Here is a 72,089-nt window from a genome sequence, read left to right as displayed (position 1 = left end):
TCGCTCGCAACAATTTAGCCAAAAGTGTCTTCGCAGAGTACAGTGTTTCTGTTGTCGTAACCATTTATTATTTTACTCCTGTTTGCTTATTGAGCGTAGATGCTTTCATTGACGTCATCATTTTATAGTTATTTGCACCCTTCATCCACTTCATGTTTCCTTCTAACAACGCCATCTACAGGGAGTCTCACGAGGAATTTCCGTAAACACACTTTTCATGTGTTTCACAGTAGCGAAGATAAACAAGCTCTCATATATCTTAAGGAACTCACTTTGGAGCCCATGTTTACTCGACATTTTGGCTTCGAATGATCTTTCCTTTCATATCACCCACATCTGACCATTCCTTCTGGACGTCCTGTATGCAGTCCTGGACGTCATGTGCGGAGCCTGCGGCTTATTTTAGAAAGTAACATCAGAAACGTACTGCCTCCGCTTATCTAAATAACAGGAGCTCTCTTTTTCCAGACCGTTCGTCCTCTGACTGGCTTCTCTGTCGTATACATTCTGACTCTGATTGTCCACATTTTCTTGCCCTATAAGCATGCCATTAGAACTAGGGAAGTATTTTTCGCTCATTTTGTCCCTTCCTTTGGTCTGTGTGTCCTACACACAACTTCCTTTATCGCTTCTGTGGGGAGTCGCCGCATTTGTTCTGCTATAAGCCCATCTGATTTTCAACATCTATTTCCAGCACCATATTTCAGATGCTTCGATTCTCTTATTCTCTGGTTTCTCCATGATCCACTATTCACTTCCTTGTAACTCTGTGCTCCAGAAGTTTGTTCTCAGAAACTTCTCTCTCAAATGAAAATCTTTTTCTGAAATTAGTAGACGTCTTTAGGATAGGAATGCCCTCTTTGCTCTGATAGTGTTCTTGCAACCTTCAGGTTACTTCTTTGGTAACCGGGGCCGCCTACTTCATTTTCTATGAGGTCCTAAATTAAACTGCTAATGTCATATTTTTAGATCATGAAAACGTACGTCTCTCTTAGATTTATCTCACTTTTTCATTTTACTTTTACTTTGCAATGAAAATACACTTTTAGTATTCCTGCGCTCTTAAAAACATTAAAACCTTCCTCTCCGTGATTTTATTGTACTTATGAATTGCTGTTGCTTTGCATGTACTGCTGCGAAGTGTGCTTACTCTTTCAGAAGGCCACGAGGAAGCGTTAGTGGTACGCCACTATTAGTCCTGAGGACCAGCTTCTGTCGCCCACTGGCCTAAAGATGTGTGTTTTTCTTCAGGTACTCGCATCAGTGTTCCGAGAAACGTTCATCTCCTTTGTGAGTTTGGTACTCGTACGGTATACATTATAAGTCAGCGAAATGTTCGTAAACACCGACTCCCAATGCCTTAAATCCATACGGTTGTCTTTTTGTGTTAAGTTTTAGACACCCTAACGTCGACAGGCATCTAAAGTACGTAACATCTGATTTGCTTGGGTATTTCATTCGTGTGTCGCAGATATTCTTGGAGTATTTCTTTGATGGTTCTAACAGTCATTCCTTCATGCGATATGTTATGTAGACATACAGTGCAATGTGTGTATGGTTTTTGAGTACCTACTTGATCACCGCTACTGAAAAGCAGTGATTTTAATTGTAATCACATATTTGAGTTGAACTGTGTGCCATTTTTCCATCTGCATCTTTCAGTCTCTTTGAACCTGAAGACCAGCCCAGACCAGACACAACTGATTCTCCCTTTTTTTTGTATTCCCTGGCGTGGATGTCGTCTATATCTCAGTTATTCGTTTCCAGATGTATTCGTAGGTCGACTAATGGCTTCTTGCTTCGTAGGCAAACTGTTTCATTTCTTCTGTTCTATTACATTCCCAGTTATAATGTCGATGAAGTCACTGCTAAACAGCATCATCTCCGTCTTACCTTCGTATTCCCATTACTCAGGTATGTTTTCCGTTATGGTCAACAGTGCTTCTGAGTGTTACTTGATTTCTACTTGTTGGGGTATATTGCCTGAGATCCATAGCATTGTAATGTGTTTCACTTATCTGTTATAATATATTTTTCTTTATAGTTTGCTCCACATGTAAGTTAAAAAATTTTGCTTACAAATAGCAAATCTATATACAAAACTCAGTACTAACATATTCTTCTGGTACTTCCGGTTTCACTATTCTCACTTATATTTATATGAATATCTTCTTCATTACTCCTCTGGTACAGTAATTTGGCCTCAACCATGACAAGATTAATAACATCTTATTCCGCCTCACATCATGTCCATATCTACAAACGATACGAAGTCTTCTTGATTCGCCTTTATCCTTCGTTATATAACTAATAGAAAATATAAAGATACTTCCCTGGTAGCTTCCCACATTAAATGTTTTTCGTTCTTCTGTTTATTATTCTGATCTGCGCCTTTCATTGGATTTCACATACCGGTACGTCTGGTCTTGATTCTTGGAAATGTAAAATTACACTTTTCTGCAAATCGCTGGAAAGCTGTTTATTCATAAGATCCAGAATATCTGGGACCATCAACGACCTCCTGTGCTTCTCCTTAAGGCGTACCTATGATGCCCTGTCACATCTCTATTTCTTTCCGTGTCATACTCCACTAGCCTTCTACGACTGAACATCTTTAGTTAGGCCTTCTGTCGTAAAGCAATCGTATCACTGTATCATGAATCATCGCTGAGAACGCTACGCACCAGTTGTCGACAATATGTATAAATATGATGTGGTGTATGTGTCACAGATTTTCGACGACTGAAACGTAACATTCTTAGTATTGACTTACTTATGCTATTATACATTGACACTGAAAATTTGTACTTCCTCAGCATCACTGTACACATTAATTTCTTTGTTGCACTAGATTTTCCCCTGTTTCCCTATACTAGTCATTAAGTCTTCATTTTAAAAACAAACCAATAATTAAAATTGTGAACGGTGGGGCTAGTGGCCCCGCGTTCTTCTCCCCGTCAATAGATGGCAGCACTTTTCCCACTCTTTCGCAATCCGCTACTCCCCGTTCTTCGCTGACAGATACCGCACCGCGCCTAGTACACGTCCACCGCGGCGCTCGGGGACAGCAGCACCGAATATAAGTGTCTTGGCGTTATCTGTGTATTTCCCTACCCAAGGAGTCGTCCACAGTACTGTCTGGTGTCACTTTCGAGTTGATATAGGCTTCATAGCTTCATAGTACCTAGTCCGACCAGCGGCTATTTGTTTTTCATGGGTATTGCTGCGTAAAAAATTATCTGCCGTTTCTTGCTATTTCCAGTACAACACCTGAAGATGGGCTTATAAGAGCCAGAAACCGGTCGTGTGATAAAGAACCTCACAACTCAAGAGGTGTTTTCAACCTCTGGTAGTCATTAAGACTTTATCTCTACACAACGGTGTGTTTTACATCCACTATCTAATTCCTAAAGTCTTTTCCTAACAATAATGCTGTGGAGATCTTCCTATGTCCGTCATACCAAATATATCTTCCTCTGTTATCATTTTGGATGCGTGTAACGGCTACAATTTGAACAAACCTGCCTCTGTAATTTAGATACTGCTTTTTCGTCGTATTCCTAGTCCTGATCGTATTCTACTGTAATTTAGCCATTTGTTCTCTTCCCACTGTAGCATTATAACCTAGTAGGACTAGAAAAAGTTTGTCATTGTTCACGTAGTTCTTCTATTTATTTCCTAACAAACTTCTCTATTTTCTCATCACTAATTCAGCAGGTAATTGTTTATATTTCATACGCTTCAAAATAACTAGCAAATCATGACTAGTAAGCTGTTTCAGTCGGCCTTATCTTGTTAGTATCTGCTGCCAGTAGCTTTTAGCAAGACATTATCACTTTTCTACTAAGTTGTATGCGTTATCAAAGAGCAATCCCATTGGACAAATTTGACCGTCTCAGGGAACGTCATCCACAATGCGATGATTGTGAACCACTGTTGTTATCCCCAAGTACTTAATTTGGAAGTTATCCTTCTCTTCACAACCTGTACTGTCTGTACGTGCATAGCTTTTGTATTAGATTTTATAACGTATTACGTACGTAGTTTTTAATTTAGAACCGTCACGTGTGTCATGTGTTTGTACCCTATTATGTATAAAGTAGGCACTTGGCGATTCTTGCTGCTATGTATTAACAGGCCGTACTAGATTCATTCTGCCAAGGACCAGGAGCTTAAACATGGGGTCCTGCAGCTGCTATGTATAAATCTGTCCAAGCAAATAAGCTTCCCAGAGGGACCGTAATTTAAGTCTAAAACTTAAACCACACAGAGTAACGACAGTATGCCGGTGCTTACTTGGCATGCAATGGAATCCACGTCGATGATTTCTCCGTGATAATGGTCGAGTATATGACAGCTAGAAACCTTTGACTGGCGGCTGAGTCTACAGGAAGTGTAGCATTTCGCCTCAAAATACCCACTTCCTACTTCGCTAATTTTAGTAATAAATATCCGGCAACATATTGGATTTTGGTTTCTTTATTTATCTATACTCCAGAGAAAAAGCTCATGCTCTAGGATTTACAAGTTTCAATTTATTGTTTTTATTTTTCCATGCGAAGCAGTCGTACCAGAATTTTGGGAAAATATGCTTCATTGTTGGTCCACCTGGAAATCGATTTATGTCGTTTGAATTTTAATATACGCACATCACCACAAGAAACTGATGTGCGACAATATTGACAACGTTAAAGGCCATAAAATGACGAAAATCACAATAAGTGCTCTTAAACCCCGAAGTCAGAGTTTTATTTCTAGGATATCAAAAGGAAAATAAATACTTATCTATATATATATATATATATAGATAAGTATTTATTTTCCTTTTGATATCCTAGAAATAAAACTCTGACTTCGGGGTTTAAGAGCACTTATTGTGATTTTCGTCATTTTATGGCCTTTAACGTTGTCAATATTGTCGCACATCAGTTTCTTGTGGTGATGTGCGTATATTAAAATTCAAACGACATAAATCGATTTCCAGGTGGACCAACAATGAAGCATATTTTCCCAAAATTCTGGTACGACTGCTTCGCATGGAAAAATAAAAACAATAAATTGAAACTTGTAAATCCTAGAGCATGAGCTTTTTCTCTGGAGTATAGATAAATAAAGAAACCAAAATCCAATATGTTGCCGGATATTTATTACTAATATATATATATATATATATATATATATATATATATATATATACATATATTAGTAATGAAATATATCTGGTGTCCCATTTACCTTGACCACCCTAAATGACTGTCTGTCCAGATGCAAATTATAAAATGTTTCAAGCAAATGTTCTTTAGCCGTCAGGAGGACATCAATCAGCATGATTTCCTTCGTTGTAACTTTGTTTTTTTAGAAAGATATGAACACCGGTATGACTTTTTCAAATGGCACCCTCTGTTTTTTATTCGGTAACTCATTTCCTCTCCTAAAGACCTATTCAAAAATGTATCACAGTGCACCATTCGCTGAAACACAACGTTATAAGTTACATAACAACACATTGACGTTGACGCTCCCAGCGCTTAGTGGAGGTATTTGGGGTAATGGAACACATCCACGTGCTGATGTTGACAGAGGACAAATTTAAACATAAGTAGAATGCACACGCGTCATTCCGTCAACCATCGTCAGTTGAAGAGTTGCGTGAGTAGCATGTACACCAACGAAGAGAAGCTAGAAATGCTATTCATCTGCGGGGAATGTGAGTTAGCAGAACAGTAATTGCAATGCTTTTTTCTTAAGTACGGGTACATTTAGTACAGTAGTTTAGTCTTGTTAAATACTGTTGTATAGAGCAGGCATATAGTAAAGGCTGTTATTGCTACGAACTCCTTCGACATAACGTTTCTTTTATTGTTGCTGTTGAAGGTAGGCGAAATGCTACTCAGGCAGCGGAACTATGCAGAGAGTGATATCCTGACAAGAAGACACATTCCCGAAGGATGTCTTCTCGTCTTGTTGTGACGCCTTAGGAAACGGGAAGTTTAAACCTACGACAACGCAATCGTCGTAGCACTCGCACAGACAAAGCGGCAGAAGTTACTGTTCTCGCTTCCGTTGCTATGAATCCACATGTGAGCACACGACAGCTTGAACACGAGATTGGCATTCCTAAAACCTGTGTACATCGTATTCTTACACGTCACCGGTTCCATCCTTACCATGTACACCTACATCAAGAATTGCTTGGGAATGATTTCCAGAATCGTGTACAGTCCTGTCAGTGGGCGCAGCAGCAAATCCTCGCCAAGCTGAACTTCGTCTCCAATGTTCTATTTACAAATGAATCTTCCTTCTCAAACAAAGGACAGGTATATACAAGGAACATGCAATATTGGTCCAGCGACAACCCACGATGGCTTAGACAGGTGAATTATCAGCATCAATGGAGAGTTAACGTCTGGTGTTGGGTGCTTCGTACTACAATTATTGGCCCTTATTTCATTAATGATAGTCTAAACGGCACAACGTATGCCAACTTCCTAAGACTAATTCTTCCTCCTCTTCTGGATGAAGTGCCGCTAAGAACCAGAATGCTTATGTTGTATCAACACGATGGATGTCCAGCACATAATTGCTTGCGTGCACGTCGTGTTCTGAACTGAAGGTATCCTGCCAGATGTATTGGTCGAGGAGGAACAGTTACTTGGCCTGCTAGATCTCCTGATTTAAATGCTCTGGACTTTTTTCTTTGGGGATGCATTAAAGACATTGTGTATCGCGATATTCCAACAACTCCAGAGTGGATGCAGGACCGTATCGTGCTTGTTTGTAATTCTCTTGAGCAGGAAACACAGGAAGCAGTAAATAATTCTTCCATTCAAAGGGTGCACCGTGTATTGGTGCTCCGGGTCACCACTTTCAGCACTTTTCAATGTTCTACTCCTGGGCAATGGTACAGGAGAGTCAGAGTCAATTTTCTTGTTTTTCATTTGTTTTCAGACAACTCCAGCAAGTGGACCAGTTTATGATTCCGGGCTCAAAAGCAGTGTTGTGTTATGTAATTAATAACGTTGTTTTTCAATGAATGGTACACTGTGGTACATTTTTGAATAGGTGTTTAGGAGAGGAAATGAATTAGCGAATAAAAAAATATAGGGTGTGATTTGAAAAAGTCATAACGCTGTTCATATCTCCATAGGAAACAAAGCTACAACGAGGGCAGTCATGCTGATTGATGTTCTCCTGACAGCTAAAGAACATTTGCTTGAAACTTTTTGTAATTTGCATCTGGACAGCTATTTAGGGTTGCCAAGATAAATGGGACACCCTGTATAGGGGAGAGTGTTGTGCCTAGCCGATACTGCCCTTAGGAGCACGTCATGGTTCTTGGTCGGTACTTCAGTCTGATGTTAAAATCACATGAAGGCTTCATAATCACTGTCTGCCATTTAATCGTTGTATAATACGAGAGCGTTGTGAAGTCTACATATTTCGTTCCCAACATAGTCACCTTGCGACGAACACATTTATTCTAATGAGAGACCCTTTTGTTGATATCGTCTTTGTAGAATGTTTGACTTTGCTGACGGGGCCACAACATCGCCTCTGCTTGCTCCACTTCATTTTTACCAAAGTGAAGGCCTCGAAGTTTTGGAAGTAGATTCCACGGAGATGATTAATGTAGCGAATCCAAGGGTTTGGATTGTTACAAATGTCGCAACGCTCGTGTGTGATCTGCAGTGTCATGCTGAACGAGAGGGTGCTCCATCTGTGGGCGAACCCATCCATTTGGAAACTACGAGGGCTATTCCGAAAGTAAGGTCCGATCGGTCACGAAATGGAAACGACTATGAAAATCCGATAAAGCTTTGCACAGATGTGTTGGGTAGTGTCTCTAGTATAACCCCAGTTAGCATCACGTCGCTCTTCTCATTTCTGAGCTCGCAGTGAGTGCGTAAAGATGTCTAGAAAATAGTGTCTGCCGCCAAGTATGGGGGCCTGGTGAGAAATTTCCCCTGAAGCTATGCAGCTAACATTACATAACTGTCGTGCTGTTTCGTCTTCAAGACAATTCTCAGCCGCATTCTGCAGGGGCAATGAAGATGCTCCTGCATCGTTTTCAAATGGAAATGTGAGACTACCCACAATACAGCCCGTAATTGTCTCCCTCTGAGTTTCAGCTCAGGTCACATGAACCGCTGGTTATGAAGACAACATTTCGGCACAAGACAACGAGCCGTAGGCCAGCGTAGAGAATTGGCGGAGAGCACTGGCGGCTGCCTTCTATAGCGAGGGTATGGGAAAGTTGGTACAACGCTACGATACACGTCTAAGTCGGGTCGGCGACTATGGAGATAAGTAGCTGCAAGGTGTATCTAACTGTTGCAAATAAAACATTTTTGATTTTTACCGTGGTTTCCATTTCGCGACCTATCGGACCTTACTTTCGGAATAGCCCTCGTACATTACAGCACGCTGTTTCTCACCCACCGATACAGTGACATTTCGCACCGCCATGTTACACGCTACAATTCGGAGCCCTCAAGCGGCAGAGGGCTGCAAGTACGTAGACAGGAAGAATAAAGATGTAGAATGTCGATAACGTTTGTTTTATTTAAAAAGCCTTAACAGTTTTTGGTTTGGCGTAACCACATTTGCCGGAACTAAGATGAAGATCGCAAGAGAAGAGAAGGCGGTGAAACGACGTCAGTCAATGGTGCGCTCATTAGGACCGCACCACGAGAGGAGCGGCATCTAGTCGAAGTGAATGTAAGCGCCCCTCCTGTCAGCCTCGGCCAGACATAAGTGGACAGTATTCGCAGAGCATTAGCACGCCTAGCAGAGAGTACTACGAGAACAGCTATTAGTGTCCATATCCATTACTTGTTTGGACGTTGTCTGTAGCGAAGAATATTACTGTTAGCATGTCGCCCATCACTTGCGACACTGTTGTAAGCTCCAAGTTAAGTACTGTCAATCTTTATTGAAAAGAAACTATTAATGTTATGTGCTTGAATTGTTGTGTAGCATTCCGAGAAAGCAGCATGCCTTAGGCACCTAGGACCAGACGAGTGGTTAGGGCCCCGCAGTTTTTGTATAAAAACTAGAAGTCATTACTGTTTAGCATGCCCTCGTATATAAAAGTTGTTTGGAAAATGTTGTTATTTCTGTTATTAGAAACTTGTATGGCAAGTAAAATTATATATATTTTTAAAACTACATGGATAACTTGTGGGCAATACAGCATACTTCTTTGGTCGTGCACCATCGTATAGCTTTAAACAGAAGAAGATCTAGTACCATGGAACGTGGTATATTTGCATTTTTACATAGTTTCTTGAACGTCTTAACAGTTTTACCTGCCTTGAAAATGGAAATTTGTGTTACTTTCCAATAGCTTAAATTTCAAAATATATTTAAATTTTAACTGGTTATTAATGAAACTTCTGCTAAATTTGATGTGATTTATTGATTAAAATGGTCCAAATGGCTGTGTGGGGCTTAACATCAGGGGTCATCAGTCCCCTAGACTTAGAAATCCTTAACCTAAGGACATCTCACACATCCATGTCCGAGGCAGGATTCGAACCTGCGTCTGTAGCAGCAGCACGGTTCCGGACTGAAGCGCCTAGAACCACTCGGCCACAACGTCCAGCATTTATTGGTGTGTAGTAAAATAGTACCGCACAAATAGACTTACAGACACAGCACTGACACGCTTTTCTCGAATGCAACACTTTTAAATTTCAGTAAAATATTTATTTTTAGTTACATGTCCATGATGTTCTTAAAACGGGTTTTTACATTTGGAAAAACCTTAATTTTCCGGAATAATTCCTGTATTTTCAGAAAATCACTGCACTACACAAATAGTGTACGACATCGTTTAAAAATTGAATAAGAAAGTATATTAAACTTCTGTTACAGAAATTGCTAAAGGCGAAAGTGTCATAAGTGTTCCAAGGAACAACACTCTACCCTACATTCCACGCTCTCTTTGTGACAAGTAAAATCTTTATGGATTCGTTAAAAATTAACGATCTAACGCCATGTCAAGACAACGTAATTACAGAAGGTTCAAATGGTTCAAATGGCTCTGAGCACTATGGGACTTAACATCATGGTTTTGCAAATGGTTCAAATGGCTCTGAGCACTATTGGACTTAACGTTGGAGGTCATCAGTCCCCTAGAACTTAGAACTACTTAAACCTAACTAACCTAAGGACATCACACACATCCATGTCCGAGGTAGGATTCGAACCTGCGACCGTAGTAGTCGCGCGACTCTGGACTGAGCGCCTAGAACCGCTAGACCACCGCGGCCGGCCATTACAGAAGGAGCGCAAGCTGGGAGTTGGATGAAAACCTAAATTAGTAAGGCTGAGCAAAGGTTAATAAAATGCTCCTCCTGTTTCTTAGTAACTACGCTACACCAGCCGGTTAAAATAAAGATTCCACTGTTCCTATCTGGCATTGCGTAAGAGACGCTGAAAGCTGTTTGCTTATATTCTGTCTGCTGTTTGGGAGTGTCAGAAAGAAAACAAACTGCGTTCCTACGTGTGCTCTGTGATGAAGAAACAGGGAACTGGTGCCAATGTGTGCCAGTGGTGTCGACCTCTCGAAAACACAAGATTCATCCGTAAAGTAAAGAACGTATCATCAGGTAAAGATACGGTTCTGGTCATTAAATTAGCAACACCGTGAAAGCACCATGCAACGACGTATAGTGGTATGATGTGTGCAACACGCTTGGATATACATGAGAGGCTGTCAAATGAAAACGAGACACATGGAAAAAGTAGGTAAAATGTTCATTAGTTCAAATACATTTACCAACAGTGAGACAAGAAGGTCAGTGTGACTTCTACACCAAATATTGTCCTTGTTACTATTAATGTAATTGTAACGTGAACTTTTCGAGTACATCCCCATGTAATTGGGCTCAAATTTCACCGAACTCCTACTTTGATATGCAATATAACATCAGAACACTGCATAATACAATTATTTACCTTCACTATTTGATCCATCTTCAGAAACTGTATTTCTATTTCCTGAAATATTCAGCAACTAGTTCGACAAACAAAATGTTATCTCTTTGCTAGTTTCAGGTACGTAATGTTCTTCTTCAGAAGATCAGAATTATCTCTCGCTAATAAAGCGATTGACACCGGAAGGGAATAATGTTCGTTATGTGCAATTGGCTGATGATTATTTCAACAAAAAAATTTAAAAATTTAACTTTCTGTCTGCCTCACATTTGGAGGTAGTTCTGCTCTCGTCTCCGCAGTAAGTAACTTATTCTTACACACACCCTGCACGGTTACGGGAATCTTGACAAGACTATATAATTCATTGCTCCACTTCTTCAGCCTTATCAACGATAGCGCTTTTAAAATGACTTCAGACTGACAAATCCAGAGGATTGGAATAGGTGACCTTGGAAGCCAAGCACATGTTTTTATCGATCTATTCTTGAATCATATTGGTGGGAAATATGTCTTAGACAAACAGCTGAATATGCAGGTATCCCATCACGCATACAACGTTCCCTAACGACCCGCAAGTCAAGGTAGGCCTTGGGTGAAATTTGAGACCAAGTTGTGCGAAACTTAATCTAAAAGGTTACGGTTTACTAAATAGGATAACATTTCATATTGAAATCTGTCGATTCGTTACCACATATTCACATTTTTCTGGTAATTAAGTGTCTGTTTACTGGAAACATTTTGCTTCTGTAATGGTATATTTTCACATGTATCATCTGACGCTTTTTCAAGAATGAGTGGTGTAACTACCAATCAAACCCATTTCAATGGAGTGGAAGGCATGAACGTTACCATTCAGATCAAAGATGCTTTATTACATATTTAGCATGAGCAAAATGAGCAAGAACCCAAGAAAAGGCATGTAATGTTTCCAGGAGAGAAAGCGCCAAATGATACGTCGCTTGTGTTTGGAAAAATGTTTTATAACAAGAGCTGTATGTACAAAAAGTAGTCTACTGAAATAAAGGACAGCTTATATTCCACATACTTCACGTACCTTCTGATAGGACTTGGGAACCACCAAGATAATTCCATGTAACCCCTGTTTCGGTAATTGTGCCCTGTATCATATTCGTGATAACCAGATAGTTACATCAGCATTTAAAAGAGTTCGTCATACTTGAAGCATTCATCAGAATGACCTCCGTTTCCGGATGAAATCGATCTTGCTTCTGGATGGTGTTCGACCATATACAATAATTTTCAAGAAGAGTCGTCGAACAGACCGACAGAACTATAGGCCTGTATCTCTGACGTCAGTTTGTTGTAAAATTTTGGAACATCATTTATGCTTGCGTAATATGACCTTTCTGGAGACCGAAAGTCTCCTCTGTAGCAATAAACTTCGGTTCCGTTCGTATAGGAGAACCAGTAAGCAGTAGATACCATCGTCCAGCATGATACCGTGCTTTTCGGTTTTCGGAAGGCTTTCGGTACAGTTTTGTACTGCTGCCTAATGAAAAAAGTACGAACACACTATAATTCTGACTGTATGATTGCATTGAAGAATTTCTAGCACACAAAACGCAGCATGTCATTCTCAAGGAAGAGAAACCTTCAGCGGTACAATTAACGTCTGGTGTACCCTAGTGGAATGTTATTGGACCGTTACTTTTCACAATATGTACAACATACCTGAAGGATAACATCGGAAGTTCCATGAGGTTCTTTGCAGATGATGCTGTTGAATACAGAGAAGTCATTACATTTGAAAATTGTAACGAAACCCAAGAAGACCTGCAGAGGATCGAGGCTTGGTGCAAGGAGTGGCAACTGGCACTCAACGTAAATAACATAGCGTACTGAGCTTATACAGGTAGGAATACACACTACTGTGTGATTACATTATTGCAGAACACTCAGTGGAAGCAGGCACATCGATAAAATATTCGTGAGTTTCCATACGAAGCTCTTCGAAGTAGAAGAGCCACATAAAACTAATCGTGAGTAAGGCAGAATTCACCTGAGAGCCATTGGAAGAATTCTCAGGAGATGTAGTCCATCATCAAAGGAAGTAGGTAACAAAATACTCGTTCGACCAATGCTTGAATACTGCTCATCAGTATGGGACCCGTGTCAGGTAGGACTGACAGAACAAATAGAACGGCAGCACGTTTCGTTGCAGGTCTATTGACTAAGCGTGGGAGTGTGACGGAGATTCTCAACCAACACTAATGGCGGACGTTACAGGAGAGCAGTTTTGCATCATTGTGTGGTCTCCTGTTAAAATCGTCTTGCGGAGTTTAGATGTTGTTACAGATGTACATCGGATTTCACACGTCTGTGCCTATATCACGAATAGTCAACTTGTCCACTTTTACTATTTTACTGTCTGCAATGCGCCTACTAAATGTCCCAACAGCAGAAAATCACTTGGAAAACTACTAAATTATAGGTGAAGATGTCGGGCACCTAATGTTGAGGAACTGAAAGCGAAATTCTTGGTATCTATATGTATTACGTTGAGGCATAATGTCGCAGCGTTTTTTGTTTTACATGCTGGTGTTCCGTTTGCTAAGGGTTTATTTAGCAACTGTCATTTTTATTTGTCGTTCACTGTTGTTAATTTTGCATTCGGAGGTAAATACTCGAGCTGCAGACGCTAGAAAATGGATTTGAAGTCCGACGTATTCTTGTGGTTGTCTTTAATAGAGAGGTTACAGCAGCGGAGGCAGCCAGAAACATTGGCGCCGTATATGGGGATAATTTACTGGATAGAGCAGGGTAAGAAAATGCTTTTAAGGAGAATCGTTTTGAAATTAGTGACGTTCAAGAAGATCTTTGGGGTTTGATGAAGATAATTTGAACGCTTTGATCCACAATGTTCCACGTCAGAGAACTCGAGAATTTGCAAATATTATGAACTGTGGTCATTTCACCACCGTGCGACATTTTCATGCACTGGGGAAGGTTCAAGAATCGGCCGTATGCGTCGCGCACTCTCGAAGCCAAAATCGCAAAAATCAGGGCATCTCTACTTGCTCGTCATCAACTGGCTCGTGAACAACACCGACCATTATTATTCTATTATTGCTGGTGACGAGAAATGGTGTCTTCATGATAATATAAGGAAAAGAAGGGAATGGCTGAGCCCAAACGAAACAACTACTCCCAGTAGAAAGAGAAGCGCGCATCCACAATAGGTAATGTTTTGCATTCGGTGGAACAGCGACGGTGCGGTGTGATACGAATTTCTTCCCCGGTGTATATCCATCACTGCTGAAATTTACGTCTTGCAGATGCAGTCCAACGACCAGGAAGACGACTTGGAGTGATGCACTCCACGATGACGCGACCCGCATTTTGCTAGACTGACAAAAAGTACTATATAGAGTAAACTTGGGAAGTCATTGTGCACCCACGTTATTCACTAATATCTGTCGAACAGCTTTCAAGGAACTTCTTTTCTAAATGAAAATAAGCTCCGGACATGGCTCGATGAGATCGTCCCCTCAAAACCACGTGATTCTGATTTCTAGTCACGAAATCGGTAAGTTACCCAGGATTGGCACACTGCTGTAAGTAGTGAAGCGGATACATTACTGATGACTGATGTCCCTGTAGTATATTTGATATTATTACCTTACACTGACATGGTAGGTAGGTCTAATACGAAACGCCTTCCTTTCAAGGAAATCAAGTATCAGACACACTGCCTTATCAAAATTATACGGACACATATGGTGTTTGTGTCTGATAAGATGTGTGTCCATCCTTGCCACCCGTTGTGGCCGAGCGATTCTAGGTACTTCAGTCTGGAACCGCGCTGCTTCTACGGTCACAGGATCGAATCCTGCCTCGGGCATGGATGTGTGTGACGTCCTTAGGTTAGATAGGTTTAAGTACTTCTAAGTCGAGGGGACTGATGACCTCAGATGTTAAGTCGCATAGTGCTTAGAGCCATTTGAACCATTATTGTCCATCCTTCGCCGTTACAGCGCATGAGCACCGCTGGCGACACTTTCTATGAAGTGTCTGAATGCCTATGGTGGAAAGAGCCGAAACCAAAGAAGATAGTGGCGTGTGACGTTCGGCTCCGGAGTGAATTCGACTTCATTTTTTTTTATTTTTTATTTTTTTGTCATCAATCTTCTGACTGGTTTGATGCGTTCCGCCACGAATTTCTCTCCTGTGCTAAACTCTTCATCACAGAGTAACACTTGCAACCTACGTCCTCAATTATTTGCTGGATGTAATCCAATCTCTGTCTTCCTCTACAGTGTTTGCCCTCTACAGCTCCCTCAAGTACCATGGAAGTCATTCCATCATATCTTAATAGATTTCCTACCATCCTGTCCCTTCCCCTTATAATGTTTTCCATATATTCCTTTCCTCTCCGATTCTGCGCAGAACCTCCTCATTCCTTACCTTATCAGTGCACTTAATTTTCAACATTCGTCTGTAGCACCACATCTCAAATCCTTCGATCATCTTCTGTTCCGTTTTTCCCACAGTCCATGTTTCACTACCACACAATGCTGTACTCACTTAATTTTCAACATTCGTCTGTAGCACCACATCTCAAATCCTTCGATCATCTTCTGTTCCGTTTTTCCCACAGTCCATGTTTCACTACCACACAATGCTGTACTCCAGACGTTCATTCTCAGAAATTTCTTCCTCAAATTAAGGCCGATATTTGATATTTGTAGACTTCTCTTGGCCAGATATGCCCTTTTTGCCATTGATAGTCTACTTTTGATGTCTTCCTTGCTCCTGCCGTCATTGGTTATTTTACTGCCTAGATAGCAGAATTTCTTAACCCATCTACTTCGTTACCATCAATCCTGATGGTAAGTTTCTCGCTGTTCTCATTTCTACTACTTCTCATTACCTTCGGCTTTCTTCGATTTACTCTCAATCCATACTCTGTACTCTTTAGATTGTTCATTCCGTTCAGCAGATCATGTAATTATTCTTCACTTTCAGTCAAGATAGCAATGCCATCAGCGAATCGTATCATTGATATCCTTTCACCTTGAGTTCTAATTCCACTCCTGAACCTTTCTTTTATTTCCATCATTGCTTCCTCGATGTACAGATTTAACAGTAGGGGCGAAAGGCTACATCCTTGCCTTACACCGTTTTTAATACGAGCACTTCGTTCTTGGTAGTCGACTCTTATTATTCCCTCTGGGCTGAGGTCCATATTCTATGTGATTCGTCTCTCCTTACGCTTACCCCTAATTTTCTCAGAATTTCGGACATCTTGCACCATTTTATGTTCTTGAACGCTTTTTCCAGGTCGACAAATCCTATGAAAGTGTCTTAATTTTTCTGTAGTCTTGCTTCCATTATTAACAGCAACGTCAGAATTGCCTCTCTCGTGACTTTACCTTTCCTAAAGCCAAAGTGATCGGCATCTAGCGCATCCACAATTTCCTTTTCCATTCTTCTGTATATTATTCTTGTATGTAATTTGGATGCATGGGCTGTTAATCAGTTTGAGTGGTAGTTCTCGTACTTGTCAGCTCTTGTAGTCTTCGGACCTGTGTAGATGATGCTTTTCCGAAAGTTAGATTTTATGTCGCCAGACTCACACGTTCTACACACCAACGTCAATAGTCGTTTTGTTGCCCCTTCCCCAATGATTTCAGAAATTCTGATGTAATGTTATCCATCCCTTATGCCTCATTTGTTCTTAAGTCTTTCAAAGCTCCTTTCGATTCTGACTCTAATACTGGATGCCCCATCTGTTATAAACCGACTCCTGTTTGTTCTTCTATCACATCAGACAAATCTTCCCCCTCATAGAGGCTTTCAACGTATTCTTTCCACCTATCCGCTCTCTCCTCTGCATTTAACCGTGGAATTTTCGTTGCACTCTTAATGTTACCACCCTTGCTTTCAGTGTCACCGAAGGTTGTTTTGACTTTCCAGTATGCTGAGTCTGACCTTCCGACATTCATTTCTTTTTCGATGTCTTCACATTTTTCCTGTAGCTATTTCGTCTTAGCTTCCCTGCACTTTCTATTTATTTCATTCCTCAGTGACCTCTATTTCTCTATTTCTGAGATTCCCGGCACATTCTTGTACTTCAGCGTCTCATCAATCAACTGAGCTATTTCTTCTGTCATCCATACGTTCTTCGCAGTTAGCTTCTTTGTACCTGCGTTTCTCTTCCCAATCTCTGTGATGGCCCTTTTTAGAGATGTCCATTCCTTTTCAACAGTACTACCTACTGAGCTATTCCTTATTGCTGTATCTATAGCCTTAGAGAACTTCAACCGTATCTCGTCATTCTTTAGCACTTCTGTATCCCACTCTTTTGCGTATTGTTTGTTCCTGACTAATGTCTTAAACTTCAGCCTACTCTTCATCACTACTATATTTTGACCTGAGTCTATGTCTACACAGTGATACGCCTTAAAATCCAGTATCTCTGTCTGACCATGATGTAATCTAACAGAAATCTTCCCGTATCATCAGGCCTTTTGCAAATATACCCCTTCCTCTTGTGATTCCTAGACAGATTATTCAGTATTACTTGCTGAAAGTCGTTACATAACTCAATTAGTCCTTCTCCGATCTCATTGCTTGTCCCAAGCCCATATTCTCTTGTGACCTTTTCTTCTACTCCTTCCCCTACAACTGCAACCCAGTCTCTCATGACTGATTTTCATATTCCTTTGCGTCCTGTATTACTCTTTCAGTATCCTCATACACTTTCTCTCTCTCTTTATCTTCAGCTAGCGACGTCGCCGTGTATACCTGAACTATCGTTGTCGCTGTTGGTTTGCTTTCGATTCTTATAAGAACAACCCTATCACTAAACTTTTCACAGTAACACACCCTCTGCCTTACTTTCCTATTCATACCGAATCCAACTCCCGCTATACCATTTTCTGCTGCTGTTGATATTACCCTATACTCATCTGACCAGAAATCCTTGCCGTCTTTTCACTTCGTTTCACTGACTCCCACTATATGTAGATTGAGCCTTTGCATTCCCTTTTCAGATTTTCTAGTTTCCCTACCACAATAAAGCTTCTGACATTCCACGTCCCGACTTGTAGAACGTTATCCTTCCATTTGTTATTCAATCTTTTTCTCATGGTAACCTCCCCCTTGTCATTCCCTTCCCGGAGAATCGAATGGGGGACTATTCCGGAAACTTTTGCCAATGGAGAGATCATCATGACATTTCTTCAATTAGGCCGGCCGTGGTGGCCGAGCGGTTCTAGGCGCTTCTTTCTGGAACCGCGCGACTGCTACGGTCACAGGTTCGAATCCTGCCTCGGGCGTGGATGTGTGTGATGTACTTAGGTTAGTTAGGTTTAGGTAGTTCTAAGTTCTAGGGGACTGATGACCTCAGATGTTGAGTCCCATAGTGCTCAGAGCCATTTGAACCATTTCTTCATTTACATGGCACATGTCCTGTGAATACACGTTACGTGTCTTTAATGCTGTGGTTTCCATTTCCTGCTGCATCCTCATGTCTTTGATCATTGCTGATTCTTTGATCATTGCTGATTCTTCCGCCTTTAGGGGTAGTTTCCCACCACTAGGACAAGAGAGTGCCCTGAACATCTGTCCGCTCCTCCGCACTCTTTGACAGGACCGGAAGTCTTCGGACGAAAAATGCTGATTATTAATCAAAATTTAAGAAGCCGCAGGATTAGAACCCAGGACTGAAGACTTTTGATTATGAATCAAAGACCCTACCCCTAGGCTTTCTAATTGGAGTGAATTAAGCAAGATTAGCGTTTAGCTTCCCGCCGATTGGAAGTCATTAGAGACGGAGAGGAAGGTCGGATTGGGGCAACGATGGGGAAGGATATCCGTCGTGCCCTTTCAAGGAAACGATTTAAGAATTTTCTGGAGTGGTTTAAGGAAATCAAGGAAACCCTAAATCGGGATAGACGCAAGGCGTTTGATCAGTCGTCCTCCAGAGAACGAATCCATTGTGGTAACCAGTGCACCACCTTGCTAGGTTACAGTTGGGTTCATGACGGTACTTTGGGCAGCACGGTCCATTTCATGAATATTATTGCATACATTCCGTTGCCTCAAGAGGGCTTGCTTTATGACTGGTTACATTGTCATCCTGGTGCAAACAATCATCGTCTCCGAAATTTTCCTATAATCTGTGTAAACGACGATTCAAATCCACGTACGGCAATCCCGATTTAGGTTTTCCGTAATCTCCCTTAATCACTTCAGTCAGGTGTCAGCAGGTTTATTTGAAAATGCAAGGTCGGTTTCCTACCCCATCCTTGAAACAATCCGAGGTTTTTCTCCGTCTCTAATGACCTCGATGTCGATGGGGTGCTAAAGTTCACTCTACATTCGTGTTTTGAACTGTTCGCCTACCGTATGCAGTACATAACGCTGTGAAATATGTTCATATGCTTCCGCCTTTACGTTTTTCTTGACATCAATAAAAGGAACCCAACCTAAACATGAATGAAGATCCATACCGTAACATCAGCTGCAACACAATTCACTGTTGGCACTATACGTGATGACAGGTAACGTTCTTCAGCCATTGGTGAAAACAAAACCTCTCCACCGAATTGCCACTGGGTATGGTATAATTTATTAACTGAAATCACTCGGTTCCAGTCATCCACTGTCCAGTGCTATTTAAACTATCTCAAGCGTCGTTAAGTGTTGACTACAGAAATGCGTAGCTCATGGAGAGTTGCTCCACAATTGTACCCTTCTCCTTTTAGCTCCCTGCGCACACTCATTGCGTTACCTGGACTGTTGGACGCGCTCTGTATCTCACGAGTGATTCCGTCAGCTGGTCTCATGCAACTCTTTACAGCCATCCTCCGCCTCACTTGTCTATCCCCGTCCGTCACTATACGAGGTCTGTCTGATTTTGATTTGTTTGTGGTTGTTCTTTGGTGTTTCCACTTCACAATGACATCCCCAACAGTCAACAAGGGCAGTGTTAGCGTTTGCAGACGAAAACGTAAATGTACCCGAGGACCATGAATTGAAAAGGACTGTATAATGGTTCGACTCCATTCAGATAGTAATGAAACACGAGAGTTGAGATAACCACTTATTATTCATAGGTAAGTTAACAATCAAAATACACATCTTTACCGTTTACATAGCGCACGCGGCTACGATCTATGGATAGCCCCCCGACCGACAGCCCATTCGCCACTGCCAAATCTCTCCCTCGCCGTGGCGAGTGTTAGGTGCCCTCGGAGTGGTGGCCCGCTGACCATGGTCCGTCATGTACAAATACCTCCAGAGAGGGCAGCACTGTCCAGAGTCTGAGTCAAATGTAACGACTGAACAGGCAGCTTTAGAGAAGTTAAAATGTCCCTCATAGATCTGCTATTCACGTAACATCCTGTGACTAATTAATATTATAAAAGTTTCATGAACAGTTTTAAATCTAATCTTTGCACAATAGCACATACGTTATGGATTTAAAACAGTTCAAGGAAGTATTTGTAATGATAAAATGAAAAGATAGTTTCAGATCAGCGTCTAATAAAATATGTGAAAGCTAAACAGCTGTCTCTTACGCAGAAAACTGGTTCAAAACTGGCAGTTTCTCCTATGGTAACTTTGTTTGCTAATCATAGCAGTGTAACTGCCATTTGAAAAATAGCACTGTAGCTGCCGTTTTCTGTGTCTAGGAGCGTCATTCGATTTTGTAGGTGTTACCAACTTGGTCAGTATTTGTTTACAATTGTTTCTTGTTTGACTGTATGTGTGCTGATGCAAGTTGTGTGTGTGTGTGTGTGTGTGTGTGTGTGTGTGCGTGTTTGTGTGTGTGTATGTGAGTGAGTGTGTGAGGTAAAAGAACAAAACACTTAATGTTCAGCTTGCAGAAGATGATTTTCTTGTAAACTATTGCAATTTACAGACAGCTGCTTCTAAAATGGCCACCACAAGAGACTTGTTACGTAAATTGTAAGGTATCCTCTTCAATGTGGTAACAAAAGTTGCAAGACAAAAAGTTTTTAAATTTGTCATGAACTCCGAGAAACCATATGCTCTCTATTGTTATTAATGAAATGTGTGAAAAAATATTTCATTTCTTACTGTATTAACGATAAGGCCTTTCCGTCCCATGGGCAGTTCTTCACCCCAGGACTATATTTACGCTCTGCATCATTGTTTAGATAGGATTTATTTTGAGAATGCAAAGTAAATCGAGGAGTAGGTGTTTTATGAAAAAGTGTCTAAAAGTCCTACTGTTTTCAGCAGGTCTCTGCAAGATTTTTAGAAGCAACTTCGGATAAATTCTCATACTACAATTAGATATTCTGAAAAAAATATGTCCCTCTAAGTCCCCACCCAAAAAGTACGTAATTTATTGATAAATGTAAACATTCAGAATTAACTATGCTCTTCGTTTTAAATCACATATAGGACGAATCAAATGTACTAGAAATGTGAAATGTATCTAACCGAAGGCTACTCATGAACTCGCGTGGATTTCGAATTAAGGTTGCGAAACGTCATAGTATCAGAGTCGTTCCGCGAGGATCGATAGGTCTCGGCACACTCCCGGGTTCCATTGATTTTATACCCACCAGTGTCGCCCGAAAGGAGGTGAGCGTGACGGACGCCGAGGTTCTTTAGGCCGTCGGCACAGGGAACGAATTAGTTAACGCTGACATGGCGCTCTACGAGTTTTGTTACGTAAATCCCAACTGTTTCACGTCGACGAGCCATTTCGTCACGTGAGACAAACAGTACGTTCCGCGATATTTTGGCATCCTGCCATGTAAAGTAGGACCAATAGGACGCAACGACGCCCTCAACGTCACAAGCAGAAGGCATCCTCATACTGTACTGTATTTGTCGTGTTCGGTAGAAGCTCATGTTCGGTGCATCTTATTTTACACACTACTCCCCATGAATACATGCTATTTCTAAACAGCAGCACGTTGAATGTCTCAATCGCGAATCGTTATTGATACGAGTTGTTGCAATGTAATTACGGGCAACGTCATATTGGTGGTTAAAGAATATTCGTATGTAGTTATATTCGCGTCATAAATCGTGTGTTAGAAGATTATGCCGCTTTAAAGTAACGACCCACTGAAGGTTCATGAAAAGCTGTCGTTCGTGTTAGGATTTGTGTAATAGAATGTCAGTTAATAACGTTTCGGCAATTAAAACCTTTACAGGACTGTGACATAAGAATCGAGGTGGCAAAAATGCAGAGATTCAGCATAGTGTTATGGAACCGAGTGTGGAGCGCTAGAGGGCTCAACTGACATCGTACAATATCTCGCATTCTCATGGGGTGAACAAGAGAAAGTAGCTCGTCATCCTAACTGCACGATACATACGCGAATCTTCTCAAGATTCCAATATGCAGGGCTCATGATAAAATTTTGACACAAAACCTATAACAAAAAAGAAATTTAATGTGCTGTCATCTAAGAAATAGCTCAATGGACAACTTCTTGTAGACTTCCGTACCAAAGATTGGAAAGTGAATGAGCTGTAAAGCACACAGTTACCTTCCAACTGAGTTTTTGTTTGTTATGTGACGTTATTAACGTTATTATGTGAAACTGCTAAATGCTGAGTAAATATCGTTAAACATTTACTACATTTTCATCACTGCATTTTTGAGAAGGTTCTGAGACTTTCGGATGAAACGAATGGAAATAACTTCTGTAATACTTGGAATTATGTAAATATAACTATGCTCACTGTCAGGAGTGAGTTTGTTCGATTTCATGAACTTCTATAATCTGACTTCTTTACTCAGTGGACATGTACATCTTTTTTTTTGTTTTTTTTTTGTTATTACGTGTTCACGGATACTGAAGTTGTAATTTATACCACAGAGAGAATAACATGAGTAGCATATGGTCAAGAAAGGGAATGTGCGTCTTAATAGAACTTTCATGGGAATGCTACGCGCGTCCAGTTTCGTGAAAAAATTGTATTATTTGAGAGCCAAATAAAGTCGACAACTGCCGCTGAGGAGCGCTGACAGCACGATATTACGTTAATCAGTTCACGGGTGTGCCGGTGGCGCTGTCTCTCATGAGGTTTGATATGCCGTCTGCGTGCACGGCAACGTCAGCTGCCTCGTCCCATGTGCTGACGACTTTAGCGTGGCAGGAGGCCGCGGAGGAAGTCGGTCTGGAGTAAGACAGACTCGCTTGAAGGCGACAGTCCGCCAGATCAACAGCGCCCCGTCACACGAGGAGTGGACATGAGATAGTGAGGGCAGCAGCTCGAGAGGAACCAACCATCGGTCGGCCGTGGGAGTGCGGTCACTACACTCGTGAGGGTCTGCTACAACCGGAAAGGCGCTTCCCAAACGACTGTAATGGGTGAGCAAAGTTCTGAACAGATTTAAAATTATGGTTACTCGGCTGCATTGTCTGGAGCGAAATCATCACATCACGGCATCTAGTTTTGGTGGCCATGTTGTGTGACTGACACCTATTAATATTCAGAACTGTGTAACTTTGTGTCAACCACCTTTAAGATGCGTTTAAAAGTGGTGTTTGGTTAAACCAGTGTTGATTTGAAATGGTCGTAGATTCTCTGTCATGTTCAGCGGTATAGCTCAGCCTTCCATGGTACATATTTACTGATGAGTCTTAATATTGTTCTTTGTATTTAATCATAAGCCTTTGGGGATTATTTAAATTCTGCGGCTATTGTTTGCCGAATGATAACTGGACTTCCCCACGCAGTTTTACTTCCCAGTCGAGACTAATTTTTGTAGAATTAATAATTTGTTCCACTTATTATACTTTGCCTATCGGTGAGCAAATTGCGTCTCGTTGTCTCTCCGTAAACTTTTACGGCGTCGTCATGGATGATATTAATATCGGGTCTACAGTTGGAACATAACGTAATCTTGACACAACATTTCGATGGTCCACCACGTCGCCGTCTTGAGGTGAGTAACCCGCGGCTGCAGATCACTACGCGTACGCGAATATAATTGCCCATTAGCGCGAAACCGATGGTGAAAACTCGAGGAAACGATAAATCGATATCGAACACAGTTGACACATTTTGATGACCGAAACACGTCATTTTAACTGCCTGAAGCCCAATATTAAGTTCACCATGGAAGTTGAAAAGGATTGGAAACTTCAATTTTTAGATGTCTTGGTCTACAGGAGGTATGATGGGACAGTAAGACACTGTTTATTGAAACTTACTGGCAGATTAAAACTGTGTGCCGCACCGAGACTCGGACTCAGGACCTTTGTCTTTCGCGCGCAGGTGCTCTACCATCTGAGCTACCCAAGCACGACTCACAACCCGTCCTCACAACTCTAATTCTACTGTTACCTCGTCTCCTGCCTTCCAAACTTCACAGAAGGTCCTCTGCGAACCTAGCAGAACTAGCGCTCCTAGAAGAAAGGATATTACGGAGACATGGTTTAGCCACAGTGAAATTTTCACTCTGCAGCGGAGTGTGCGCTGATATGAAACTTCCTGGCAGATTATAGTTGTATGCCGGAGCGAGACGCGAACTTGGGACCTTTGACTTTCGCCCGCAAGTGTTCTAACATCTGAGCTACCCAAGCACAACTCACGACCCGTCTTCACAACTTCACTCCGGTGCAGAGTAAAAATTTCATTCTGGAAATAGTATTCGTTGTAAGCCCACGCATACGGACCGATATCTGTACGTATGAAGTTGTCATCCATCGTACCAACGCAAAGACGTCCTACGTACATCGGTAAAAAGCGCTGATGCCATCTCAGATGCAGATAGTTTGACACAAGAACTGGATCATCTAAAAGCGGTGATCAGGCACGATGGTTTTACCGACAATCAGATCCGTCGTGTGGCCGAGCGGTTCTAGCGCTACAGTCTGGAACCGCGCGACCGCTACGGTCGCAGGTTCGAATCCTGCCTCGGGCATGGATGTGTGTGATGTCCTTAGGTTACTTAGGTTTAAGTAGCTCTACGGGACTGATGACCTCAGAAGTTAAGTCCCATAGTCCTCAGAGCCATTTGAACCAATTTTGAGATCCGTCGTACTCTACAGAATGGACCTTCGCGGGAACTAACAGAAGATACAAGCAAATAGGTGGCGTTATCGCCTTTCGACGAAAGTATATCTTCAAAAATAGGAAGGATTTTGAAGAGCTTTGATATGAGAAGTGTATTCCGTCCTCCAGCTAAGATTAGAGCGCTATTGGGCTCAGTGAAGGATGACCTGGTTTGAGGAAGCCCGGTGTCTGCAAAATTCACTGCCACTGCGGGAAAGCCTATATTCGACAAACGATTTGTACGGTCCAGGATCTATGCATAGAGCATCATCTCCATTCATGCTTACTTCATCCAGAAAAATCTGCACTGGCGAAACATTGTCTTAGAACATTGTCTTATTGTAGGACACAAAATGTTATGCGATGAGGCACACAAGTGGTTGCCCCTGCATCGCGATATTGGGACTGTGTAGTGAAGGAAGCTATTGACATCTGGCTGAGATAAGGGTAGACCTATCTTTTGGATAAGAGTTTTGTTTGACATCAAAAAACAACGTTCTTTGTTTCGGTCATCAAAAGATGTCAACAGTGTTTGACATCGATTTATCGTTTCCGCTTTGCCATAGAGTGCAGTAATGTTCGCGCACACGCGGTGATCTAAAGGCGGTGTATAAAGGCGCGACCGCTGCGCGTCTGATTTCAGGTACGGCGAGGTAGTGCGACGGCTTATTGACCTTAAGATGTTGGCCAGATGGACCTACGAAGTATTGTGTCAAGATGACGTTATTTTCCGGCTGGAGGCCTGTCCCATACTCCTTGACAGTGCGTAGGGAACGATGCGGGAGACCCGCACTGCTGTACTAGGCAAGGTCCTAGCGGAGGTGGTTTGCCATTGCGTTCTTCAGACCGTAATGGGGATGAATGATGATGATGAAGACGACACAACAGCACCCAGTTATCTCGAGGCGGGTGAAAATCCCTGACCTCGCCGGGAATCGAAACCGTGTTCGAGAAGCAAGAACGCTACCGCGAGACCACAAGCTGCGGACTCTCCACTAAGAAACTGCCACATATTCGAAACTGACTCGAATATTACCGAACTGTTATTGTTCATTTATTGAACTGTTGGGGTTGAGCATTACCGTACAAACTGAGCAACCGTCCATTATGTTCTATAATGTTAGTTCAGGGATGGGTTTCGATTTTATTCTGTGTCACCATACTGGGTATTTATAGGAGCTACCATTTGGTCTGCTGGCAACTCATTTTCCTTTCTAACTTCTTTGGTTTGTTAACATTGTATTAGCATTTTTTATGTGTGTTCTAAGATAGCCTTGTATATCTGTTCTAGAAGTTCACGGTGCTTGAATCACCCGACCAGTGTGTGCTACGGCGAGTCCAGACAATTGGCTGACGCCAGGGTTTGAGATATGTCACCCAATATGTCACTAGCGAGTAGGTTAGTTGCGTTCTGGTGAACCAGCTGGTCTTTGTTATTGCGTTGTTAAAATTGTTAGTGTGCTTTCTGTTCACCACAGCACTGAGATGTGTAATAAACTGAGTTAATGCTACGAATGAAGTTCATTTTTCCATTGCCTGGTCCCTCCATTCCCCCAAGCAACCACTGACGGGTGGCCGTGTATCAGTATCTACATATCGCGTTTCTTTATTTGAGGAGACTCTAATTATAGGTTGTGGAAATTGATGGAAAGGGGTGAACTGCATGTAATGAGTCTCTTAAAAAAATGTTGTAATGAACTGCTCTTGCAGTATCTGCTAATGGTTCAAATGGCTCTGAGCACTATGGGACTCAACTGCTGAGGTCATTAGTCCCCTAGAACTTAGAACTAGTTAAACCTAACTAACCTAAGGACATCACAAACATCCATGCCCGAGGCAGGATTCGAACCTGCGACCGTAGCGGTCCTGCGGTTCCAGACTGCAGCGCCTTTAACCGCACGGCCACTTCGTATCTGCTAATGTTTTCAAAGATTTCATTACTTGCCTTTATAATAAGAGTACTAGTACTACTTCATATTCCTATACTCGACTCAGATTAAAACGGGAGAAATTTCTATCTTCTGACAAGCCAAGTGTAAGCGCATTCTGTGTATCTATGCTAGGAACACCAGTGGACCTAACAAAGGACGCTGTGATACATCGCTCCTGCTTCAAAGCCTATCTATTGACATGAGAAAGACATGCTCCGTGTGATGTGGATAAGGTGAAAACCACAAGGCTACAATGTCCAAAATGTCATTACCTTTTTAGTTTTACTTCAGGCTGTCGGCGATTAGGAGGTTTACATATTAATGAAATTTGATAAACGTGTTAAGCGTCATTCATGGGATTATATGCACTCCATCCACTTTTATTCCTGTCAAAGAGTTGACGTCGTGTTATTTATGGGAGAATGTCTCATAAATCTACGGTTCTAAAAGCTTTGGAATGCCAAACAAGCTGCAGTCATTATAAAATAAAGAACCGTAATGTTAAAGGCACGATAAGGTACTTCAGCAATTTACAATGCATGCCCTACTATAACGCGATACATAAATCTGCACTTGTTACTTTTATAATGTGTTGCGAAATGATGCTTTGGTCGGCGAAGTGGTCGTGTCCGTCGGCCATTTAAACAGCCAATGCATTAACTCTGTAATCTAGTTTTTTAAACAGCGCATTTTTAATTCCGTTCTAATCCGCTGTAATGAAAGTTAAAGCCCCCTTTTTTCCGGTTTAACGCCGCGTTCGCAGCGGTCTCATTAGGGACGTAGCAGTTGCTCAAACTATTGTGGCAAACGCTTCCAGCGCACAATCTGCAATCGTCCGAATTTTGCCGCAATCCAATCTTACTAGGTAAAACTCATTCAAGTGGCTCTGTACGTCTGTGGATTTCAGGGCGTCGGTGTTTATACGTTAAACTCGATTATTACATCAGTCATCATCCGTGAAAATACCATTTTAGCAATATCTTTATTGCTAATGAAGAACTCTAATGTTAGTACAGCAGTCTGTATTGCTTCCGTCTACAAATGGAGATATACTCGAAGTTTTGCGAAAGGTGTAATTTTACCTATATTCCTCAAGGGACGTTATGCACTACATTTTGTCAGTCCTTTCCAGATGGCTGGCGTATTGTGCTGGTCTGTTTGGTTGATATCTTCACCTATGCAGGAGGAATTTTAATTTCAACAATGCCGTTATGTAGCTTCACAAAGCTGTAACCCTTTGTAAGAAGGTAGTGTGATATATATCTCTGAAGTATCCACGTTCTTTGTCTTGCCCTTGGCAGGTCTCGCACCTACATCTAATCCATAGCTACATGAGTTTGCTGTGTAAAGCCTTACCTAAAATTGTACGTAACGAAAGTTGGTTCCGATATTACATAATATACACTTTCGGGTCAACATGAAATTGCTTGTAATGATACATCTCGGTTCGTACTAGTCATTTGTTTAGTTTTACCACTAGCTGATTATCAGGTCTTTCTCAGGTGTGCTTTTACTGCAGTCCTCTATTATCCCATACCTTCCTTCCTCCTCTCTGAGTATTTCTTCCACGCCGTCTGTGTCCGCATTCTCCAAGTTCTGTGCATCCCCTTCTTCCCCTCCCTCTGTCCATCTGCTTCTCCCACGTCTCTGTCCATCTGCTCCTTTCCCCTCAGTCCGTCTCCTCCCACCACCATCTCCTCCTCCCCAATTCCATCACCTCCTGGCTCATTGTCCTTCTCCCTCTTCTCACTCTCGTTAGCCATCTCTTCTTCTTCCTGCTGACTCTTCCTGCTCATCTCCTCCTCCATCTCCTCACTAATATATGTACCAAAATTGATCCAAATCGTTCCGGGAGTTTAGCATGAGCCTTTTATCCGGGGCTTTGCCCACATTTCTTTTTTTTTGGTCATCAGTTTGCTGTGTAAAGCCTTACCTAAAATTGTACGTAACGAAAGTTGGTTCCGATATTACATAATATACACTTTCGGGTCAACATGAAATTGCTTGTAATGATACATCTCGGTTCGTACTAGTCATTTGTTTAGTTTTACCACTAGCTGATTATCAGGTCTTTCTCAGGTGTGCTTTTACTGCAGTCCTCTATTATCCCATACCTTCCTTCCTCCTCTCTGAGTATTTCTTCCACGCCGTCTGTGTCCGTATTCTCCAAGTTCTGTGCATCCCCTTCTAACCCTCCCTCTGTCCATCTGCTTCTCCCACGTCTCTGTCCATCTGCTCCTTTCCCCTTGATGCAGCACGCCACGAATTCCTTTCCTGTGCTAACCTCTTCATCTCAGAGTAGCACTTGCAACCTACGTCCTCAATTATTTGCTTGACGTATTCCAATCCTTGTCTTCCTCTACAGTTTTTGCCCTCTACAGCTCCCTCTAGTACCATGGAAGTCATTCCCTCATGTCTTAGCAGATTTCCAATCATCCTGTCCCTTCTCCTTATCAGTGTTCTCCACATATTCCTTTCCTCTCCGATTCTCCGTAGAACCTCTTCATTCCTTACCTTATCAGTCCACCTAATTTTCAACATTCGTCTATAGCACCACATCTCAAATGCTTCGATTCTGTTCTGTTCCGGTTTTCCCACAGTCCATGTTTCACTACCATACAATGCTGTACTCCAGACGTACATCCTCAGAAATATCTTCCTCAAATTAAGGCCGGCATTTGATATTAGTAGACTTCTCATGGCCAGAAATGCTTTTTTGCCATAGCGAGTCTGCTTTTGATGTCCTCCTTGCTCCGTCCGTCATTGGTTATTTTACTGCCGAGGTAGCAGAATTCCTTAACTTCATTGACATCGTGACCATCAATCCTGATGTTAAGTTTCTCGCTGTTCTCATTTCTACTACTTCTCATTACCTTCGTCTTCCTCCGATTTACTCTCAAACCATACTGTGTACTCATTAGACTGTTCATTCCGTTCAGCAGATCATTTAATTATTCTTCACTTTCACTCAGGATAGCAATGTCATCAGCTAATCGTCTCATTGATATCCTTTCACCTTGTATTTTAATTCCACTCCTGAACCTTTCTTTTATTTCCATCATTGCTTCCTCGATGTACAGATTGAAGAGCAGGGGCGAAAGGCTACAGCCTTGTCTTACACCCTTCTTAATACGAGCACTTCGTTCTTGATCGTCCACTCTTATTATTCCCTCTTGGTTGTTGTACATATTGTATATGACCCGTCTCTCCCTATAGCTTACCCCTACTTTTTTCAGAATCTCGAACACCTTGCACCATTTTATATTGTCGAACGCTTTTTCCAGGTCGACAAATCCTATGTAAGTGTCTTGATTTTTCTTTAGCCTTGCTTCCATTATTAGCCGTAACGTCAGAATTGCCTCTCTCGTCCCTTTACTTATCCTAAAGCCAAACTGATCGTCACCTAGCGCATTCTCAATTTTCTTTTACATTCTTCTGTATATTATTCTTGTAAGCAGCTTCGATGCATGAGCTGTAAAGCTGATTGTGCGATAATTCTCGCGCTTGTCAGCTCTTGCCGTCTTCGGAATTGTGTGGATGATGCTTTTCCGAAAGTCAGATGGTATGTCGCCAGACTCAAATAATCTACACACCAACGTGAATAGTCGTTTTGTTGCCACTTCGCCCAGTGATTTTAGAAATTCTGATGGAATGTTATCTATCCCTTCTGCCTTATTTGACCGTAAGACCTCCAAAGCTCTTTTAAATTCCGATTCTAATACTGGATCCCCTATCTCTTCTAAATCGACTCCTGTTTCTTCTTCTATCACATCAGACAAATCTTCACCCTCATAGAGGCTTTCAATGTATTCTTTCCACCTATCTGCTCTCTGGTGGTGGTGGTGGTTAGTGTTTAACGTCCCGTCGACAACGAAGTCATTAGAGACGGAGCGTAAGCTCGGGTTAACGAGGGATTGGGAAGGAAATCGGCCGTGCCCTTTCAAAGGAACCATCCCGGCATTTGCCTGAAGCGATTTAGGGAAATCACGGAAAACCTAAATCAGGATGGCCGGAGACGGGATTGAACCGTCGTCCTCCCGAATGCGAGTCCAGTGTGCTAACCACTGCGCCATATCTGCTCTCTCCTCTGCATCTAACAGTGGTATTCCAGTTGCACTCTTAATGTTACCACCGTTGCTTTTTTTAATGTCACCAAAGGTTGTTTTGACTTTCCTGTATGCTTAGTCTGTCCTTCCGACAATCATATCTTTTACGATGTCTTCACATTTTTCCTGTAGCCATTTCGTCTTAGCTTCCCTACATTTCCTATTTATTTCATTCCTCAGCGACTTGTATTTCTGTATTCCTGATTTTCCCGGAACGTGTTTGTACTTCCTCCTTTCATCAATCAACTGAAGTATTACTTCTGTTACCCATGGTTTCTTCGCAGCTACCTTCTTTGTACCTATGTTTTCCTCCCAACTTCTGTGATGGCCCTCTTCAACTGTACTGCCTACTGCCTAATGCGCTATTCCTTATTGCTGTATCTATAGCTTTAGAGAACTTCCAACGTATCTCGTCATTCCTTAGTACTTCCGTATCCCACTTCTTTGCGTATTGATTCTTCCTGACTAATGTCTTGAACTTCAGCCTACTCTTCATCACTATTATATTGTGATCTGAGTCTATATCTGCTCCTGGGTACGCCTTACAATCCAGTATATGATTTCTGAATCTCTGTCTGACCATGGTGTAATCTAATTGAAATCTTCCCGTATCTCCCGGCCTTTTCCAAGTATACCTCCTCCTCTTGTGATTCTTGAACAGGATATTCGCTATTACCAACTGAAACTTGTTACAGAACTCAATTAGTCTCTCTCCTCTTTCATTCCTTGTCCCAAGCCCATATTCTCCTGTAACCTTTTCTTCTACTCCTTCCCCTACAACTGCATTCCAGTCGCCCATGACTATTAGATTTTCGTCCCCCTTTACATACTGCATTACCCTTTCAATATCCTCATACACTTTCTGTATCTGTTCATATCCACACGTAAAATATACTTCACACGTATTTGTACACATATTTCACCTGTACATCTATCAAATTTGACCCTCAATCATCATTTTCATTTCAATGTTTATGACGTATCTTCCGAACTGTGAGTCGTACAATTATATAATTTTGCAGGTACATCCAATGGTATATGTGTGAACTGTATGGGAAATGTAATAAATTTAAACGACACGCATCTCCTGAACTATATTTGCACAATTATATGGTTAGGTAGATAAATTCAGCGACATTTATCTGCGAAATGTGTTGCGAATACAGTTATTTGCAAAGAGTAATAAATCTAAACGCCACGCATGGTGCAGTAGCTTTTCACCCATCGCAGTATATATGACGTCACATCTCGTGAACTACGTCTCGTACAATGGTATAATGTTGCTGGTACATTCAGAGATATATGTAGATACCAACTGCAAAATGTGGCGCGATTACAGTTAAAAGAAAGGAAGTAATAAAGTAAAAGGTCATTCTTCATGCGGTAGTTTTATTGCATGGACAGCGAAAATACACAACTGGCCATTAAAATTGCTACACCACGAAGATGACGTGCTACAGACGCCAAATTAAAGCGACAGGAAGAAGATGCTGTGGTATGCAAATGATTAAATTTTCAGAGCATTCACACAAGTTTGGCGCCGGTGGCGACACCAACAATGTGATGACATGAGGAAAGTTTCCAGCCGATTTCTCATACACAATCAGCAATTGACTGGCGTTGCCTGGTGAAACGTTGTTAAGTTGCCTCGTGTAAGGAGGAGAAATGCGTACCATTACGTTTCCGACTTTGATAAAGGTCGGATTGTAGCCTATCGCGATTGCGGTTTATCGTATCGCGACATTGCTGCTCGCGTTGGTGGAGATCCAATGACTGTTAGCAGAATATGGAATCGGTGGGTACAGGAGGGTTAACGGAACGCCGTGCTGGATCCCAACGGCCTCGTATCACTACCAGTCGAGACGACAGGCATCTTATCCGCATGGCTGTAACGGATCGTTCAGCCAAGTCTCGATCCCTGAGTCAACAGTTGGGGACGTTTGCAAGACAACAACCATCTGCACGAACAGTTGGACGACGTTTGCAGCAGCACAGACTATCAGATCGGAGACCATGGCTGCGGTTACCCTTGACGCTGCATCACAGACAGGAGCGCCTACGGTGGTGTACTCAATGACGAACCTGAGAACACGAATGGCAAAACGTCATTTTTTCGGATGAATCCAGGTTCTGTTTACAGCATCATGATGTTCGCATCCGTGTTTGGCGACATCGCGGTGAATGCACATTGGAAGCGTGTATTCGTCATCGCCATACTGGCGTGTCACCCGGCGTGATGGTATGGGGGTGCCATTGCTTACACGTCTCGGTCACCTCTTGTTCGCATTGACGGCACTTTGAACAGTGGACGTTACATTTCAGATGTGTTACGACCCGTGGCTCTACCCTTCATTCGATCTCCGCGAAACCCAACACTTCAGCAGGATAATGCACGACCGCATGTTGCATGTCCTGTACGGGCCTTTCTGAATACAGAAAATGTTCGACTGCTGCTTTGGCCAGCACATTCTCCAGATCTCTCACCAATTGAAAACTTCTGGTCAATGGTGGCCGAGCAACTGGCTCGTCACAATACGCCAGTCACTACTCTTGATGAACTGTGTTATCGTGTTGAAGCTGCATGAGCAGCTGTACCTGTTGACGCCATCCAAGCTGTTTGACTCAATGCCCAGGCATGTCAAGGCCGTTATGACGGCTAGAGGTGGGTGTTCTGGGTACTGATTTCCCAGGATCTATGCACCCAAATTGCGTGAAAATGTAATTACATGTCAGTTCTAGTATGATATATCTGTTCAATGAATACCCGTTTATCATCTGCGTTTCTTCTTGGTGTAGCAATTTTAATGGCCAGTAGTGTATAATAAGCGATAACATGCTTTCCTTTCTTCCTGTAATCATTCTGTGGGGATTATCAACCTGAAAAAGTTTCGTAAAGATTTGAAACTTTGTGTGAAGTTTGTTTCAAGTTACTAAGTGCTCTCCATGTCAAATATTGGATGAATAACAAATAGATATTCGCGCGACATCGGCTAAGTTGCAGTTTTCCCTCACTTTCACCCTTATGATTGATGCACCTTACCCCCGTAGTCTTCTCTCCTGACAGTAGGTGCTTTTCGGTACCAAGTTTATTTGAAATCAGTCGAGTGGATTAGGAGTCGATTTGCATCATACATACATACAATACATATTTATGTACAGTTTTATATGTATGGATATAACCTGACATTGTGTAACCAAAATTTTCTCTTTTAGTTTTCTTCTCAGAATTTATGTCTAACACTGTGAACATTTATTGGAAGTCAGAACTACATCCACAGTTACATTACAGATTTGGTGAGGTGTAGCTTCCATTAATCATGAAGATACGTTTCCGTGGACGGTGTTTTCCGGGTGTGTTGCCGCATCATACTATAAAACTAAGTACTCTAATATATCATTGTTTCGGCCAAGTTGTAGAGCTTTCCTCAGGCCCATACCATCAGCTGGGAAGTGGGTGCGTCTGTATATCGTATGTCCAACTGTGTGACTGGAACTCCAGCGTCACAGTTATTAGATTTTATTGGCCCTAAAGATTTGATGAAACTAATGAGAGAGGGAGGAGTTATGTGGCCTACTATGTGTTGGGTGCACGTATTACTGGCAACTTTTAGCCCGCTACAAATTAGCGATAAGTTGCTCTTGTTTTCCTGCTGGTAGTAAACGTTAACGCAGGGGCGGCCAGGGTTTCGGCTCGAGGGCGGTGCCGGGACCGGAGTGCCCCTGCTCTCAGCCTCGACGTACCACAGTGCAGTCGCGCTGCTTACAACTTGGTTGCATATTTCACATTCATAAATTGCGTAAATCACAAACAAATCAAATTTTCATAATTGTTTGGTTGCTTTTGGCGTACTGAAGACGTAATATAATTTTTATGTGGTGTAAACTACCTGTACATGAAGAGATTGAGACTGAGTCACACATTTTCGTCCTAAAGTTACCATGTAATAGTGACTTACTTTCATTATCGTGACTTATTTACTTTCATAATCGAAAAAAGGTCTTTGACACAAAGACGTGGAAATTCTACCTCTGCAAAGCAATTTAGACACCCAGGGCAGTTTTAGCATAACAAAATTTGTTATTACAAATAGAATTAACTTGCAGATGAGTTAGTCACATCCGCACGTGCAGTCTAACATCAAATTATCTCGAAAACAGATGTAAGTCTGATAGTATCCTCAACATCTTTAGAAAACTATTCTTATGATTCTCTCAAGGCCACAATGAGTTGTCCAAACCCACGGCAGTGAGTTTAGGCAGCTGGACTGTAATTATTAGATTGTGTGCATTACATAGTGCGATTTTATTCTTAAATGAATCCCCATTAAATCAGAAAAAAATTGTTTCTCACCTCTTAATATCATACTGTGGGCAGTGTGCAGTGAAGTTCACTTGAAATGTAAGATCTGCAATTCATTCCAGATCTTCTAATTTTCGTTCTTTCACTCCTTTTTACTTCATAAATTTAACAATAGCGAGTAGCGAGTTTTAAATCGAAAAATCGTTCTGGGCTTGCACCTCGACTTAACCAACGTATTTCGCAGTCAAATACACAATAAAGGCTCTATACTCTTTCAGTTCCGTCTAAAACTTACAAATGACATTGGAACAATGGTATGCATACCACCAGGTTACTCAGGTACCACGTGCCTGGAATTTTGTAGCTAACATGGGAACCCCCCCCCCCCCCTTCAGATTTAGTGGTAAGAGCGCCCAGTGGACAACCCGTCAAAAACTCAACACAGATCAAGCATGAAAACAGGAAGCAGGTGTACCGAACTGTGGAAAGAAGAAGTAAACAGAAACAGTGAACGGCCCGTGAACATGAAGTACAATAAAGAAAAGGCTACAGCAGCAACGGCGTCGTGGTGGAGTGGTTACGGTGTTCTACAGCAGTGCGGTTGAGCCGTACTCAAATGTTTTTCATTTCTTTTCCGCTGGTTGCTTTATTCAAATTTGTGTATGTGTCGTTGTGTAACGTCCGTTTGCAACAGCGAGGTTTAAGATAGGGACGTTTAGTGACAGTTGATTTTGCACAACTGCTGTTATTAGTTGACGAAAGGAAGTGGCTTTCGAATGGGAACAGCAAATATTCGATGACAAGACGAAAATGTCAACGGAATCCTCCACCGGAAAACACGTCTGATGTGTTATACACGGCATTAGTGACAGTACGTGTTTCTGATGGTAGGAATCTCTAATCGACGCACCTAATTTGTGCGTCTGGGCCGGCCGTTGGTGGCCGAGCGGTTCTGGCGCTACAGTCTGGAACCGCGCGATCATCAGCACTTGGGGTGGCACCACTTTCTCCAGTGGAGGGGACGGAGAAAGAAAACAACGATGGGAAATGATAGTAGGCTAAAGGTCGAGCCAACAGTACTGAATCCATTAAGGAATGTAGGCCTGAGGATTAGGGTAAATTTGACGATACTGGTAATATTATAGCAAGTGGGGCTAAGAAAATACTTTTTGTAATTAGTCTCAGAAACACAGTCAAATTGCAAAATTCCTAATTTCTTTTTTGTAACCAAGACTTTAATAAAAAGTATCAAGGTAATATTAATCAGAACATAGGGAGGAGTTGTGATCTAAATAACAAAAGATTTATTCATTCATAACATCAGGAGACAAATAAAGTGGCTAAAGAAACGTCACACAAACTTTTTTATTTGAAAAATGCTTTCCCTACTATGGAGTCTGTGGTGGACCAAGTGGGGATCGACACACGACACTAACCAGAACATTAATCGCTTTACCGGATTTCAAACAAGCGAAGCCACAGTACAGCACGAAACCTACACCACAATCAAGCATCCATTACCCCATAAAAAAAATATGGTTGCAAAGAACAGACTGCTGAGAAGCATATATTGGAGCCATATGACGCACAGTGAATACTCCACCCTCCTGGTAGTCAGGGCGGCACACCACGATGCGTTCAGCAACTGAAGTCATGGAAGGCAGCAGTCTGTTATTAATGGTGCGCACCCAAAAAATGGAAGTACATGGTCTCACGTGTGGCTAATTCAGAATGCAGGTACTTCCCTATGAGCCTCTGAAACGCCAGTGGGTTCCGGCCACCACCCTGAGAAACTTTATAACTGTGCAAAGTCATCTAGAAAAGCAAATGTTGTTATAGATCCCACTGTGTCACTGACGCCTCAGGAGCTAAACTGGTCAGTGCTTGGGTTCCTACAAACAGCCGCACGAAGTGGACGCGTGGTTTGGGGCACCGTGTTACGTATTGCGCGGCCCCTCCCGCCGGAGATTACGAGTCCTCCCTCGGGCATGAGTGAGTGTGTTGTTCTTAACATAAGTTAGTGTAAGTTAGATTAAGCAGTGCGTAAGTCTGGGGACTAATGACCTCAGCCGTTTGGTCCCTTAGAAATTCACGCACGTTTGAACGTTTCCTACAAACAATGCAACCCCAGCTCCCTGGCTGCTATAGTAAGGTGATATAACGTCTTCTAAGCAGAATACGGTGTCAACAATGCAATTGCAAACGATGATGGTGATGTTTGGTTTGTGGGAGGCTCAACAGCGCTGTTTCAGCGCCCATACAAAGTCCCAATCTTTACACAGTCCAATCTCGCCACGTTCACTAATGATGATAAAGTGATAATACAACACAAGCACCCAGTCCGCAGGCAGAGAAAATCCCCAACCCAGCCGGGAATCGAACCCGGGATCTCGTGATCGAGAAACAGCAATGGTAGCTTTTTTTTTTTTTTTTTTTTTTTGCATTTTCTTCATTACACAGGCCAATGATGGAAAAAATTTTTTGTTGAAAATACCTTAGTCTTATCTTTTTAGGATGGGAAATATAAGTATAATACTTAAAAAACTGTACCATCCACCATTTCTTCTCATTTTACAGTTAAATTTATTAAATTAAGCGATTTCTTAAGGAATTTAACAACTTTTATGTAGTTAAAATAATTTAAAGAGGAGGTGTAATGAATGTAGATGACGTTGGTAGCACTGTTGAAAAACGTTTGCTGCCAAAACAGGTAGATTCTATTTTTATATTAACAGATGGTGTTTTGTTTACTGTCAACCTAACCTCACTTTCCAGTTTCCTGTAGATGTGCTCAGTACAATGTCTAATTGTGGTTGTAAAAACTCTGCTAACAGTTTTTGTTACATTTGTGGAGTATTTGTGATTAAAAAATATCAAAAAAACATTACAGACTTTGTGAAAAAGGATTATCTACCATACTTTGGATATAAACTTGGTGATCAAGAAAAGTCTTGGGCAACGCATCAGGTATATTATGTGTGTGTTTAAGATCTGAGATAATGGTCCTAAAATGAGAAAAATGCAGCCGGCCGCGGTGGTCTCGCGGTTCTAGGCGCGCAGTCCGGAACCGTGCGATTGCTACGGTCGCAGGTTCGAATCCTGCCTCGGGCATGGATGTGTGTGATGTCCTTAGGTTAGTTAGGTTTAAGTAGTTCTAAGTTCTAGGGGACTAATGACCACAGCAGTTGAGTCCCATAGTGCTCAGAGCCATTTGAACCATTTGAGAAAAATGCCTTTACATTTGCGGTTACTATGATATGGAGCGAGCCAAGAAATAATTCCGATGATTGCTACTTTTGTAGTGCTGATATTACTGGTGATGATTCGAATATCAAAGAAGGTAATAACTACCCTAACCTTCCGTTCGCCATCCGATCAGTAGGGCATGGTGTAGATTTACCAGTTCCTGAACCACCAAATGATTCAAATTATATTCCAAGAGCAGTATTTCTGATGAACAATGAGATTTAGATGAACCAGATGGTGATGAATTCCACTGTAATACCGCGCTTAACGATCTGTTAGGGATCTGGGATTAACGAAAGAAAAAGCTGAATTGCTTCGGTCTAAACTAAAAGAAAAGATTTTATTGGCAGTAGGAATCAGCATATACATGTATAGAAAGAGAGAGCAGCAATTTCCCAAGTTTTTTCAACAAGAAGTTGATTTAGTGTACTGCTCAGACATTCCCAGTCTGATGAATGAGTTTGGTGTTCAATACGAAAAGGAAGACTGGAGGCCGTTTATTGATTCATCCAAAACTAGTTTAAAGGCTGTTTTATTACACAATGGTAACATGTATGCATCTATACCTGTTGAAAATTCTGTACATATGAAAGAAAGCTATGAAAACCTAGAAATAGAGCCAAATAAAATAGCCTTTACTCCTCATGGTTGGATGGTATGTGGCGATATAAAAGTAACATGCATGCTTCTTGGTCAGCTAGATGGCCTTACCAAATCTTTGTTTCTTGTGTGAATGGGAAAGTAGGGCTAGGGATCAACACTGGTGCAGAAAGAACTGGCCTGTGAGGGAGTCTTTAAAAGCTGGCGAGAAGAACATTCTACGAAAAAACATTGTAGATGCCAAAAACGTACTCCTACCACCTCTACATATAAAGTTAGGCCCAATGAAACAGTTTCTAAAGGCTCTGCCTAAAAATGGATCATGTTTTAAGTATCTGTGACAAAAGATACCTTTCCACACCTTTCCACACCTTTCAGAAGCTAAACTAAAAGAAGGCGTCTTAGTCTGAACTGACATTAGAAAATTTATGATTGATGTTAACTGTGGATCCACAATGACCTTAAATGAGAAAGAAGCATGGGTATCATTCAAGCAAGTCGTTAGAAAGTTCTTAGGACATGAAAAAGACCCAGAATATGTTTATATTATAGCTATTATAGCTAGCTCTCATTAAAACGTAATGTTTAATTAACCTGAAAGTTCACTTTTTGAACAGTCACCTTGATTACTTCCCAGACAATATGGATGTTAGTGAGGATCAAGGAGAGCGTTTTCACCAGGACATTAAAGTGATGGAAAAACGCGATCATGGCCGCTGGAACACCAACATGATGGGGGACTACTGTTGGTCACTTCACCGAGAAGTTCAGCAATCATCGTAGAAAAAGCTACACAAGAAGCCTCAAAGTAAAAAGAGAAAGAAAATACAAATCATTACCAGCTGACAAGTGAAACTTCTATTAACACATCTTGTTTTAAGTAGCTAACTGTAAATACAAACCATGCTTATGTTCTAATAAAGCATTTCATTAATTTTTCCGTTTACCGTATAGCATAGGATTTTTATACTACATAGTAAAAGCATATTGCTCGAAAACTATGGGTGATACTAAAAATCTATGGCTAGATCTGGATTCATCTCATAATAATCTATAGAGATCAGCTATCACAGTGAAAGGAGTCCTTCAAGAAAATTTTTTCGTTGCCCTGTCTTATCGTTCGTTGCATTTGACTGCAGCGGGCGTCACATTACATTCGTCGAAGCTCGTTTTCGACCCCTTCACTGGGATTTATTATTACAGAGACCAACCTGCACTCTGACCGAACACGCTGAGCTACCTTGCCGGCGCCGCAAGACCACGAGCTGCGGACAATTGTAAACGACAATGGCTACTACAGTGTTCGTGCGCTACCACAAAAGAAGTAGGTTCTTCATGCGTGTCGCTGGAGAAATACAGTTCGCTCTTCAGATATTGCTATGCCTCCACTTCTTGTATGACTTTTTAACTGTGAAACTGTTTCTTCGGCAACTGTCTTTCGTAATATTACAGAACAAAATAAATTAATTCATCTTTCTTTATGGAAAGATTTTGTAATATAAAGAGCTGCTTGAATCAGAAGGAGCTATATTACAAGGATTCATTTACGGGAAATAATGGCTGTAGTGACTGGTGATATGCTGATAAGCTGTCCTATGATCATAGATTCCTTCTCGTTCTGCTTTGTAAACGGCAGTTGGCAATTCAGAACAGACCTGAGACGTAACCCGTTAGTGGTAGTGTTGTCAGGAACTTACATCGTCAGACAGTAGGCAGTTTGCGTTCATTAATTACATAACTAAAAAAACCTAAAAGTTTATTGTAGTTAGCCTACGAAGATGGATGGGTCGAAAGTGCGCCTAAGGTAATAAAAAGTTTGACTATCAAGTATGATAATACATATTGTATGAGAATAAATTCGTTTCCACGGCACACGGTCGAATTATACATTTGCAAACACAGTTTTGTACTTAGAATACGATGAGCTTGGACGACTATGCTGGCTAACCAAGAAAAACAGGAAATAGAGAAGAAATGTGATAGATAGTATAGTTATTTTAGGATCCATCAAGAACTTCCCGTAACCCTTTGGTTTAAGGGAGGTTGCAGTCATGGGAATAGTTATACCACAGTAAGAAAGACTAGCGGCGATTTTACGATTTCTCGCGAATTGAAGGGGCAGCTAAGACCTCTCGTATGTATCTACACATATCTGAAAACGTGAATGTGGACTCACGTTGCCGATCTGTTCCTATCACTGATTAATGAGTACTAATCACTGTTTATATTTTCCGTTTTTGAGTTTTGTTAAGAACATCGTCTTTATTTGCGAGGGTGTCACTTTATATTAAAATGGCAACTTATTCCTTTGCCTTATGGTAATTGTCTTTCGATTTAATGCTCCTGCAACAAATCAGACTTTTACATACTTTAGTAAACTTTTCCTTGAATTTGCAGTTGGTTTACCTCGTATCGCTTTACATAATGGCTTGGACGAGCCTGCTGATTGTGTGTTCAGTCGCTCAAGCATGTGCACGTTGTTGTGCTTGCACTGCACGTCATCAAGCCTCACCCGACTTGTGCTCCCCGAATGCTTAAACAAAATTCCGCTACACACGTGCAACTATGTTTTCACGAAGTGCTAGGCCACACATACTTGTCAAGACAGCTGTCAACGTGTGTAATTACTGGGTGCTGTTGTTGTTTGCGGTTGCAGTTTCCCCTCCCCTCTACGTCCTAGGTCTGTCATTTTGTTTTGGCCTGTGTAGCGTAATGGACTGAGCCAGCAGAAACTTCCTGAAAACCAAGGACGTAAACACTTGGCAGGTCTAAAGAATCAACTCTAGTCCCCGTCTGGAAGTAATGTTTAAGCAAACGCATGGTTATAGCTATCGATGTATTCTGCGATCTTGAAAGGTCGAGTTACATCACTGAAGCATTACAACACATTGACTGTAAGCATAGTTTAATTAGACTATGTTGTGGGTGAATTAAATCATGAGTGTTGCCCTAGCACTGTGCACTATACACGAAATCAGTTAAGCTGTGCAGCGATGCAGAACCACATCTTATCCAGCAGAGGCTGCACGCAGATGCCTGCTTCCTTGACCGATGCTTTCCGAAGTGATCGTGCTTGGTAGCCTATGAATGTTCCTTCGCTTTTTTAAGAACCGAAGCTGTTCTGGGCAACGTCTAGTTCATATTATGGCTGTCGTTCTAACCTCGTCGATAGACTTAAAGGAATTCACTTCATTTTCCTGTGTAGGGTGGGTGTTCTTTTACTGTGAGTAACTTCATTCTTTATCCGGCTCTTTGCTTTCCAAAAAGGTAATTAAAAGTTGTGCACTCTGCCTTCCATTCGATTTTTTTAAAACTCATATGGTGTTGATATAGCTACATTTTCCCTTGCAAGACTTCCTGTAAAACGCTTAGCTTAAGCATATTTATGGAGCAACTTGTCTATATGTGTTTTTACGCAGAGTATTTTATCTCCTTAACGATGCAGTTGTGATGATAATTTCGTTGAAATGCATCTTATTTGCTCTTAAGGCACTGAGCTCACCATGTGTATGTGTGTTTTCATTTCAATAATTATGATAACAGATTTTAGTGTGTTATTCAGAATGTCCGTCGTAAGATTCATCAGGCCTATTTTCTCTGATGTTTTGTGTTGTGTAGTGGGAATCACACCAAACAAAAAATCGTCGGTTTGTTTCCCGTTACTAACAAAGTGCTTTTTAAAATGAAATTTCATGTGCCCATTCGATGAAAAGGTCCAAACTTTGTCCAGTGTAATATTCGTTTCATCGATATGTATTAACAGGGATGTCAATGGACATGAATTTCTGGCCAAACGCTGCTGCCCCCTCTTCCCCGTCCCTCCAAAACCACCAAAAGCCCGTTCAGCAGCGAATAGTAAACAAAACTTTCTATGTTAATCTACTTTAAGAAAATTTATTTTTAAGTAACAATTTTCTGTATGCATAAACAGATGAAGATGGGCAGAATATGCTCGAAACGCGTTTAGTTATGTTACATTAAACCTAAAACAAATAAAAGTGACAGGTAGCAGAAAATACAAATAAATAATTATTTCACACAGTCACGGTTTCCAAAACGTAGACAGTTCACGGTCACAAATTTATTCTACTGACACGGAAATGTTGGAGAATCCGATTGCCAAACTACTGAAGAAAACAGAAAGTTATTTCGAGTAAACCTACTTACAATATTTCATGAGTTCTGAATGAAGAGTCCAGATATATTCCTCTGTCCCTTTCATGTTACTCACACATGGTCCTTGAAGACAAAATTAGACGAATTTCAGCAACTACTCACACCGCTCTCTATATGCTATTAGAATGGGACGAGCCCCAACCATGTAGCACCATGCAAAAAGCCCTTTGGCACGTACTTAACACTGGTTTGCGGGGTATGTTTGTAGATGTAGATTAATTGGCGATACAGGTGTTCCCCTGTCATCACCTGCTTGTCACAGGCGACACATGGGCGAAGTAACAAAGGGCATACAACTGGGAAACGTGAGCGGAAGGCACGTGCTGCTTCTTGTATGTTTCCACAGCAGCTCCGATGCGAAGTCGCGGGTCAGCAGAATGTACAGCAGCGGCACAGCAGAACACAGGGGGGTATACGGGTCTCCCACTCCGCCCCCCGCCCAGTGCCGGCTGTATATTTAGTCGAGCGCGGCGCAGGGCAGAGTGGAGAACCGCCTTGGCACAGCCTTCCTTGTCTCGTGCTTGGCTGGCCGCTACCGCTGGCCACCAGCCAATCTCCCCCCACCCCTTTCCCCTCCCCTCCCCCCTCCACCCGTCCTTGCTCCACCAACCTCCTGTCCACTCTTTAGAATTCCGGGAGTATTCTTGGATAGCCGCTAAATGTAAATATAGATTTCTCTACAGCATTGTTCAGACAGTGTGCCACCATTCGCATCCGAAATGTGCCTCTTCCTCTACCTCCCCAGCTTCCTGTCTCCGTCCTCTTCGCACGCGTACACACACACACACACACACACACACACACACACACACACACCTGCACATACTCACACAAACGGATACTTCACTTCGTAAAACGTTCTCTGGTCTTGGCACTGCAAGTTGACAGTGTATACAGACCGAAGGGAGCTTTCTTTGGCAGGTGACAGCCCGAGGCAACAGTAAACTCGCAACTTCCGACGTTGGACGTCGGTCCGTCGCATAGCAGCCTTTCGTCGCTGCACTCCTTTATAGCTTGGAGGAGGAACCGATTCGGGCTTTATTTATTTATTTATATCGATTCGACGTGCCCCATCGGTGGTCCTGTTTCCTCTTTGCTATTTATAAGATTCTTTTTCTTTTTCTTCTCCCAATATCGCCACCTCTGCATACTATTTTTTTTGTATCAATACTCAGCTCTTCTACATTTTCCAAGCGGATTAGCTGAAATACAGTACATATTAGTTAGTTAATTACTCATTTACAGATTCTGTAGCTCGTTTGCACGATTTATAACGAAATGGTGTGGCACGAGTCATTTTATCAGCCTATGTATACGTGCTATCCGGAATTAATTTTCACTCAGCAGCGGAGTGCGCACTGACATGAAACTTCTTGATAGATTAACCGTTCAATCAGAACGTGACTTTTCTGTAACGTGTACTACGGGGTAGGGTCTCCGGGACCCCTACTTTTAAACCGAGATTTAAGGCGCAAATTGACTGAATTTTTTTTAATTAAAATATTTTCTTTTCCAACTATTTCTTGATCTCCGCCATAGAGAGCTTCCTCCATTCACCGCGTAACAATTTCGTCAAACTTAGGACCATTAAAACTGACACGTTCCTGCGAACACATTTCTTACTGTACTGAAGAAAACAGATACGTAGTTAGTGAAGCACGGTCTAGGAAACCCCAGCACATGTTAGTAACACGTGTCAACAACAAAGAAAGAAGACAACAATTCAGCTGACAGCAAAACATTGTAGGAATGGCGATTTAAAGATGTTAGCGTAGGTATAGAAGCATTCCCATGGAACTGGTCTCGGAGAGCGACTCCGAAAGTTTTCGCCCGGTGTGAGAGACCCCCCTTCCCACACTAAGTTAAGGGTTAAAACTATGTGCCGAACTACCTAGCTTCCAGCCCCAGTCTGGCACTCAGTTTCAATCTTCCAGGAAGTTGAAAATGCCAAATATGTGACTATAGCTCTGTGATGCCTCTTTACAAGTTACCAAAATGCACATGAGATTAAGTTTGATGAGAATAAATATATTATCTTCCCATATAACTCACACAGCTTTTGATAAGCTTACATTTATAATTCCTTACCTACATGTTCTGCTAGTTTCAATAAATATTCGTTTGTAGAATATGAGTTGTCGAGATGAATTTTGTTTAAAATAATTTTTTGCTATCTGTTAGACATTTTATGTTGCCTAAGCAAATGGTAACGGCATAATGAACACTTTTACGAGCCACAGGAGGTTTTAGTAATGAGCAATCAATGTCATTTTTTCTTTCTGTTTTGTAGCTATATACATCACTACTATTCCCAGTTTAGAATGAATTTGTATCCGAGGTAATGTCTTGAGTTTTATTCTATCTATAACTGTTTCTTCATGAACACCAGTATCTTTTGTCTCCGTTAATTTTTGCTCCTTTAGCCCTTTTCTGTGTGATTTGTTATTGTGTTTCCTCCATGCTGTACTGACTGTTTCTTGGTGATACTTGTGCCATTTCTGTAACATGACGTATATACTGTGTATTTTTTTTCCTCAAACAATTTCACTTTTGGTATTTTAATGTAGAAATTTTATTATTATGCTCTAATGGTATTTTATTTGGGGTCAGGTAACAGTAATAACAATTTGAAATGCTGGAATGCACCTATTCTGACAACCGTATCATATTTTTCCAGTTGCACCTCTCGTCGTATGCGTTGTTTTGTTTTAGCTGTGTTCTGTTCGCATTGTATATTTTTCATTAGTTTTGCTATTATTCCTTTGTAACTTTGCCAAAACATCCATTCTAGTTCGTAAATTTTGCCTGTGTCTTTGAATCTGTCCCCTTTAGTAAATACTCTGACGATTTACTGAAATCGATGACCGAACACTTACTTGGACCGTTCACTGTACTGAGTCATTCAGTGTGGACTTTTGTGTGCTGTATTTTCTGCTACTTCAGGAGATCCTCTCAATTTTGTATTGGTCTCGTCTGTTATAGGAGAAAATTGTTATTTCGTAAGAAAACACCAGAAGATCGAAGTGATTTTTTTTTTGGAAGATCCCGGCTGATTTATTTGCAACTATTTACAAATACCCCGATATCTATAGTTTAAAACAGATCACAATGCCACAACAGTGCACTGTACGCGTGTGTAAAGATGATAGGAGACTAATTTTAAAGGGTCTCATTTCCTCTGAGATGTAATACTTTCAGATAAAATTTGGGATACTTTACGCTTTAAGTCATTACTTAATTACAAAGCTAACAAAAGTCATAAATGCGAAGCGAGGGTGAAATGATACTGACAAGCGAGAGTGATTCTCTTAACCGACATTTAAAATAGCAATTCCGACAGCAACAGCAACGGCGACGACAACAGTACCATCACCATAATGAGCCAATACTGAGAGAAGGCATCCTCTAGAAGTAGTATCCCGGCGCTCAAGCTTACGTTTAAGTTGGGGACCTGCGTGTTTTGGTTGGTTGGTTGGTTGTTTGGGGAAGGAGACCAGACAGCGTGGTCATCGGTCTCATCGGATTAGGGAAGGATGGGGAAGGAAGTCGGCCGTGCCCTTTCAGAGGAACCATCCCGGCATTTGCCTGCAGTGATTTAGGGAAATCACGGAAAACCTAAATCAGGATGGCCGGACGCGGGATTGAACCATCGTCCTCCCGAATGCGAGTCCAGTGTCTAACCACTGCGCCACCTCGCTCGGTGCGTGTTTTCTAACGTCATCTACACCATCTACGTTGGTTCGTTACATCAGTCTTCTCTTATCTCTTGGTATTCAGCAATGAACTTTCTGGGCAACTGCCATATTTATCTGTCAACGTCTATCAGGTATCATCATATAACCTTTACAAAAACGTGACATTTCCATCGCTTTCTTCGTTTCGCGCCAGCACCATAATAGCAAAATAATATACCACATAGCATATATTCAATGTCTATCGTTCTACGTATTGCTAAACAATTCTTTGGTTATCCTCACCACTGCTTGGAGCAGTGGAAAACTTTTCTACTTTACTTCTCATTAATGGCTTCCAAATCAGTACTGAGGCAATAGTTGTTCCAATAAAGAAACAAAAGATATCATTCAGTAGCCTTGCTAAAAGTAAGACATGAAAGTCTTTCCCTACAGTCTTGAGGCCTTTAAAACAACAAAAAATTAATAACTTGAGTACTACAACACTTATGCAGTTAATAGCAGCTTTATCAATGAGGACGCAGGATACTACAAAAGACTGAAGACATTGTACGCTGAACACGAACGCCGTGTTAAAATTTGATATTACCATAACAATACCTACTGTTCAGATGTAATGGCGTTCGGACTATCGACTAAAAAAGATTTTGTCATAATTGTACTATTCGAAACAAACTGTCGTATTTAATAGAATTTTACATGTACCAGTTCCGAAGACTGCCAACGAAAATAAATTAGGAACAAAGATCGAAGCTATACCATAACCGCCTCACTTAGAATCCAGTATTAGTACCGCTGAGATAACGTCTGTACTTCAATACTACAACATACTAATACGCAATTTAAATTTTTGCTCGGGCAGATATCACCCTCGTCAACAAATTTTTCCCATAGATGTTACGAAAATAAAGAGAGACGATTAATGCTGCATTCTGTTACTAGTGAAGGAGAGTTTTCTTCTTTAAAAAGGAATATGAGACGTCATATTGTAAGAATAAGCTTTTCTAGGCGACTTACTTGTATCTTACAGTGTGTTACACAAATTTAAGTAAACGAGTGTGGAAAATAGAACAAAGGAATAAAACGATTGGCTTTGAATTAAAATTGCGAACGAAACGTTAGTGGAAACATTGAAAGAATTCTCATATCTATAAAGCTATATTATACAGAATGTTTGAAGCAACTTTGAAATCGTAACTAGATTAACACAGATAAATAAATCTTTTTTTCCATTAAACTGCACTGTAGGCGTTCGATATTGACATAGAAATAAGACTTCGGACTTCAAAAAGAATGAAACAGTTCTTGTTCCAAAGGAGACGGATGAGGGCAGATATGAATAGCACCGACTTATCAGTTCAATAAGTTATGGTTGCAAACCACTAACACTAATTATTTACCGAGGAATGGAAAAACGCGTTAAGCCGACCTCAAGGAGAGCAGCTGGGGTTCCGGAGAAACGTGGAAAGCACGAGGCTATGCTGACCATACGTGTTATTGTAGAAGATAGACTGAGGAACTACAAACTTTCGTTTATAGAATTTTTAAATTTAGAGAAAGCTTTTGACAATGTTGGCTGAAATATAAACTCTGACATTATGAAGTTAGCAGGAAAAAAAACACAGCGAGTGAGGCGACGTTTACAGATAGTTCAGAAACCAGACTAGTTACAAGAGTCGATCAGTGATTGGGAAAGTATTGAGATATCGTTGTAGCCTCTCCCCCATCTTATTGAATCTGTACATTAAGAAAGCTGTATGAGAGCTGAAAGAAAAATTTGAAAGGATATTACAGTTCAGGGAGAAGAAATAAGAACGTTACAGCTAGAAGTTGACATGTGCGCGGGGCGTTCAATAAATAATGTAACACACTTTTTCTGAATGCAGGTTGGTTTTAGTCAGGATTAAAGTACGCCATACTATTCCTCACTCCTTAGTCTACAAAACATAATCTCCGTTCAACTCGACGACCTTATGCCATTTCACTGGCAGGTAGTGTATGACCTTATCGTACCACTCTGCTGGTCGAAGTCGGAACCTCCGTCTTGCTGCATCGATAACCTCCCCATCATTCACGTACTACGTCCTGTAGAGTTCATCTGTCATTGCGTCAAACAGCTGGAAGTCTGGAGGTGCGAGATGCGGACTGCAGGGTGGATAAGGAAGAGTAGTCCAACGAAATTTTGTGCGTTCCTCTCATGTGCGCAGACTTGTGCGAGGCCTCGCGTTCTGGAGGAGGACAAGCTCAGCAGCGAGGTGTTTGTGATGCGTTGATCAGTTCTAGTGAGAGTGTCTGTACGTTCCGACAGTGCAGCAGTCACAGATGTATGTGGCCGACCGGCACGTGGGAGCTCACACAGGTTTGCGCGACATTGTTCAGCTGATGACAGACGTCTCGGCCTCCGACTCACCTTGCTTTTGTTTGTTGCCTGATCTCCTTAGACATTCTGCTAGCGCCTATGAATATCTACGATGCTCTAGTCTTCCGTTGAAAGAAACTTATTTACTGTTCTGTGCTTTGAACACATCTCGCTTTCAGAAGCCAATTTGAAGGCTACGTATAGCTTCGACACCTATCGGAACTTCGTGAAACTATAGTGGCTGAAGCGGAATATTCCAAAATGTCTCACAGCAAATTACGAATTTTTTCAACCGAAGTTGACGGAGAAAAAGAAAACGTGCTGCATTACTTATTCAAAGCCCATTTTAATTTTGACGATGAGGGGTAATGGCTTGGAACGGGAGTAGAATGGAACTCATAGTGTCTTTAAGATGAAGATCGACAAAAGTGAAACAAATGTAATGGAGTTTAGAGGTATTAAATACGACAATGCTGACAGAATTTCATTGGGAAATGAGACAGTCGAAGTAGTAAATGTGTTTTACTATTCGCGCAGCAAATTAACTGACCATGGAGAAAGTAGACAGGGTATAAAACACAGACCAGTAATGCCAAGAAGAGAAATTTGTTAACATGGACTATAAAGCTAAATGTTAGGAAATCTTATATGGAGTATTCCACGTAAGGAAATGAAACGTGGACGATAAACAGCACAGACAAGAACAGAGTAGAAGCATTTGAAATCGAGAATTATAGAGGAGCGCTGAAGATTAGATGGGTAAATAATGTTACTAATGTCTAGCTGCTGGATGAAACTGCGGAAAAAGAAATTAATGGCAGAACTTGACTAAAAGAAGGTATAGACCGTTAGGACTCATAATGAGGCTTCAAGGAATTGTCAGTTTGCTAATCTCAGGAAAGTGATGGTTTTAAAATTGCAAAGGTTGACAGAAGTCTGAGTACTGCGTGCAAATCGAAATTGGTGTAAGTAGCAGTATTAATGCATAGATGAAGACGCTTGCCTAGGGTAGAGATGGCGAGTTGTATCAAACCAGTGTTCGGATTGCAGAGCATAACAATAACATGTAAATAAGGACGTAGTAGCAACAGTACATCTCTAGAGCAGAATTTGCCAAACTGTGTTCGGTGGAAGACTGGTGTTCCGCGGGAAGTGAATCATTGCTTCACGAAACTGTTAATGACATGGCGTTTTTTTTGACATTTTAACGATACTATTTATTTTAATTTTACTATGGTTTTTGTATTATTAGCTTTGATTTAAAATTAAAGTAATCACTGTATAAAATAAATTTTTCTCTTTGTTTAAAATTCTATTTACCTCCAAAATAAACGAAGTATCCCATCAAATTACCAGGATTTTCAAAGTGTTCCACCAGAGGGAAAGCTTGGGAACCCCTGCTGTAGAGCACAGCATTGTTCGGAATCGAAACGTGAACCATCGACAAGAAGAGCAAAGTGGAAACGCTTGAAAAGTGTCGCTATGGGATAATTTGAAAAATTAATCAAGAGATAAAGTATAAACCAAGATTAAGTCAACGTTAGGCCCTTACCGAAAGAGTGGGGAAGATTATAGGACAGCTGCTATGATATTCAGCAATAAGTAACTGGTACTGGGAGGATCGGCAGAGGGGGTAAATAAGAGTGCGAAAGACTGGAATAAGCAGTTTACGCGGCCCGTGGGGTGTAGTATTTACCTAGAGATTACAAGATGAAGACGAGTTAGGAAAAAATAAAAAATAATATAATAACCAACGGATATAGTATTAAACCAATCGAAATACTGATGAAGTTAAATATGTCGAACGAAATCTCTAGCGAACATTCCTAAATATGGATTGCAGCTATTTATACGATAAAACACGGTATAAGACCAGTTCGGATTTACATGTGTAACACCCTGGTTTAAAATCTAAATGTTGAAATCTGTAATAACCTATCAGCCTAATCTTTGTTTTATATGACTGTGGCCTAATTATTAAGGAGGTTCGGTTCTGGCACGGGACATGCTATAACGAGTTTTGCCTGCTTAATAAGATTATACTCAGGAAATAGAGGTTTTGCAATAATCACGGTTGCTGTCCTATTGCACTATATAAAGCAGTCTACTCTCGTAAAACCAGATAGGAGACAGTCACTACCTTCGTCTCAACACATATCCAGTACATGGAAATTATGTCACATATTACTGTAGTCACTTACAAACACGATCCACACTGCAATCATTAGCCGGTGGGATAGTGGGGAATATGTTCTGTCGGCAGTATTCACCTTTTCGTGAAATCAGATACTTTTGTCACTATTTGGCACGGTTATACCGGCTACTGAGTGTTTACCCACGGCAATGAGTACACATTCAAGAAACAGAGAAAGGTACCATGTTATATGCTGCTCAGAAATCCACACGCGCACAGTGGTGACGTGACATTGTCTCTGGTAGTTTTGTCGTCTAATTGCTTAGAATTTACTGTCAGAAACATATTTTTACAACCTATGGGGCACTATTGATAGTCGTTGATTTCTTATTTTTCTGACTGAGAAACAGGCTAATTGGCACTTTTTGTTCGGGGACACGCGGAACGCATCTGGCAGGTAATTTAGTCTTCCTGCGGCGTCTATCTAGGGTGTATATCGGTCGTGTCTTCTCTTAATTAGCACGAAAGCGACAACCCTAATTAGAGTGAACAGCGCCGCGAGCTATGTAAGTGGCCCATCACAAGCCAGCTATCGCCGCGTCCCGTTATGTTCCGAAATATCCCGCCTCCGCCATGGATAAATCTACCGATCTGCTGGCGTGCTCTGAGTAATGGTATGAATTCTGTTGATTCTGTTTGCCCTACACTGTGCTATAGTGCAACTCTAAATGATAACTGTAACCATTATCCCATGAGACGCACAGAAATGTCACTTTCATGCAAAGAAAACAATAACGCTGAAATCACTGCGAATAGTGATGGCCCACTGGACATTACAAACGGCGGAACATGGTTCTCAGCTGTGTGTGTTATCACGACTGACAGGAATGCATGCTCTGCAATGTGCTCCCATCCGGCCACGTAGTTGGTAAGGCGTTCTTGTGGTGTGACGTTGCATTCCTCCATCAGTGCGGTTCACAATTCTGGATGGTCTTTGGCGCTTATGGACATGCTTGAACACGTCTCCCGAAGTCCATTCGCCGAATATCATCTCCTTGGAAGTACCCTTCCGTCTCCACGGTTCTATGCGGTCAACTACTGTCATCCACAAAAATGAAGTCAGGGCCGAATGCACCCCTGATAGGACCCACATGTCGTAGGACTAAAGCGTCACACTGACGTCGATCGGTAAGCGTATCATGTTAAGTGGTATGGTGGTCAGTATCCACAATAGGACAGTCGAGGCCACATGCAAGAACCCCCCCCCCCCCCCCCGCCGACACATCCGATTAAAACAATCAGCCAAATCAGCTCTCGCCAATCACTGTCTCGGTTATAAACATGAAATTTAACACTACTAGATCGATACAGTGACCTAAACATCTCGTTTTCGGGACAGCGTAATTACGGGCCCTATCGAATTATATAGTGACAGAGCTTCGAATTTAAACAAAATTTGAGCACCGAAATTCAGTGAATTAAGACCTCGACATCCATATGTACCAGATCTCGAAGACGCAGAGAGAATGTGTGTTTTATGAGATAACTCTGTAATGTAAAGGAAGGTAATAGGAATCGCACTCGGTAATAACTACTGACCCGACGCCAACAATGCTGAACAGACTGGTTGGGATTCCAGGAAGCGAGTAAGCCTAGCGACAAAGTTCGTAGAACCTTAAGAAGGCGACTAGATCGGTCGTGGCAACATTGTGGATAAAATAAAATTAACAATTCGGCTTTATACCAAAAAGGACAGCATCAGTCAGTAACGCTGAAAAATGCTTAGAAAACTCATGTTCAGATTGTCTAGTACGTGAGAATAACATCTCGAGAATAACGAAGCAAGTCATACGCTCAAGTGATTTTTTATTTTATTTGCACTTTGGAGACTGTTCTGTGTAGCTCATAAAGTTATAGACTTGCTGCTTGGCTTACCAATTACTTGCATTGGAGAATGTATTGCAAAACGAGTGAGAGTTATTAATTTGTAACAAATACAGAACAATAATTACGGCCTTAAGGAATTCCATTTTATATAGAAGGAGAGCGGGAACGCGACGAAGAAATTATTACTTACAACACTGCTGTAGTTAACCCACTTGTGTTGTTGCTTCTGTAGAGAATTGGGTTACCACTAAAAGTACTGTTGAATAGGGAGCATGACTGTTTATACGAATATACTTACTTTTCATGTGATGAGAAGCGGATGAAGTAATCTGAATCTGTAATTAACGAGACCGATTCGGTTACTAAAAATGACGCCGTACAGCAGAGCTGCCCCTAGACGCCATAAATACTCCGACCTAGTAGCCTAGAGGCAGCCGAACACTATGATCGATGGTGTTCCTGTCGCTCGCACTTGATTGTAACAATATTCGTCATACTTTTGCTGCCTGATGTGATGATCACCGATCCTTAGCCGCAGGATGACTAAGAACTAGCATCCAGTACTGAAGCCGCTACCGATGGGCAGTCCACGAGTCTACCAACAACATTCAAGTTCAAGGCACCAGCTGCTCTGAAACTTCAGCATCGTTCAGGTCAGATGGCCTACCGAAGCAACTGACTGGCCAGGATCAGCACTGAACATGACATCACGGCATCCGATATCGCAGTCCGTCTGATGGGACAAGATGGGTAGTGACCTGAGAAGGGTAGAGTACTCTCAAGCCTGTGAACGAAGCACACACACGCAGCAATCACGGCCTCATATGTAGCAGACTAGCCAACGGGAAATGCCTTCTGAAGCGACTCCAAGTCATTGGCCTGAGCTCTGGGCTTAGGCAGTGACGTTCGGTAGCCCTGACTGTAACTCTGGATTCAGCACATTCCATTTCGGATTACGTAGCCACCAGGTGACGCGGAAAACATCGTGACAAGATGTATTCTGAGGAACAAAAGAAGTAATGTTGAAACACATTTCGTTGCGTCTGACGACACCACACATGCCGCTCCGTCGTCATATTGACGAAACTGTAGTGGTTTGAAGACTGGAAGTAGGCGAAGACATGATTTTCAATAGTGCGGGAATACCATGCCTCTCGTCCTAAACGTGTGGCTTCAGCGTTTTAGCCGCTCTGGCACCTGGATGACATTTGAGGTTCGAGGTCAATGAAGTTGGTTAATATGGATCTAAGCTTAGGATGGTTATGATTTACGTAGCTGTCCGCGACTTTTATCTTAATCCTCATTAGAAAGTGCTAGGGCTTGAAAAGCGTACGGGATAATAATGCAATTATTATAACTTTTTATCTACACACAACTTGTTTCCATGACGTTTCCTTTCTATTCCCTATGCCCCAAGAAGACTATGATCAGACAATATACTCAGTAAAACTAATAACCACAAATAATTGTTTAATTGCAACACTATTGACTAAGTATAAAACGGAAGAAGCAAACCAGACACCTGCTGTACCGAGCGAACGACGTGGACAGACCGAAATGCAAATGGCGCGGTTCATCTTTTATAAGTAAAACTTCAAACGGGAAGCAAGATTTAAAAACAAATGGTTCCTCAGTGCATTCCTAGGTCCGACATACAGTAGGTAGATATCCCTTCAGTTCAAAATATATAAGGGGCTTTCAAAAAGAAACGAGCTGAAGGCATGATTGCAGAAACCATTGCCTGTATGTTAGAAGTATTGACCCTGGCTGTTGAGACACTTGTCCCACTGAGACACAATGCAGTGAATGACTGTCTCATAAAATTCCTGGGGCTGCAATGTTAACCAGTTCCCTCGTACAGCTGGACGTCGTCGTCCGAGGTGAATAATTTTCACCTCAGGGTCCTTTTAAGGGACTAAAAATGGCGTAATCACAGGGAGAGAGGTCCGGACTGTATGGAGGGTGGCCGAGAACCTTCCATTTGAACTTCTGCAGGAGTGCCGCGACTGTGTTGGCCGCGGATTCATCCCTTACCGAACATTGCGTAAAAGAAAACCAGAAATATGTGATAGTTGTAGAAGTCCTGCACATAGCGTGGAAGCGTAAAAAGCTCACTCAGTTAGAAATTACAGAAACTGGGAAACAGCTGTGTGTATCCCCACATTTACTATCGCATAAAAAAAACCTTAATTGAATTATTCACCCCTTTTAGACATTATTTCAGCTCCTACATTTAAGGAGAACCTGGGTGCCTTCTTTCTCACAACAAAAAATCCCATTCCTGTGAACAGTTCTACTCATCTGTATGTTCATCCGTAGTTACTGTAAATGCTGTCGTAATGAATTTTGTATGTCGTTATGTGATTTAGTCAAAATCGTCAAACGGGTAACTTTTAGAGTTTACAAGAATCGATAGATCTTTGCTCAGTTCTCATCTTACGGATCACTTACGTACTAGAAAATGGCATTATAACCCGGAACCTACGTCGTATGGTAATAGTAAAGATTGTGAAAAAGGCTAAAAACATTTCGTTTAGTTAATACCAGAAATCTAATACGTTGCTCTCTAGCCTACTGTGTCTACTGGGTGAAAGACTTACAGTAATTTACTGTTGTGATTTGAGTAATAGTTCTACTTCATTAATGCCATCGAGATAACGACTCAGCAACCAACGTTTGATCTCCCAATCTGGCAAAATACCCTATGTAAATAAATTCAGGTTTCAAGCAGAAATTATTGAACCGACGGGGCTAAATCGGAAAGGTAACGAAAATGTGACAAAGAAAGAATTGCTAAATTACAAATAGCGTGCAAAATCACCTGGAACGTATATAATAAATGACCCTGAAGGGAAAATTACGACACTATAACACAGTTGTTAAAACACAAGATATATCTATTTATTAAACATGACCACTGGTAGCAAAAATCTAAAAAAATCCAAAATAAAAATTTTTAAGACTACAAAGGAAAGTTCTCAGAGAAATCCTAGGACCAAAATTTAAAAAAAGAGAATTTGAATTTTAAAAAAATTACAGGATATCTATAAGTAAGAGAAGAAAGTCACAGACAGCGTCAACAAAAGACGGTCATCAATATAGAAGGGACAACAACAGGCTCCTACAGAAAATTCTTAACACCGCCATTTCGACGATAAAACACAAATTCCTAACAGAAATTACTCAAAATCTGAGAGAAAGTCGCATTCATGAAGAAATTAGTGAAGTCATGAAGTAATTTAGAGCCGTACCTACTTCACAAATGCAAATTTTCTGACAAACCTCCTGAAATTTTTCTACATCATCACAAGAACGTAAAAGCAAACAGACTGAGTGGATGAGGAACTACTAGGAGGAAATGGAGTAAAAAGCGCTAAGTAAGTTCAGACTCATACACTCCTGGAAATGGAAAAAAGAACACATTGACACCGGTGTGTCAGACCCACCATACTTGCTCCGGACACTGCGAGAGGGCTGTACAAGCAATGATCACACGCACGGCACAGCGGACACACCAGGAACCGCGGTGTTGGCCGTCGAATGGCGCTAGCTGCGCAGCATTTGTGCACCGCCGCCGTCAGTGTCAGCCAGTTTGCCGTGGCATACGGAGCTCCATCGCAGTCTTTAACACTGGTAGCATGCCGCGACAGCGTGGACGTGAACCGTATGTGCAGTTGACGGACTTTGAGCGAGGGCGTATAGTGGGCAAGCGGGAGGCCGGGTGGACGTACCGCCGAATTGCTCAACACGTGGGGCGCGAGGTCTCCACAGTACATCGATGTTGTCGCCAGTGGTCGGCGGAAGGTGCACGTGCCCGTCGACCTGGGACCGGACCGCAGCGACGCACGGATGCACGCCAAGACCGTAGGATCCTACGCAGTGCCGTAGGGGACCGCACCGCCACTTCCCAGCAAATTAGGGACACTGTTGCTCCTGGGGTATCGGCGAGGACCATTCGCAACCGTCTCCATGAAGCTGGGCTACGGTCCCGCACACCGTTAGGCCGTCTTCCGCTCACGCCCCAACATCGTGCAGCCCGCCTCCAGTGGTGTCGCGACAGGCGTGAATGGAGGGACGAATGGAGACGTGTCGTCTTCAGCGATGAGAGTCGCTTCTGCCTTGGTGCCAATGATGGTCGTATGCGTGTTTGGCGCCGTGCAGGTGAGCGCCACAATCAGGACTGCATACGACCGAGGCACACAGGGCCAACACCCGGCATCATGGTGTGGGGAGCGATCTCCTACACTGGCCGTACACCACTGGTGATCGTCGAGGGGACACTGAATAGTCCACGGTACATCCAAACCGTCATCGAACCCATCGTTCTACCATTCCTAGACCGGTAAGGGAACTTGCTGTTCCAACAGGACAATGCACGTCCGCATGTATCCCGTGCCACCCAACGTGCTCTAGAAGGTGTAAGTCACCTACCCTGGCCAGCAAGATCTCCGGATCTGTCCCCCATTGAGCATGTTTGGGACTGGATGAAGCGTCGTCTCACGCGGTCTGCACGTCCAGCACGAACGCTGGTCCAACTGAGGCGCCAGGTGGAAATGGCATGGCAAGCCGTTCCACAGGACTACATCCAGCATCTCTACGATCGTCTCCATGGGAGAATAGCAGCCTGCATTGCTGCGAAAGGTGGATATACACTGTACTAGTGCCGACATTGTGCATGCTCTGTTGCCTGTGTCTATGTGCCTGTGGTTCTGTCAGTGTGATCATGTGATGTATCTGACCCCAGGAATGTGTCAATAAAGTTTCCCCTTCCTGGGACAATGAATTCACGGTGTTCTTATTTCAATTTCCAGGAGTGTATTTCAGTTGGGCGGAACGAGTAAATAAAATGATAACGCTGCCTCGCTGTAAAATAAAAATGAAACACATAGTTTTTATGTTCACATTTCAAACTGAAACACTCTGTTACTAAGAAAGACAAGGATCCCGTTCATTTCCAACCGAAGTCAGCGTTGTTACCTCATTAGTTACTTGCTCGTAGATGTTTAACTACCAAAGTCTCAGTAAATAACTATAGCTCCTGCACTCAGTCGATGCGGTAGGGCCAAGCACATTGTTTTCGGATCGTATTCGAAGAATGTGCTACCTAATATGTCTCAAAACGCCTCTTAGAAAATCGGAATTTTTGCGAAACTGATATGTGTATGGTGGCAGTCTGTCAAGGAATATTTTAGGGACTTGGTTTAAAAAATTTATTTCAAAGGCCCTGTGAAATCCTTACAGGTTTTCTTCCAGAGTATCTTACGCTGTGCCCACGTGACACAAGCGCCCGTCTTGCAAAACTGAGGCAGTTCTGTTCGGTTAAAGCTGCTGACAAGAGACGCCCTGAACTCTCTGCTGAAACGGCTAGCGAATTCACGCCATTGGTTTTAGTCAATAGCGTGTGTAGGATACAGGACACGTGTGTGGACGCTGGAGTGTTCTGTGGTGCGGAACACAGTTGCCTCTTTCTCTTGTAATCCAGACTTTGGGCGGAACAGACTTCTTTTAGGAAGGCAGAGCCTCTGGCTCTGCTTTTCACGCCCGGCCACCAACGTAAGTTATCACGAACTGCTTCCCCTTCCGTTGCCCATTCCAGTTAATTGTTCGACCTCCTAGACTGGCCTAAACCTGTTAACTTCCTACCCTAGGCGCGCCCCTTGTACACTGTACATTGAAATATATCCTCTTTACTGTACCTAATTTCCTGTTTTGTCATTTTACGGCAGTCCTGGATGCCCACTCCCAAATCCTGACCGCTCGACGTCCTGCACACTGTCGTCCCGAGGCATATGTAACAACCTTCTCCCCCCTTCCCTTCCCGTATACATTAACAGATACCTTGGGTTCTACTGGTGTTACAAAGGTAGGATCAAATTTTTTAGGCTGCTCTTGGGCAAGGGACCTTTTGTACACTCAACAGAAGGATTATCTTACTGTAATTATCCTACAGTATATGCTCAGAGTTTCAACATTACACACTCCGTCCAGCTTAGGCAAATGGAACATACTGAGTGGTTCCCTATCCATTACATGTGTTCCACGGTGCACATTAAGGAGTTTATGGAGGCACCATTTGGTTCATGGACGGTTCCTAAGAAAACCCGAAAAACATGATTTTTGGGTACCAAAACCGAGTCATGGACTGCAAGACAGCTATGCACAGCAAATGGCTGAAACTTTTAGATATATTTCTAAGGCCACTTCTTGAACAACATTGAAAATTTTCTTGATATATTTCTCCATTTCCGAGATACAGAGGTTCAAAGTTGCCCTACTTGTACACGTCTGATGCGAAAACGTAGATTATAAAGTGACGTAGCATGGAGAAGTACCCTGTAAAGTGTCTCCGTTATCATCAGGAAGTTTCTGGAACTCTTTGGTGTAGTACTGATGGACATGAATATATTTTGTGCACATAAAATTCGTCCGCAGCTCGTGGTCGTGCGGTAGCGTTCTCGCTTCCCACGCCCGGGTCCCCGGGTTCGATTCCCGGCCGGGTCAGGGATTTTCTCTGCCTCGTGATGACTGGGTGTTGTGTGCTGTCCTTAGGTTAGTTAGGTTTAAGTAGTTCTAAGTTCTAGGGGACTGATGATCATAGATGTAAAAGTCCCATAGTGCTCAGAGCCATTTGAACCATTTTGAACCATAAAATTCGGTCTGTGGTGTAAAATTATATACTTTGGCGTTACATCAATTTCACGTAAGTGAACTATCAAAAACTTACTGACGTACAAAGTTCTTTTTGTACGAATTACATGCCGTACTTCAGCGAGTAAAAGAAGGGAACCGGCGGAAGAATGCTCCTATTGGAGCACAAAAATACATATATGTCCCTGTTTTTCTTAAAAACTCTCACTGAAAAGAGGGACACCAGCTGCCTCATTCTACTTTCCTCAGAACCTTTAAAAAATTTCCCAGAAACTTTGGCACTCGAACATATTCGCCCTTCTTTATTCTGAGATAGAAGGAAGCACTGACAGTGGGAAAGAGACGGAAAAGTAACAAATACTGGGAAATAGTAGACTGTGATGTGATACAGAAAGAGCAAAGGACACAATACCATTGTGAGAAAAGAGAGTGACACAGTGGCAGTGGAACATAACTGACAGTGACAGAACAGCGCTAGGAAAAGAGTGAAGGGGATATTGCTAGTGGGAGCGGAGTAAAGAGATTGAGAAAGTGGAAATGACTAAGAGGCGGTGATAATGACACACAGAGTCTATGACAGAGATAGTGACACAAGAGACAACAGCAGTTGGAAGGAACAACTGATGTAATAGCAGCAAGAGGGCAATATGGAGAGACTGATGGTGAGAGGAGACAGCAGTAGGAGGATAGAACGACTGAGACTGTGGCTGTGAGACAGGAGACAGTAATAGTTAGAGAGACGCAGCGTGTTAATGACAATGATTTGGGCTGAATGAGTGAGTGAGAATGGTCAGACAGAAGTGGACTGGTATATGCGACTTAAGAGCGATGGGCTAGTGGGTATGGGCGCGTACAGTTAGGGATGATTGTGGATGCGAGAGGAGGGTTGCGTGTTAGAAAGAGCGTGTGTATGTTCGCATGCCAAAATTTTTGTGAAAATTTTTAAAGGTGCTGTGGAAGGGAGAAAAGACAGTTAGCTGCTACTCCACTTTTTAGTCAGGGTCTTTCAATATGCCGGAGCAGATTTTTCTGCTCCGATAGGAGCACTCTTCCGCTGGTACTTACTTTTTCCTGCAACAAAAAAGTCTTATAACTTTGGAAACACTTAAGTAGAACTATTATATGCCGAAAGCCCCACTTTTTGCTAGTACCTTGTAGCAGGAATGCAGCAGAGAGTTGGTCCACGAAAATTGTTCATTTATCAAATGCAGTTCTGAAATGGGAAAAGATAATGGACAGTCCGGAAATCTAATATATATACAAATATTTCTTGTTACGTGTTTAAGAAAGGCGAAACATTTACAGGGAATCGCTGTGATTCACACAAATATCAAAACATCAAAAGTGCCAGTTTATTTATACCAATGTTAAACATAGTAAATTGCCGTACGATCGATATAAATTATGATGAATAAGTTCACGAATCGTGTATATGCATGTCACAGGATATTCAATACATTTTAAATAACACACCCAGAACTGAAGGAGTTAGTGTGAAAATATTTGAGTCTCAAAAACGTTGTTCAAATTCTTGTGGTTCCATTTATCTTAAGGTTATCTGCAGTCGTCCCATGTGGCTTAAGGCAGACGACGAGATGGTTACTTTGAAGCGACAGTGCCAATTTACTTACCCATCCTTCACCAATCCCAGCCTGTATTCCATCTCTAATTAGCTAGTTGTCAATGGAACATCATATCCCAGCTTCCTTCCTACAAAGCTGTTGATGTCCTTCATGTTATATAACTGTAAATCCAGGTCCTCCAATTTAACTAGAGAACGTTTCCTGAAAGTTAGAGAATGGAAAATGTTGATTCGTATATTCAGAGCAAACGTCCTTAGTGAACTCCAAGGGTAACTATCACACCTTTTCAAAAGGGAACTCCAGCATGACGACAAGTGTCCTCGTTTTCAGCATCCTGATGACCAAAAAGTACTTTATTTTGTGCGGTGACGGAAACGTGTAAAGGTCGGGTTTCTTCAAGCTCTCCTCTCAGGTACTGATAACCTTCATAGTTCCATGTTAGTAAGTCTCTGTTACAGTTTTCTAATGTAGTGGAATCACCAACCTATAATGCTTTAGCAATGGATGAGAAAACTATTTCAGCATGATCTTATGGAGCAGGTCCCTAGCATGCTAAATGAAGGACATCGTGTTATTCCTAATCTGTGTGTTTTTTGGCCGCCTACTGTTGACGTGGGAGGATCTGCTGTACGGATAGACAACGCTAATTCTGCTGAATTTTGAATGCACATTTGCTCTATCATATTCGAACACAGATACATCAGGATTATCGTTATCGCTTGAAAACTATCAACACTTCTTTTAGTATGTGGTTCATAAACGATAGAAAAACACATTTTCGACAATTACTGGATCGCTGTCATCCTCCACCAGATTTATTGCAATTATTAGAGTCCACTTGTTTTATCACTCAGCTAACATTTGTGTGTGGTTTTTTTCCGGCTATCATTGAAACATGATCTTGCTGTCACCTAAAATTCGTCATCTATGGTGATTCTTCAGACGCGTTCTGAGAGTGGAGCGACCAGAATTTCGATAGCGATTCGATCCTAAGTTGCTGAGGAGAGAGAAGGAAAAATTTGCATAAAACTGTTGAAGATTTTTGACTGTGTCATAACGCAAAATTAAGTAGCAACGTTTCAACCGCTGTGGCTTTCATAAGGATATACACGCCGTGATAAAGACTGTGACCTTAATGAAGTTATTCATATCCTGATATAGGCTAATTGCCACAACAGCCGATTCCTTGGTACCTCATTTCATGGCACGACGTGGTCTGCAACTAAGAATCTCTTTTTTTTCTCGTAAGATAATAGTTTTATTTCCTACAGATGTTTCAACTTACGGGTGTTGCACATTACAATGCGTCGTTTACTTTTCAGACTGTATCACAAACACATTCTATATATGCCACGAAAATACAGGCTATTCTGAAAAGGAAGTATTATTTCAGGTATATGCCTTAGCGTGCTGATTCACTGACAGCTATGAAGCGTGCTCTAAATGAAAATGAAGGAATGGTTGGTAAAACAGTGATGTTTGTTATGTGATTTCCACCTACGTAATGAGAAGTTTTAAAGGGGAATGGAAAGCTCTGAGGGCTCTGGCCTTTGGCGGAAAGCCTTTCTATCGTTGAGGTGGAGCAAGAGTTAAGGCGAGAATTTTATGACAATTTTAGGGTACCACACGACGCTTGTGAAAAAAAAAAAAACAATCTGATTAGAGTCAATGGAACAAGCTTAGGCGCCATTTGTACCTGTCTCTAAACAGCTGGTCCGACGCTTCTGCCCTGAACTTGGACTGCTGCCAATGACTCCGTGGAAAGTGCTAAGACAGCGATTGCACAAGGAGGCGCTCTGGTCTGGAGCTGTTGTAGCGTCTACAGTTGATAGACCACAGTATACACACTAAGCTCGATATTGAAACTCAGCAGGGAAAAGCACTTGATGATTTCTTTACTCACTGTTATGGACTGAGGCGCATTTAAACGCAGTGGAAATGTCCACTTACATAAAACTCATATTCAGAAACAAAATCATCATCAAGCAGTACAACATTCACCAAAATTAAATGTTGTTTCATTTATTTATTTATTTTTGAGTCATCATTCGTCTGGCTGGTTTCCTGCTGCTTGTCACCAATTCCTGTCTTGTGCCAACCTCTTCTTCTCAGAATAACACTCACACTCCACGCCCTCAGTTATTCTTTGGATAGATTACAGTCTTTCTTCCATCTTCACACCTGTCCCATCTTTTCTTCAGTGTTTTCCAAATATCCATTTCTTCGACGATTCTGCGGAGAACCTCTTCATTCCTTATCTTGTAGGTCTACCTACATTTCAACATCCTTCTGAAACAACACGTCACAGAGCGAGGTAGCGCAGTGGTTAGCACACTGGATTCTCATTCGCAAGGACGACGGTTCAAGCCTACATCCGGCGATCCTCATTTAAGTTTCCTGTGATTTCTCTCAATCGCTTCAGGCAAATGCCGGGACGGTTACTCTGAAAGGGAGCGTTCGACTTCCTCCCCTAATCCGATGTGATCGGTGACCTCGCTGTTTGGTCTTCCTCCACCCGAATCATCAACCAACAGACAACGCATCACGAAAGTCTACATTCTCTTCTTTTGCACCACAGTTCGTGGTACGCTATCATATAATGTTGTGCTCGAAACGTACTTTCACAGAGGTTTTGCCCCAAATTAAGGTTTTTGTTTGATACTAATTGATATCTTTTAGCCATCAATACCCTTTACGCCTGCGCTAATCTGTTCTTATGTCGTCCTTGCTCTGTCCGCAATGTGCTAGTTTCCTTCCAAGATAGCAAAAGACCTGCACTTCGTTTACTTCGTGGTCTCCAATTTTTATGTTAAGCGTATCACTACTCTCTAGTCATATGTTCTGTAATCATTCAACAGGGTCTGTAATTCTTCTTCACGTTCACTGAGGATAGCAATGTCACCAGCCAATCTCATCAATGATATCCTTCGATTCTGAAATTAAATCTCACTCATGAAACTTTCCTTTCTTTCTGTCATATCTTCTTCAATGTATATACTCAGTAGTAGGGGCGAAACGCTGCAGCTTTTCTTAATTCCTTTTTAACTGGAGCATTTCGTTTTCGTTATTTCAATCTTGTTATTCTTTTCTTGCTCTTCAACATATTGTTTATTACCCATCTCTGTAACATTCACCTATTTTTTCGGAATTTCGGAAATCTTGCACCATTTTGTATTGTCGAACGCTCTTTCTTGTTCGATAAGTCCTATGAAGATGTTGTGGTTTTTAAAAAGCGCCAAGTCAGAACTGCTTCTCTGGAACGTTTATCTTTCCTAAAGCCAAACTGGCCATCATCTGACAGATCCTTAGCATTTTTCCCCACTCTTCTGTATGCAAACCTTATCATCAACCATGATACATAAGGTGATTGTGTGGTAGTTGTCACATTTACCTGCCCTTGCCGTCCTTGAGATTCATCGTCGGGAAGTGCTCTACTGACGGTGCTATCGAAGCACGATTCTCGGCGCATCGTCGAAACGTCCGACGGACTTTGGCAATTCCAACAGGACAATGCGACACACCACAGCTACAAAATTACTACAGAGTGGCTACAGAAACACTCTTCTGAGTTTAAACACTTCCGATGGCCACCATACTCCCCAGACTTGTACATTATTGAGCTTATCTGGGATGCCTTGCAACGTGCCTTCAGAAGAGACCTGCACTCCCTCGTACTCTTACGGATTTATGGACACCCCGCAGGATTCATGGTGTCAGTACCCTCCAGCATTACTTCAGACATTAGTCGAGTCCATGCCACGTCGTGTTGAAGCTCTGATGCATGCTCATGGGGCCCTGCACGATATTAGGCATGTGTGCCTGTTTCTTTGGCTCTTCAGTGTAGATTGGAGCCAATAAAACTGTTGCGTACTATTCCTCAGGTAACTCTTCTCTAAATTTACTTATCAACTGGATAGGAGTACAATATCGTTTTTCCAAAGATGATTCTCTGAGCGTCGCTTCTACACTTTGGTCTAGGCTGTACTGATTCGTTAGCGCATCTCTGAATAAGTTTGATTCCCTGTGTTAAGCATACATTGCAATAATTCATAAAGCTACAGCAATACAGCAAATCTGTTATTTGCCATATTGTGTCCTCTTACAAACCTGGCATTGCCCGAGTACTCATTTTGCTACCCTTTTATTAGAAAACAAAGAGGCACTGAAGGGAATTTGTTTGTACTGTAATATCGAAAAAAATTGGTGAATACATCTTTGAAACTGTATAAACATTTACGGACGTCTTGGAGCGTCAGTTCAGGATAGAATCACGAGCTTTCTACGATTACCTCCATCGTTTTCGTCAGGACCAAGTCACTGTCTGCACTGCTACTGTGGCGGCCTTGTATAACATAAAGAAGGCTTCTGGTTGTTCGGTAATGACATATTTGCTATCACAGACGGCTTCAACTTCCGCTCTGACGGCTCAACGCTCTCGTGGTGGTAAGTTCCTATGGGAGCAAACTGCTCTGACCATCGGTCCCTAGGCTTACACACTACTTAATATAACTTAAACTAACTTATTGTAAGAACAACACTCACGTCCATTCCCTAGGGGAGCACTCGAACCTCCGACGGGGGGATCCCCGCGAACCGTGTCGAGGCGCCTGAGACCAAGCGGCTACCACGCGCGGCACCGCTCTCGTAGTAGCGTAAGCATTGCGACGTATATCTCTGTTCTTTGCATCGAGATCTCGTTTATGTGCAATGCTAATATTATATCTGTGGTCACGGTTGAAGTTCTTCTCGCACTTTCGTATTTCTACAGCCTCGTTGGTTACAGGATCCCCGTATGTAGGATCCTGGCACAAACCTTTTGTTTCATCCAACGTTACTTTGTGTTTGTTTGCGAAGCGGCGTTCAGCAACTGCAGAGTTCTGCAGTTCTCGATTTTTAACATACAGTTGATGTTCTGCACAGCAGTCGGAAACAGTACGGATGGACTGTCTCATGTAATTGCTTCCGCAGTCGCAAGGGATGCTATAAATCCCAGGATCCTGAGGCCGAGACTGTCCTTAACAGGGCGCAGCATCTAGTTTATCTTCTTAGGAAGTCAGAAAACAGGTCTTATACTTCGTTTTCTCAGAAGTCTGCCTGTTTTTCAGGATGCAGCGCCGCCGAAAGGAAGTCATGGAATCGGTTGCCCATCACGTCTATGTTCAACATTTTCAGGTTTGGTTTTCTTGGAGAACTCTGACTTCATATAACGTGAAACACAGCTATTCTTACGGAACACGTATTTCAGATGACTAATTTAGGAATTCAAGTGGTCCTCGTCAGAAACAGTTTTTTCTCTGTGTACCAGAGTATTTAAAACTGCTCTCTTCTGGACTGGATGATGTAAACTCTGAGCGCTAAGATATAAATCACTGTGCGTCGGCTTGCTGTACACTGAATGGCGTAGATGTCAGTCCGACTTGCGTTGTACCGAAACATTTAAATTGGCAGCCTTCCTTCGTTCTCCACATTTCGGCGAAAGATCCCGTTCTCAACTTTGAAATTATGAAACATTTGTACAAAGAAACAGGCATAATATGCAAATGTGTAACTACAGCATCCAAATTAGGAAACATGGCATACAAAATTCATATTCTCTGTAATGCTCAGAACTTGATTATGAACACTGTCTCTAGTTATTTATCCAGGCAGCTGGGCGCAACTGCTTTGTGTGTCTATAACACGATTTTGTAAACGTCTCCACGGTAACGCCTCTTCATAGCTCTGTAGACGGCTATTGTTTCCGCCTAAATATGTTAGCACTTCGCAGTTGAATGCTGTCAAAACTTTGCTATATATATCAGGGATTTCCTTAATTTAAGACGACTGTAGGAGTATCTTAGTAAAGAAAAATTTTTTTAAAAATTCAAACGTGATGCATTTTTTTCACGCATCTCAGTGTTTATAACGTCACATTTCTTGAGCTGTGTGTTGCAAAGTGATATATTTGTGTGGGTACATTCAGCGCCATACATGGATAAAGTATGCGAAATACGTCGCGGTTAGTAGCAAAAATGTAATAAATTGAGACGTTATGCATGATGCGACAGTTTTTTAAGCATCTTATTGTTTATGACGTCATATGTCCTGAACTGTGATAGGTAGGTGGTTCTCACCCCCAGAGCGACAGTAAGACACAAGGCCGGCCAGTGTGGCCGAGCGGTTCTATGCGCTTCAGTCTGGAACCGCGCGACCGCTACGGTCGCAGGTTCGAATCCTGCCTCGGGCATGGATGTGTGTGATGTCCTCAGGTTAGTTAGGTTTAAGTAGTACTAAGTTCTAGGGGACTGATGACCTCAGATGTTAAGTAACATAGTGCTCAGAGCCATTTTTATGTACCAAGATTGGTTGAATTCAGTTCTTTGGCTTAGGATGAGATATGCAACGTCCACATACATACAATCACATAATGTCTGTTGATCTATTATTCATTCTAAATTTTCGCTCCGTTTCATATGGGTTATGATTTTAACCAAGAGATTTAAACAATGTGATGGTGTACGGCTCCACTAATTGAAAAAAACATATATAATTTCGGATTCACCCAATTATTTTTGATCATTACTCATCATTTACCCATACTTAAAGGAAGTTGTCATTCACAACACAAATATATGAGTATTTCTACATTTCTTTACAGTCTAAAGCGATATTTCCCTGCCACAACAAAGGTGGTATTATAGTATTATGATATGCCACATGAGATATTGATTGGTACGGGGACATGTTCCACATTCGGGAACATGACAACAACAAAATCTACACAAAAACAGCAGTTATCCCATACATGCGAACAAATCCGTATACAGTCCTATTCCTGTGGGCTAAAGACACAAGGCGCGTCTGGGATGTGCTCTCAGAGACTACTGAGCAATTGCGTTACACCTATTTACTCTTTCTACTCATGTTCGCATTTAAATATTTCTGAAGATTCTACAGGATGGGGAGGGGGGGAGGCGAGAGGGGGAGAAATGGTTCAAATGGCTCTGAGCACTATGGGACATAACTTCTGAGGTCATCAGTCCCCTAGAACTTAGAACTACTTAAACCTAACTAACCTAAGGACATCACACATATCCATGCCGGAGGCAGGATTCGAACCTGCGAAAGTAGCGGTCGCGCGACTCCAGACTGTAGCGCCCAGAACCACTCGGCCACCCCGGCCGCAGAGGGGGAGAAGAGAATTCCTCTAGTTCCCCAGTACGTTATGCCTCCAGAGACTGGCACGTAATGATATGGGATCTCGTCCACAGAATTTGAAAATATATCATTAATACAGTCGGGCCTGGTGGTCCAGAGATAAAGCGCATATATGCAAAACCTAAAGGTCGTGCGACAGAATCCCGGTCGGTTCACGGATTGTTTCAGACTGCCTTTGGTATAGACTTCACCTCTCAGCGATGCGAGAAGTGTTGATAATGATGACATTTGGTTTGTGGGGCGCTCAACTACGCGGTCGAAAGCGCCCGTACAAAGTCCCAGTTTTTGCACAGTCCAATCTAGCCACTGTCACGAATGAGGATGATGATCAAATGATGAGGACGGCACAAACACCCAGTCCCCTGGTAGAGAAAACCCCAACTCGGCCGGGAATCGAACCCGCGACCCCGTGATCCAGAGGCAGCAACGCTAGCCACTAGACCACGAGCTGCGGACATATGAGAACTTGCCAGGAACAAAAGGTGGTTCGCATTCGACATTAATCCGTGCGCCCCCTATCTCGTAAGTATAATTGGGGAGACAGGGGACTCGCAAGTCACCGAAGTGGCATGCAGTTGAACAGCTTGTATCAGTCCGTTGAAAAGTCATTGACAGAGTTTCTCCGCTTCCCTGGTTCTCAACAACGCGAGAGGTCCTTGTAGATCGAGATTTTCCATCCATATAAAACAAGTGGTAGCTCACTCGTCAGTGTTTAGTTTCAAAAATTTTTGAATCTTCTGCGTGCAGTACCGGTCTGTAGCGACTATCCATGCTTTAAAAGATTGCACCGATGTTCCCACATCTATCATTATAGCCAGAAAACCATGCTTCCACGATCAACAGAAATCAAACTTGAATCCTAGTGTATGACTGGGGACCTCTTCGTAATTCTTTTTACATAACTTGAAGTCCAGAATAAACCCTCGTGTATTTGATATGGGGTACTTCTGAGAATTAGTCTTCTCCGTGTGAACCTACATTTTGCAAGTATGCGTTGCATGACGGTGCATACTTTCTTGGTTTATCCGTAATGTCAGACACCTTGCTAAATTTGCTTCGTACATAGCGAATGCATAACGACACTGCCATTTTTTTTTATTTTGCACTTTTCATAGGAGTGAGCAGGTTATTTAAGACATGGCCCTTTATAAACCCTCACTTCTTTTCTTGCAAATACCATGCTACCAGGCGGAACGGCAGTGGAGCATAGATTTCCTCAACTGAATCTAAATAGGTGCTGTTACCTTGTTTGACACTTGCCACACAACGAAGAGAAACCTTCGACAAGCTTGATCAGAACAGGTGATTCTCTTATTTTTAAATAATAGAGATAAAATTCTCTCTCTCTCTCTCTCTCTGTGTGTGTGTGTGTGTGTGTGTGTGTGTAAATGCTAACACTTTAAATAAATTCTCTAACATAAATTTCTTATCTCAGCACGACGCTTATTTATACAGTGCTCAATTTTGTAGAAAGCGGAACCGTTACCGGCATTTTCCTGTTTATACAGTGTTTACAACTAACACCATAACTGTTGACTACTGAATGGTCCTACCTTAGAAGCAAAATTCATTAACTTGCAGCATTGGTCGACTTGGTGGGAGCCCAAGTAAATTGTATTGTCACCATTATTTTGATCGCCAAGAGGGAGAGGAGGCAAGAAGGCATAAAGTTACCGGTCACCAGACACTACTCAAAGATCATGAAGTCAAAAATTCGATAATTTCCACGGTGTCTAATGCAATGAAGGCATGTGACGGTATTGATTCTGCTCCGACCGACGGATACGGACGTTAAGCTTGGTGGTCTCCTTGATGCTATTCAAATGTTCCTCCAGTTATACGTCTGGAGCATAACACTGAGTGGAAGTGAACGAAGAAATACCGAGAAGCAGAAATTGGAAACATTCTGAATGCTGTGCAACGAAAAGATATTAAAAGTTAAGTGAACTGATTACGCAGGAAATTTGGAGAAACTGAAAAGAATAGTTGAGGGAAGAGTTTTATTGAAGACCTGTATCAGAAGAAGTGACATATTAGAGGGATATCCGCTACAATATTGTAACGAATCAAAGGGTTCTACAGGGAATGACACATAAGATACCCGAAGTTGAATCTAAAAATGTAGTAAATTGTAACAAAAATAAAGCGTCAAAACGTGAATCATTAACGTTTATTCCCATATCATTAAAACAAATATACACCTCAGGGGTAGTTTCACTGGGCATAGAAACAACTGCTAAGTATGAGGGTGGGAATGGATCATTTAATCACTCAACGAAATCAGTTTTTTCTGAAGGCGCGTGCGTGAAGGCGACTTCGGTACTCCGCAGCAAATCTCTCTTTGTTTTGACAACCGGCAGTTTTCATCTGCGTACAGAAGCTTTGAGACTACGGCCGGAGCGGCTTCTCTGGTGACTGAACGCCTGGCCATAAGCCCGTAAGGTATCGCGCTCAGCACCCGCGCTACGTTGATGTGTCAGCGGTGCCAGAGGCTACTGACCGCGGTGACCGTTTCCCAGAAGTGATGTTAGCACAATTTTCGGAAAGTGAGGTCAGACAAGGAAGTGGCACTCAGCAGTCGGATGCACCTGACCGCAAGGTAAACCTTTTCAACATGGAGGAGGAAAATATCACGAATTAGCGACGAACAGTGGTATGGAAGTAGGGATATGACTCAAAGTGAGTAGACTAGGAATCCAGTTGGGTTATATGCAAACACACAGTATCTCCACTGTCCTAGACTGTTTCAGTGTCCTCTAGCTCTTTCGCTGTGTGGCCTACTCTCTCTGAATCCTCGGTTGCTGCTCGTATATCTCAGAGACTGCCTGAATCTTCCGTCGTATCGGCATTGCCATTGGTGGGCATCATTTTCACTTGCTCACTATGGCTGATCAACATTTCGTGACCACATCCTCCAGTCTTCGTGCAGGGCGAAAATTTGCAACCTTGCGTCGGCCGGCGTGTGACTCCGGAACTCCCATTTCACCCTATGTTGTGGCAGTTCCCAGCACTGGCTTTATTCTCTCCAGTGAATCGCGTAAGTATCTGACTGCTTTTCTTGAGTTGTTACGGAAGCAGCCACACAAAAATAAATCCTGCTTTTTTGTAACGGGATAGACTGTGGCCCATTTTCATTTTTGTAAGTCTGTAATACGTCCCTCATGTTGTCTGTAGGAGTTTCAATGGTGCAACACTCCCCGCTTGAGGGAGTTGTTCAGGTAAGTTGTCCCTGCTTTGCCTTGTTGGATAGTCTCACAGCTCTGCGTA

This window comes from Schistocerca nitens, chromosome 4 (assembly GCF_023898315.1).
Source record: "Schistocerca nitens isolate TAMUIC-IGC-003100 chromosome 4, iqSchNite1.1, whole genome shotgun sequence".
NCBI lineage: Eukaryota > Metazoa > Arthropoda > Insecta > Orthoptera > Acrididae > Schistocerca > Schistocerca nitens.
The sequence above is the reverse complement of the archived record's forward strand: the minus strand, read 5'-3'. Positions refer to the sequence as shown.